General features: G+C 38.4%; 2 protein-coding genes across 2 annotated transcripts in view; both read left to right on the top strand.

Moving 5' to 3' along the window:
• The window catches only part of PECR (peroxisomal trans-2-enoyl-CoA reductase), a gene marked incomplete at its 5' end in the record, with an annotated part of 19,819 nt that extends 16,728 nt beyond the window's left edge, over positions 1-3,091 (top strand). Inside the window, 3 exons of the mRNA XM_082483446.1 lie at positions 304-414; positions 1,007-1,118; positions 1,244-3,091. Of these exons, the coding sequence (XP_082339572.1) occupies positions 304-414; positions 1,007-1,118; positions 1,244-1,332 (312 nt within the window). The 3' untranslated portion in view covers positions 1,333-3,091. The remainder of the gene's footprint in view (positions 1-303; positions 415-1,006; positions 1,119-1,243) is intronic.
• A 5,301-nt stretch (positions 3,092-8,392) lies between these two features.
• MAP3K2 (mitogen-activated protein kinase kinase kinase 2) lies at positions 8,393-62,766 on the top strand. The gene is made up of 17 exons (XM_082484632.1): positions 8,393-8,488; positions 28,080-28,149; positions 30,549-30,667; positions 31,712-31,752; positions 34,628-34,727; positions 36,584-36,697; positions 37,321-37,420; positions 38,370-38,500; positions 43,675-43,754; positions 45,701-45,768; positions 50,361-50,453; positions 54,952-55,158; positions 55,902-56,050; positions 57,821-57,952; positions 59,301-59,430; positions 60,519-60,696; positions 62,444-62,766. The coding sequence occupies exons 2-17, from the start codon at positions 28,146-28,148 to the stop codon at positions 62,667-62,669; spliced, it is 1,872 nt and encodes a 623-aa protein (XP_082340758.1). The 5' UTR covers positions 8,393-8,488; positions 28,080-28,145; the 3' UTR covers positions 62,670-62,766.
• Positions 62,767-68,229: the final 5,463 nt, after the last annotated feature.

Genomic DNA, 68,229 nt, shown 5'->3' with positions numbered 1-68,229 from the left:
TTGTAATTTCAAAACAGTCTTTGAGTTTCTTCTTTATACTCTCCACTTTATAGTTATTGAAGTGACAGTGGAGAATTGGAATAATCTGAATTCTTGCATGTGAATAGAGATGTGGCTAGCAGCCAAATTACCTTGTTGTATAAATTATGCTATTCCATTAAATTTAAAAACTTGCATTCAAGTGCTGTTTAGATAGTTTAATGCCACAGAAAATCCCAGTAATGACAGCTTCACAATTTTACAATGATAACAGTTTAAACATATGCAAGAGAACTTAATTTTCACTATGCTGTTTTAAAACAGGGACTAGTATTTTCAGAAACTGCTGTTGCAAACTATGGAGAACAAGGTATAATGATGTGGTTAAAGAGCATACCAAAGGTTCCTGCCAAGAGGTCAGCAGTTCCTGAGGAGGTAATGTATTTCAGAACATTTGTGATATTTCTACTTCTGTGTCTCTATTCTGAAGCCACTTTATTATTTGGAGAACAGTAAAGACTTAATTTTGCACTGTGATGGAATATGAAAAAAGAAAAAAGCTTGTAGCAATGTGTAGTAGTGCCAAGTGGGAGACTTAACTAGTAATCGCCGTTAGACTGAAAATTTAGTTTAGATGCCTCTTACAGCTGAAATGTTTTGTAGTAGATATTAGTTCTGAAAAGGTTGACTTCTAGCAGGGAGGACTGAAAGAACGAATGTGAATGTGAAAAAAGTGTATCTTAAAAGTACTTAGTTCTCTTCCACTAAGAATGTGCATCTTTGATAAACTCATCAACTTTTCTGTTTAATTTTCAGCATCGATGCTGTTCCCTGAGATCTTACTTTTTTTCATCTGTTATGTAGTTGATGTTTGTGGCTGAAAGGATGGCTTTAAGACCGTTACAGTTTTCATTACTGAGTGTGGAAAATGTTGCAATGTCTTCCCCGTAAAAGTTTTTATTAGCTTCTTTGATATGAACAATTCCCAGCAGTTTAAGAAAGATTAAAATTGTCATTCTGTTGTTAGATCTCTCCTGCGGTGTGTTTCCTACTGTCTCCAGCTGCTTCTTTCATAACTGGGATAACCATGGTCGTGGATGGTGGCCAAAGTTTATATAGCCATACCCTAGAAATACCTGGTAAGAAATGGGCTACAGAATAATGCCCTTCCATGCTTGAAGTTGGGCAATGGGAGGACATAAAAGTAAAATGCCTAGTTTCTCAGTCAGCTAAGTACGTTGTTTGTTTTATTTGTTTTCCTTAGATCACGACAGATGGCCCTCACCACCAGAAGGAAAAAATTCTGAAATGCTTAAAGCCCTTCTTTCTGGCAAGTTCAAGCCAAAGCTGTAAAAGAATGAGATTTCACCTTATTCCCAGTTGCACGCTCACTGATAATTTCACTTTGTGATTTGGGCTTACTATTTTAAGTAATGTAAATTTTTTTGCTCATATGTAAGTACCTTCAGTGCCTTGATTTTTCGTTGGTTTATACTTAAAACTTGAAAGGCTGTACATAGTAAATTTCTTCTCTGAAAACACTCATTGCCCTGAAAACATTAAGTCTTTTGGGAAGGGAATGTATAAAAGACAAATTCTCCATTTGCACAGGCATTAAGTAATGAAGAATTTCAGAAGTGAATAAAAAAATACTTACTTTGAAGTGAAAGGGCCAGAAGTTAATAAAAAAATACTTACTTTGAAGTGAAAGGGCCAGAGAGGGAATGTTGCAGAATCCTTCTATTTTTGATGAATTTAGAGAGAAGGTAATTTAAATCTCTGTTGTTAGTTGCATCAGTAACCCTTGAGGTAGCTGTTAGCTCTACACTGTTTCTGTTCAGCCACACACTGTGTATTCAGCAATGATTTTAAAGACTTGAGTAGCTATTTCTCTGAAAAGAATTAAAAATAAGGCAGAATATTGTTATTAGTGTTTCAAACTAATATGGCGTATCATGTTGGGAATGTTTTGAATTTTTTGCAGATGGCTGCAGCTTGTATTTGCTAATAGAATAATCAGACAATAAATTTAAGCTTTAACATACAGCGATGGAAAACAATATAGATTCAACAAATTAATACGCAAAATCTCGAAGCAGAAGCTGTGGTGTATATTGCAGTGCTTTCTGCAGTATGCTGTACTGTTAAAGGAGAAACTTGGAATCCTTCATTTAGCAGTTAAAACACTTTCTGTCCATACTGTGTCTTACAATGTGAACAAAATTTTGTTCATCAATAGGTGTGATTTTGTGATCAATGCAGAGATTCCATTTAAAAACCAGAAATCTTGCACTATATCGCTTAGAGAGGCTGTATTTGTCGTTACTCACTTTATTCACTTTAAGGCAAATGTTTCCATGTCTGATAACTTTAATCAAAATGTAAAAAATAAGCGATGACTGTGTTTGCTTTAATAACTGAAATTTGTGGAATCAAGTTGCTGCTATAGAAAGCAACCTCATTAATACTTCATTTTGGATTGAAAGTAAGAGTCTCTTCCACTTGTTTGTTCCCTGCAAAGATGTTTGAACTTTGTGTCTTTCATTAAAAAATGGGAACTTACATAGGAACTTGTAGACTGCTTTTTCATGAAAATCCGAATGCCACTTTTGCGAGGGAGGAGGGGTTTGAGTCAAAATGCTTTCTTCTGATATATCCTCTTTCTTTAGTAACTGGGTGGTCATTTATGTGGTTGTGAGAAACTTGTACAGAGATAAAAGCAGCTTTTTCAGAACTCTTGTGCAAGGTGTATTTTGATTATTGCAACTATTAGTTCAGGGTACACAGCAAGAAAATTCCTGGAAGAAAATGCACCTGTTAGTTATCTAACTATAGAAGCCTAGCCCATTGCATTTAAGTGAAATCATTTAGTTTGTTAAAAGATTGTTTCTACATACTTAACATCTTTCTGTAAAAGAAGGTTAAACATGAACGGACTTGAGACTTGTGGCATTTACTTTCTTTCTCTTCATGTTTGACCGTGAGCTTCTATATGTGTGGACTGTAGATTTGATGTGAAATGGAAGTGATTTGATAAACCTAAATTACTTTTATTATATTCCAGAATTGTTCTCTGCAGGATTTGAGCATAAACTTGGAAATAACTATTTTATACTGTTCCAAATTGCCTCTTTAACTTTGCTGGAGTCTGAATATTCATAATGAGGGGAAGTTTATACATAATGATGGTGAAATGCATCACTCATCTCAGTGAAATGGAACATTAGAAAGGTGAGCGTTCTCCCGTGTGGGAGACCTGTTCGGTCTGCAATTAATAAACTCCTCCACAAGTAAGAACTGTAACAAACCTTTCCATCTGCACTGAATACAAGCAACTTTTATTTGACCTTGCCTTCTTCAAATTCCAGCAAAGCAATGGATGTATTAAGAAGATCTAAGCTAGCTCTTTAGAAATAAGTTGAAACAGCCATCATTTCTGGTGCCACAATGCGCTGCAGCTTAGTGCAATAGGAGAATATACTCAAAATACTCTAGGGGTAAGTACAGTGTAAGAATACAGAAAATACATCCTTGAAAAGACAAAGGGAAACATCAGTGTTCTCTGCTTTCTTTTTGCCTTTTTTCTTTTCAGTAGTAGTATTAATGTCCCCCATGTGTTGAGGCTTACTGTGCACAATATTAAAATGCTTATCACATCATATTGGATACTAGGATACTACCTCCTCTGCTGTAATGGTTTTGCTATGATTACAGTCTCTTTCCCTACTCCCCATTTTTTCTTCCTGCACCAGGGAGAACATGAAGTGTTTAATTCTCAGAACAGAGGTTTTGTTTTGGTCCTTGCCTCTTCAGTCCCTTTTTATGCAGATTAAAATTATTTTAAAAGTTTTGCAGTGCCTTGCAGAAACTCAGTGTTGTGTCAGCTGGCAGCATAAATGTTTCAGGTTTCTGTTGTTAGTGCTGCAGATAATATCAGCTGTAGCAAAGCTCTTCCTATGCCTGTAACAACAGCCCTTGATCAAAGGGCATTGAGAGGTTAAAAAAAATGGGTGTGGTAACAAAAACATCCTTGACCTGTATAAGATTTGGGTATCTGAAGTTCAGAGAATAGTGCTTGATTTTATTGTATTTATTTATTTATTTATTTAACCAGGGAGGTGAATGCAGCTGTGGGAAAAGGGCTAAGGAACCTTAGGAGGATTCAAGATTTATTGACCAAACACTGAAACTTAAGCATTTGCTGCACTGTAGAGTTGTAATAAGCAAAGAGAAGAATGTTAGAATGATGGTTACATTTACCATTCTGTTAGAAATCTCTTTTCAGTTGCTTTAATATTTACCTCTGGCTAAACCTGTACCTGTTCTCCCTACCCCTTTATCAGATACTCATTTGACTGATAAATGGGTGCTTATCCACTGCTATTTTGCTCCACTATCTGGTGTTATATCTGAATATGTGTCTCAGAACGTCACATTCATGAAAGCAGTGTGGTTCCACAAAGGGGAATTTTTATCAACTGTGCTTGCCTTATGTTTTACAGATACTCTTTGTGTTAAGCAGAATATTGGTTATTCAGGATATTTATTTGGCATAAAATTAAGTTTGATTATTCAGGGATTTTACTTAGTGTGAAATGAAGTCTGTGTTGTAAAAATCTTTATTCTTTAAAGACTAATAGTTGTCATGTTTGCTAAAGGGAATATAGTCCATGCAGTGTCATTCTGCAGTAAGGTCCATTGTCTGCCTTAAGATGTAAATGAACAAACACGAGGCAACAGTTGCTTGTTACAAGCCTTTATGGGTATGTTTAGTCTTCTGAATAGTTGTATAGAATATCCTGTATAATCTTTAAGAGAGCGTGCTATTTGCCAGATAGTGTAATTTCCTCTACTTCTGATCAGCATCTCCTAGTTTACTCTTGCCATCTTGAATAGCAGACTAGTGTTAAATGGCTGAGTAATGTAGACATTAGGGGAATAATCTTATTAGTAAAGTCAGCAGTGCCTGCGTTCTGGATTACCAAATATGGCTGAGTTCTAAAGGTAAATGAGTTGCTTCATAAACTTCAATGATGAGGTTGAAGCAGACAAACCTATCTCTAAATAAGACGGGACAGCAGTATAGTGTGCTTTTTCTAGAGAAGCGACTCCATACCTGAATGACTAGTGTATTTTTACTGTACTTTGTTCTGTTTTCAAGTATTATAAACAAGTCAATAGCTGGGTGCTCTTTATTTTGTTCTGGAGTGACATTTAAATGTCTTGGGCAGTGCGAATGCATCCTGAAATGCAAAATACCAAGTATGATGGGAGATTCCAGTCTGAGTAAGAAATACAGTTCCTATGGGGAAGGGTGAAGCCTTTTATCAGAGAGATGAGACTGCTTGAAATAGAATTACAAACACAATTGTTGATTATTTTTTTTTCCTGTATCATTCTTTTTTATTTTAACCTGTCTAATTTTAATGTGTTTGTAGATAAAAGCTTACTTAGGTTTCATCTCTTAAAATGAAGTCTGTTTAGCTTCTTTGATTATATTCCTGTAGAAGTTTAATTTTTTCCTGCTTTCGGGCGATAAGGGAATTGATTGCTGTAATTGCTAACTATAGCTTTATGTACTCTGAAGAATCCATGTTTTGCTTCAGATCTGTAAGTCTAAGGCTCTAGCTGGAAAGGTGTAATGAATCCTCCAGCAGTGGTTTAGGACTGTCCTCCCCAAGCTATTTGCTACTGTTCTCTTTTGGCATGAGCCTCACAGCAATGGTGCATTTGTATTAGGAGGAACTGGAGCTACTGAGATACAGCCACGTGTTTCCTTCTGTCATGGAAAGGCAGAGGAGCATAGCAGACAGGTAGGACTAGCAAAGGCTTGAAATAATACTGTTGTTTGCTCAATGCATGCGAGCTGGATTTAAACTTATAAACAGAATGTTGGCCCTCCTGCTGCTGAGGAATGACTCTTGATCATGTTATAACATCCTGGCATCACAAACTTTACGCTACTGCTGTTCCCAAAGGAAGCCGTTTTGACTTCCCTTGTCTGGTGGGGAAGCAAAGAAACCTGGGGAGGAAAAGGAGGATGATGGCATGGCTATGAAAAGGGGCTGGTTTGTCCCATGTAAAGTGTTTAGAAGCTATGGCTTTAGTGTTAACTAAATACAGGTACTTGTTAGCCCCAAGCAATATGTCTGGAAGGTGAGAACCTATTATTGCAATGAGGTATTGATTCTGGAATCCAGGGAGAGCCATACTGCCAGATTTCAGTCAATTGCTTGAGTAGACTGTCCTAAGATGTGCTTACCCTCTGATTTCCACTCCAGCTCCTCCCAACTTCCATTGCCTGCATAGGGCTTGTCCTGAATGCATAATTAACTCATACACTTTATTGCAACTTCTGTCATCTATTTTTATACTCTTCTTTTCCATATCAGCAATTAACACTGTTCTTATAAGCTTTATTTTGCTCCAATAGCGTGACACACGATCTCAGAACTGTGCCCCTGGATTTGGGCCGAGTCAGTGTTGTAAGTGCTGGTCCCTGGTGTTGACAGATATTTTTTTATCACAAAGTCAGTATTTATCTGTTTGTCCTGCTCCCGATAGTGAAGATGCTGTTTTAGGGATTATGGCACAGTAGTGCTGATGCCTGTCAGGATGTACATGACCTCCACAAAGCACTCTTGGGATGGTGCTCCTAGCGCAGGGAAAGTGCTCCACACCACATGGGCTTTGTGCGGGAATACAAAGGACTGCATGGGCAGATGTTCTGCAACCCTTGCTAGCTGCTGCTGTAGCAAAGGAACTCTGACTTCAAAACCTACTGTTCACTAACGCTTCCTCCATCAGTGAGAGCCATTTGCCAAACTGACAAATGGCCATGAACTGGAACTCTAAGGCTTGGGAAACACTGGCTGTGTTTTCAAAGCTGTGTAAGCAGCTGTGGCTCATTGATCTTGCTTGATGGAGCAGGAGCATCACATGACATCAGCATTTTTCTTGGCTCTTTCCCTATCATTTAGCAGAAAAGGTCACTTTTTTAACTTTCTAGTTAAAGACTCTTGGTAATGACAAGTGTCTCACGACATGGCTGACAATTTTGCCAACCGGGGAACAAAGTGTCTTAACTTTGAGGGACGACTAAGTCTCCTTCGTGTTGGCTCTGGAGTTCTTATTAATCAGTGTGACTCAGAGCCTCGTGCCTTTCTTGGATCTGCTTCATCGGTTGGTCTTTCTTTAGCAGAGTCCTTTTCAATCCTTTTTTTTTTTTTTAATTAAAAAAAAGGCAGTATTTGTTTTCATCATTTTCTGCAGCCTATTTCAGTGGAAGATCTCAAAATACTCAGGTGGGGCAATGTTTTTTTTTAGCTTCATATGTGGTTCCCACTGGAATTTCGCTCTCCTGGGGATGCAGCTCAGGGTCGTGTCCCCCTGATGACTTGTCTATTTGAAAGATCACCAGTGTAATTGTATGTCTATAATAACTATGTAAGTCTTAAACTTCCGTTCAAGTAGGTTTTCCCAGCTTTGTTTAGGGTGGCCAAAATACATCCCCAGCCCTTGCTTTGGTAGATTTTGAGGGCTTGTCCAGGCTTTACCAAACTCTCATTGTCTTAAAGGTTACCCACCTCCGGCCACGCGGCCCGGGAGCCGCCGGCGAGCGGGATCACGGCGCCGATCGCCGCCGCCTCTGCTCACGTCACAGGAGGGAGGCGTGCCGAACACGCACGGGCCGTTCCTGCACCCCGTACGCCACGGTTCCGTTTAAATCCGTCCAAAGCTAAATTAACGTTACCCGCCTGCCTCCTCCGGTACCTCCGCAGGGGCACCGGCGGCAGGCGAGGCCTAGTTTCCCCCCTGCCCCCGGGCCTCCTCGCGCCGGTCGGGCCGCCGCAGGGCGAGACCGGCTCCACGGACCGGTCGGGAGGAGCTGCCCCGCCTTGACCGGGTTGGGGGAAGCTGCCGCGCATGCGCCCCCGCAGCCCTTCGGTGCGGGCTTCCTTCTCGTCTTCCGCTTTTTTTTGTGCATGCGCAGAGGCGGGTCGCTGTCCTCGTGCCGCCCGTGCGCCGTGACGTCGGTCCGCGGTGACGTCTTGCCCTCCCTCCCCTGCCTCCTGCCGCCGGCGGCGCGGCCGACGTCACGAGTTTCGGCGGAGCGGGAGGCGGAGCTTTCGGTTGGCAGCAGAAGCGGCGGCGGCCGCCGGCGCCTTACGCCTGACGGGACACCCCCCCCCCCCCCCCCTTTCTTCCCCCATACCTCTTCCCGGCCCGGCCCCGCCGCCGCGCCAGCTCTCTGGGGGACCTTCCCCGCTCCCCTCCTCACGGGCCCGCCTCCGCGCCGGCCTTGGTGCCTCCTGTCACCGTCCCCGCCGTGCTCCGGCGCGGGCAGGCCCCGGGCCCCTTCCCCCCCCGCTCCTTCGGGGGGGGGGTGGGCTCCTCTCCGGAAACCTGGCCGCTCCCTCCGCGCCGCCTGCCCAGCCGGGCCTGCGCCCGCCGCCGCCGGGCAGCGCGGGGGGTCCCTGGCGGTCGCCCGGCCTCCGCTGTGACACAGGTCGGTGCCGGCGGGAGGGAAGGGGGAGCGGGGACGGGGACGGGGGCACGGCTCTCGGTCGCCTGGATGCATGCGTGTTTCGGGAGGAGGGTTTGTCGGTGTCCCTTGGAGGGGGACGCTTGGGGCAGCTTCGGCATCCAGGGGGTGCCCGGCCTCGGGGGGCGGGAGGGGGGGAAGCACGAACCGCACCGCTGGGAGCCCCGTCCCTCTGGGGCTGGAGGGACGCGGCTGTGTCGTTATTTGAGGTGCTGCGGGGGACACGGACACACACACACCCCCCCCCGCCCCCCCCTTGTTAGTTATTTACGTTGCAACTGCAGAATCATAAGGATTTTCCGGGCTCTACAAATATTTCCCTGTCACCGTAAACCTTCCTGCGATTGCCTGCTGGTGCTGTGGTCTCTCGTCGTTAAAATGCTCTGCAGTGATAGCAGTGCTGTGAATTGGGTATGTAGGTCAGATTCAGCGAGATATTTTTGTCGGGGGAAAAAGTGAATGTTAGATGATTATTTTTTTTTCCCCCGATTGCTTTTGAGGTGCATTGCAGCACCCACGAGGCTGTTGGTTGTTTTGTTGTTGGTTTTTTTTTGTTGTTTTTTTTTTTTTTTTCCTGGCTTCCTTTCTTGCTTCATAAATCTCTGGTTTTAGTTTTTGGCTGTGGAATTAGTGAAGATCAAAGCATTAAATAAGCTGAGCACTTCTAAGCTGTATTGTAGCGTGAAGTGTCCTCTAAAAGGGTGGTAAAAGATAATAGAAGCATGTCTTGAAATAAAGGGGATTTCTAGTCCATGCAGAAAATGTTGCTCAGCTATAACATTTCTTTGAACAATGCAGCACGTTGCAGAGCGTAAGAGGCCTTCAGAAATGTGTTGCTATGTATATGACAGACGTATTTGCAGAATGAATGTCTACATGCTTGTCTTGCACAACATCTTGGATTCTCTTGTGGCATAGCACTTATTAGCAGAATACCCTAGAAAGCGTTCTTTCCTATGGAATTCACTTATGGATAGTTTTAAGGGAATGGGGAACGATGAGTTAGTACTTATGCTACACTGAAAAACCTTAGAAGAATTTTCTTGGTGGTTTTGGTGTGTTGTTTTTTTTTTTTTCCCCTACCTTATGGTTAAACCCTTCGCTGTCATTTGAAAATAACAGAAATAGCATATGAGGAAATTTTACTTTCATGTAGGCCTTTGCTTACAGTGGCTTTTTAAGTAACTACTTTCCTCAGAAATACATTAAAAAATGAGAACTTGGTCTAATTCCTTTTTTCTTTATGCTTTGTGTTCTGTCATGATTGCCATTGAAATGTGTTGAACCTGAATATTGATTCAGATAATGAGACTGTATATAATTAATTTGATTTTTTCAAGGTTTTATTGTATTTTGATAAAGCAGAATAGCAAGGTAATGTTTGTCAAATTGACTTACTGCTGGAGAAAAATCTGTGTACAGTTTGTCTTGATGAACGCTGTCAGTGGTTTACCTGACACTAATGGAAGACTATGGTGAAGAAAACAGATGTTTCTCAATTGCTTGTCTTGGCTTGCTGAGATTTCTAAACTGACAGAGGAAACTTTTTGTAAGATAACTGTGGCATTTAGTAATCTAGAGAGCTTTTATAGTATATGTGAGTAGGTAGATATCTGCGACAGGTAGACTTTATGAATGCAGTGTAACAAGAGCATTATCTTATTGTTTGATGTCATGGTAGGGAAGCTCTTTTTTTTTTTTTTTTTTTTTTTTTTTGCTTTATGTTGATAAAACTCTAGATAGTTTGTGGTAAAAATAAATAATTTTTCAAATTTAGTCATAGACCCATCAGTGGTTTTCTTTGATTTGGTTCTTAGGAAAGCTAGTCAATGTGCAGGCTTGTGGAATTTAAAGCTGGTTGAGGCTAAATGCAGAAGACTTACTGTTTTATTTTAAAACTTTCTTCTTGCGAAAGCAGGAAAGTTGGTCATGCTGTAAATTTAATTCACATTTATAGTTTCTACTTTACATTCTTTTCTTACAATTTTCTAAAATAGTGTTAATATTTAGATACAAATTGGAATTACTGTTTTTTTTAAAACCTTGTTGTTGTTGATACATATTTATGGAGAACTTATTGAAAAAAGCTTTGCATACTAGCAGTCTTAATTTTCATTTTTTGCTTTTCATCTGTATTTTCTTTACTGCAGGCAGACTTTTTACATCAGCAAACTAAGTCAAAAGTAATGAACAACATGTAATTTATTTTTGTGACAGATTGTTCAGTGGCTCTCTAACTGAGCATTCTCTGAACTGAAAATAACATTTGCTTATGAAAGGCAACCTGAGAATAATAAGAGTGATTTTCCTTCATTGATTTCCCCTCTCCTACTAAACACACAGCCAAAGGTGTTCTGATCTATCGAGAGGTACACATTTGGTTTGGAGTAATAAACACATTTTCTAATAATTTCTTTTTAGATCTTTGCTGTTAACATTATCCTCTCTTTAGATTACTATTTGGAGAAAAATAAAAGGATTATGAAAGTGTCACTGATCAGTGTAATTCAGTATATCTTGTTACTTTTGCAGAGCTCACTTTCATACATATAACATACTAATGTAAATACATATATTGACTAGTAACTCTACCTAGGTTTGTCTAATTAGCAAACAATTAAGTTTGCTGTCCTGAAAGTTTAATTTCTAAATTTAAGCTTTTAAAATTCTGAAGTAGAACTGAAACAGTATTAAATTTAAAAAAAAAAAAAAAATCAGTGAATTCTAATAAACACACTAATTTTAATGTGGGAGAGAAGGAAAAAAAATTACAGAACAAATACTGCATTTGCTATTTTAATATTCTGGTATTTTGTAGTACTAAGGAATAGGTCAAAATAGATCATGCATGCTATAATTGCACATATCTTGCAAACTAACATTGTAAGCATAATTGGGCAGTGGGAACGTGTTCCAAATGCAGTGCATTAGTTGTGATTCTCACTTCTGGATCTTAGCATGAGATCTTGATTTAGTAATACAGTAATAGCGACAGATGCAGTTTATGGCTCTGTTAACCTAATTTCTTAGACTAAACATGCTCACTTGCAGTTTTTTTCTGAGATGTTTTTAATATATTCACCTTAAGTGTATTTTTTGAGGAGCTGCAGAAGGTTTGGTGACAATGAGTGAAGGAAAAATGGAGTTCTGTGTTAAGATATTGCACTGATTTCCATCTGTGGGAACCACTGCTCTAGGGACACTTGACCCACAAATACACATATGACAGTTTAGGGCCCATCTTAATGAGGTCATTTGAAGTTGGACTTACCCCTGCTTTGGCCTTGCTCAAGTATCTGCAGCGTGCTTTAAAAACTGAGAGTTGGGAATTGCTAATGTAGGGAGGCCTGTAAAGACGTGACTTCTTCCTGTCCGTTTGCAGTCTTGTACTTATGTTTACTTCTATATCTCAAATTGTGGCACGTTTTTGAAATTATACCAGAAAGCTGTAACCTAGTTTATCACATGAGAGGAAAGTAATTTTCTTTAGGCCAAAGGTTTTTCTCTTTGCCATAGCTTTGTTTTCAGCTATTTTTTCATTGAGTCCTTCACTATTTTTTCCTCACTTGCTTCTTTTCCTGTATTTCTGTTCAGTCATTTATCCACTTCTGTGGATTATCTGCAGCAGTAAAAGATGCAGCTTTTGTGTTCCTGAGATGTTTTGTGCTAAGTACACTAACAGTGCGACAATAGCAATGTAATGAAATTCAAATGATTCAGATCTTGATGATGCAAAGACTGTACTTTTGAAGCTCAGGTATGATGACACTGATAAACAGTTCTCATTTGGATGAATTAAGAAATTATAGAAGTGTAAGAAGGGAAGGGATTTCACGAGATCAATCCTTACTCTGAGGTAGAAGCAAATACACTGAAATTAAGTCTAACAGGCATTTGTCTGATCTGTTGTTAAAAACCTCAAAAGCAGGGAATACCACACCTCTTCACTGGTCTATTTATAGCTAGTACATAACTATCATTATAGTTGGGAGGCTTTTCTTAATATTTAACTTAAATCTCTGTCTTGGTGCTAGTTAAGCCAGTTAGTTCTTGTCCAACTATTATTACTCATGCAGATAATGATTTCTGTACTCTTTGCACCAACCGTTTGCATACGTGAAGACTGTTCCACTGTCTCCTTTCATTTCAGACTTCTCTTTGCTGAACTGGGCAAACAGGCCTTTTCTTCACAGGTCGTGTTTTCTCAGGATTTTTGTTGTTGTTGTTAACCCTCACTGGACTATGTGATTTGTTTGTACCTTTTTCAGAGTTCCCCAGACAAATTCTTCCAGCAACAGAATAATTAACTTTAAGTTGCAGCAGAGGTAACATGACGGCCTTATTAAAATGTCATTCTAGGGTGTGTGTGTGCAGGTATGGTTGGTTGTTGTTTTGGTTTGGGTTTGGGTTTCTTTTCCAACAACATCAGATTCTTGGCTCCTGTGTTTGTTAACACAGGAGCTTGCATTTGTGTTTGTTAAATCAGTTACCTCTTTCTTAATATCTATGAATCTGAGTTATCTTTCTGAAGAATAGAACCTTATACTGTATTGAATTCAGTCTTTACTTCAGGTTAGTTTTCTTATATTAAGCATTTCTACATTCAACAGGATCACTGTTCAATAAGTTGTTCTACGGGGAAATTATGCAGTTTCTGCTCTTCCACATCGAAGTCCCAGCATACACAATCCCTGTGTCTTTTGAACATGAGCCCGCCCTACAACAGGCAACTTGATTGAGAACAAGTTCTCCTAGGGTTAGATGCAGCTTCTATTGGTAAAAGTGTGTCTTTACCAGTCTATTTTATACGTGTGCTGTCTTTGAAGTAAATCGTATTGCTAAGATATAACTTCTGTCAACGTAACTGTACCTGAAGAAGGCTTTTGCCGCTTTGAGATGTTATACGGTCCAATGACATAGGAGAAATTTTTATCCTATAAGCTTGCTTTATTGGAAGAATTGCAGAACCAGCTATGAAACAGATGTGTTCAACATGTTCCCTGGCTTTACTCCATTTTATCTGACTTATGTAAATTATTTTATCCATAATTTTTGAGACTAAATCACAGATGGGACAAATTGCACGATTCTTTCAGCATTGCTGCCTTCACAAAAAACAAAACAGACACTGATAATGATTATTAAAGAAGGCCTTTAGGTTCTTGCAGCAAGAAGTATTCAAGTAGTCAGCGTTGATTACCTCTTACCTATCCTCAAAATTATTTTAAAATAATTTAGACAAGAGTTCTGTAAATGCCAACAGTTTGAATGCCATGTTACCAAAACAATAACAATGGGAACTATAGTCTCACCTTTGAACAAAGATTTGAAAACTATGAAAACTAGAAAACATCTGGATCAAGCTGCTGTTTGAATTAAGAAAAAAAAAAAAGGAAAAGAGAACTGAAATATCGACACAAGCAGTAATTAAACTTCTAAAGAAAATAAGACGTGCTATTGAAGAACATGAGAATTGTCACCCTAAATATTTTTTTGAATCTTAACTGCTGAAAACTGATTGGTAAAGCTCAACCTGTATTTAATTGTTGTTTTGTCACACTGTGTGTATTTTTAGCAGTGCCACAATTATTGTAACTCCATCATGAGTCTGTTTTTTTTTGTTGTTGTTGTTTTTTTCAATAAAAATCAATTGCAATGGCAAACCCCCAAACCTTCAAACACTCTTTTGTTTTTTCCATAATGGCTTGATGAAAACTACATGGGTATAAAGTAGTAGTTAGAAAAACATTTCTTGCACTGCTGGTAACAGTAAGTGCAGTATCTTCAGGCAGGGATGAGGTGGATAGCATAATGAATTACTTTTTAAGCTGCTGCAGCAAGTTTCTTTAGAGAGTATCTGTTAAGGCTCTGTGTCTGTGATATTGGCACTGTCATGAATACCAAACGAGACTCTCAAATTAAAATTTAAATGTTATTGGTGAAGTGGCTGACAAGTTTTAGGCAAAATCTTGATCCATAATGAAATCAGACAAAAGATAATCCAGTATTCTTCTTCCAATGGTAAGCATGAATGAATGCTTAGGGAAGAGTGAGAACAGGGGAAGCTTATAATACTTAGCTTGAATATTCGTCTGATCCCTAACTATTTTTGGTAAAGGTTTGTTCCAAATCTGATGTGGGTTTTGTGTAGCAAGCAGCCTTTGGATTTTTATCCTCGAACTTGGCCAGTTGTGTTTTGGGTTTTTTTGCATGCAGCTAAATGTCTGGCATCAAAATATCCTTTGGTAAGAAATTCTACAGGTAGACTATTTGTTATGTTAAAATCTACCTTCTTTCTTTGAACTTAGTTTGTATTGGTTTCCTTTGGTGCCACATTTCTTTTGGAAGAGAGTAAACAATCCATCTCTGTCCAGTATAATAATCCATCTCTCTGTTCCTCATATGATTTTGTAGCCCTTTATCACTTTCTTGCTCCACTCAAATATTTCTGAAACCAGAGAGTCCTAACTTGCCTATTTGTTTTCTGCTGTAGGACCCATTCTGTACTTTCGATAATACTTTTTGCTCTTCTCAAATGACTGTATTCTGCTACGTCCTCTTTTGGAGCTGAGGGCCCTAGGACTGCAAGTGGAATTCAGGATGGGCAGAGAGTGATCTGTTTTGGACTGATAATTTTCGTAATAATTCCTAACATTGGCTTTAATTTCTGAGTGCTGACAGTACTCGGTGCAAAGCCCATTGGTTTGTTATATGCAAACTTAGAACTGCTTCTCTCCCTTCTCTCTTCCACCCCCCAGCTTGCATCACTTTAATTCTGTCTGTCGTCTGCTTTATTGCTCAGTCAACATAATATAGTATTGATAGGCACAACAGGGTCGGAAAACTTTTCACCTTGTTCCTGTTTCTTGGATAATTTAGAATATGTTGAACAACACATTCTTGCGGAAGCCCACTGGTATCCTCCTTCCTTATGAGAACGCCAACTGTTCTCTGTCCTATGTTTTCTGTATTTTACCTAATTTATCATGCAAGGGTCTTTCTGTTTTCTGATGCTGCAACTGCAAGAAAGCCTTTGGTAAGACTTTTCCCGTGCTGGAAATCCAAGTAGACCATGATAGTGACTGAGGTCAGCTCTTTATATGCTTGTTCAGAGTGCAGTGAAGATCTCTTTTTGGAACAGCTGTATCTACTCTTCCCTGCTTTATCATTATTATCCATACGTCTGTTATTTCTAGTCTATTTCTAATAGGTCACACTTAACTGTTTGCAGTTCCCTGGAATCTCTGCAATACACGTGCCATCTTTTAAAAAAACCTTTTGAAAAGTTCCAAATCTGTGCAGTGGCCAAGAGGAGTGGTTCCAGCATAAGTTCTTGCTCCTTTGTTTGTGTTGGTGTTGATGCTGTAGAAGTATGAGATCGGTTAGATGGGCTGATGGTTAATTAAAACGTAAAATAAATATTTTCAGCTGGATCATCTTTTTGCTCTAGAACTCCTGCTTGTCATTGAGGTTCAGCTGGAAAGCAGCAGTATCTGTAGACAATCAGGACTGTTCCTTTGGCAGAAATGCAACCTTAGCAGTGCAACTGTAGTCTTATAGATGATGACGACATGTGGGCACGTACCTAGTAATCCTTCCGCTGGTATATACTCCCAACTTTTGAGTCTGTAGTTAATTTACTTTATGAACAGTATTTATTAGGCTCTTACATTTTTATCAGTTGAGGGACAAGTATAATTATGTAGCGTCATAGGTGTAATTGGAATGATTTGGTACCCTCTGCTACAGCGTGACCTGTGGGGGATGCAAGAAGGAAATCTTATGATGATACTTTTTCTTGGTGTCTTTGCATTTGATTCTTGAGTGTTTTGACAAAACTAGGTTTTTATTGTTACTTTTTGGTTTAAATGTTATGATGAGGGATTGAGTTGAATTACATTTGTTTTTCTGGTTTGCAGGAAGCTAAATATTATTACCAAAGCACAAAGTGAAAAAGAGCTTGCGTACTTGGTAGCTTAGCAATATCTTAATGTGTTGGCTTATGTGGGTCATCCAATTTAAAAACATTGCCTACTGAATATGGATAAAAACTTAGTTTGTCTGTTTAGACCTGCTCTGTGAGACCTGCTGTCTACAAAAATGATGCACAATCATATTATACCTGTGTTAAAAAAAATCTGTGGATTTTGCATAGTATGTGTTACCACTGTATGCAAGGTTCTCTCAGTTTCCATTGATGTATGTTACATACATACTCGTCTATCCTGTCAGTGGTGTTATTGGTCCCTCTGTTTGTACAGTTCCAAGCATGAGAGGTTTGAGTCTATCCATACCTGTGGCTCCCTGGTCAAATTTATTGCTCGTTGTTGTTGTTATTGAATGTTTTAATCTTGGAGATTGATTCAAGAGTGTGTTTTCTGTGCTGTGTTGGAAATTTGTATGGTTCATTAATGTTTTATCTTACTTAAATATTCCATGTTAGTGTATTATGACATCATTTTGCATTTTATGTTCTTATGATTAATTATAGGAATAATGGAAGAAATGTCTGACTGAATGTACAGAGCTAATTCGAGTTATGATGGGGAGAGAGCGCACGGGGTGTTGAACTAGGAAGACTGGAGTGTGAACCAGGAAAAGCTTTTTAGGCAGAAGATCCAGGTGATGGTGTGTTAATGTGGTGGGAAAATTTGGGGGCAAGGTGGCGGGAGAAGATGAGAAAAATCATAGTTTTATTATCGTACTCGGGATTTCCTCATTATATCTCTGCCTTATATAGTATACACGAAGAACAGTGCTTTGAGGAATGACTAAGTATACAACAAAGACTGTTCACTGAGGATTCCTCCTTGATTTGTTGCAAAATTTGGAAGATGTATAGCAAATGAGACTGAGATGTTTTCACAGTGAAGACATGAAAATGTCCTTAGAGAATTAGATTCTGTCCTTGCTGATGTCACAGCAAGATGCCAGGCAGATCACGTTAATCAGAAAGGTTCATATGTATTATTGTGTTCAGTTTTTTTGGTACTTGATTTGAAATTATAGTAGTGTGAGTTTTAATCATGACTAAAACAGCTGCAACTGTAAAATCAGTGAGTTCTGCTCTGAATGGAAGATGCCGTTAAATGTGATGGTTACAATGAAGAAAAACAGTTTCTCAGTTTTAGCACCTGAAGATAGGTATTAAAACTAGGTGTAGAAATGGAGAACAGGTTTATTTTTTGGTTTATATCCTGAAATAATTGTCTTTCAACCCGTCATGGTCACAGAACTGGAAAATGAACTGAAAAGGACAGAACTAGTTACTGAAGTTTAAGGATGTGCTTTCTTCTGTATGCTCTCAAAAGCAAAATCTGACTGACGATGTCTATGTAATTTTTCTCATACATGAATTGAAATGTTCCATTTGTTTACAATACCCAGCTTCTCCTGGAAGCCTGCTTTTTATCTCATATTTTTGCTTAAAGAGTAACGTTCATAGGATTATAGCGGTTTAGGTTTACTTTTCTAGTGAATGGTTACTCTTAAACTTAATTTATTTGTCTCTGGTTGTATCATGGTCTTCCATTCTTGCAGTTGTGAAGATTGCAGGAATCGCCAACACCAGTAGCTCTTGTAAGAGTAAGTTTGCTTGCTGTCTTTTGGCTCAACTGGTGATCTTGAATTCTGTCACAGGGAAGAGAGATATACTGTATTCTTTGAAGGTATGTGCTGTGAGCTGTCTGTGATACACAGAAAGTTTTCCTCCTGTAGGATCTTGGATAGGGGTCATGCAGTTACATTTGTAGTAGGAAATGGTTTTCATTGCAACACCTTTAGCCCTTCTTTACAAGAATTTTGATTAGCCAGTAATAAGTTTGGAGTAAAACGAACATTGATGCCACTCATGACAGCTTCAGCAGAAGGCCTCCAAATGGCAGCAGCGGGTGCTGAGCCGAGAGCACTGCTGAGATTTTTAGAAGGAGAAACAGAAGCACCTAAATCAGATTATAACACTCAGGGTAGTGCATGTTTCGTGGGATTGTAACGGTTAGCGTTTCATGTAGCTGTTTTGTTTGAGAAGCCTTTTATGGGGTTACTCAGGTCGTGTAAGATAGTAAATCAGGCAAAAGTTACAAACATCCCAGGATTATTTTACTCTTTGTGGGTACTACAATGTTATCTCAATGTACTGAGTAAGCCTTGAACATTTTTTGTGATGTGAATAACATTAATTTGTTTGTGTAACATATAGCTTAGTTAATGGTGAGGAATTTGTTCTTCTTAATGTTGTGATGCTCTGAGATTTCCACCATGGGGGTGGTGATAGATTTCCAAGACACCAGAGCGATTTGGAGGCAGTGATGCAGTTGTTTGTAGCTTGGTGAACTGTATCTATTACTTTTTAACATACTTTTGTGAAAAAATCTTATCTTGGATAAGAGGAGAGAAGTATGAGCAGTGGATTTCTAGTCAGTGTGTTCTGTTGCAAAATTGACAACACTAAAATATTTTGCAAGGTGCCACTGTGGCGTCTGTCTTCAAGTTTCAGCTGTTGTGGCCCTTCCTCAATTTAAAATGTGTATGTTTGTTTCATAATTGTTTCTCTTCCTTGAGATCATGAATAGGTCTTAAGAAAGCACTGTGACTTTCAAGGCAAAATTGCTTGATGTATCAGCAAAGTCGTTCTTCATTTAGGTCAAGAAATGAGCTGTCAGAGGGAGCGCTTTGGCTGCTGCAGCAATAACAGATAGAGGAAATGGAGAAGTTCTGTAAAACTTGAATTATGTGAAGAAAGAGATCTTGTTGAAGAAAGTAGATGCTTTTCTGTGTGAGGCCAATTACAGTCTTATCTCTTTTGTGTACTTGAAGTGGAGTGGGTTTATGAAGGGTTAGCCAATAGTGGCTCTTGATGGCATTTGGAAAGAAGAGGTTCATTCAAAGCAGGAAACTTGCATTTAAGTGCCTTGAAATTCTCTAAAATATGCTTATCTCTGCCTATCAAGTGTAAAGGAAGTGTAGGGAGATTAGCTTTCCTAGACTACAGTTACTCTTTGTGAATATTGCTGTAAGTGTTAAGATATTTATCTCAAAAGCATAATTTTGCTATAAACTCATCTTGAACTAAATTATCTGCTACTTTGCATTTTTATGAGAAAAATCATTAAAAACCATGTCCTTGCATTCTCAAACCTTCCAGCACATTTTAACTTTTTCAAGTCAAGATCATTGTTCATCAAGCTGTTAAATGTTATATGACTGTGTCAAATTACGGTTTATAGAACAGCAGAAACTAAAGACTTGATTTGAGTAGGACGAAGTTTTACTTTTGTCACTGGGCATGTTGGATCCTTCAGTTCATTCTGAAGTCTGTTTCTCAAAGCACTTTGAGAGATGAGCTGCGTTTTATGGTGCCAGAAGTGACAGCACTGCTTTTTGAGGTTTTATCCTCCCTCTAACTGGGAGGGTACCATCCATAATTAGAAGCTGCACTTTATGCAAGTCTTTTTGTTTGTTTGTTTTTCTTTTCTTTCTTTTTTTTTATTTTTTATTTAAGATGAACTCTGGAAGGAATACAGCTACTAATCATTCTTTTCAGAAAATAAACAAATACTAAATCGTGTCCCTAGGTGTGCAGATGAGGTAAGTCTGCATGGTCTCGTGTGCTAAATTAGACATAAATTCACTTTTTACCTTGCCAGGAAGATTTTAAAAGTCTTCAGTTTAAGAAATTTCAAGTCTGCACATTGTAGAGATACCTGATACATCTGTAACAGCAATAAAGGTACGGATGCTTCAACGATCCCACACTTGCTGTCTGTAGTCTTTCTGATATTCTGCACTGAACAGCGTATCTGTAGGTTGTGTACAGTCGCAAAATGGCTTCTGCATACGCTGCATTTTTATACACAGAAGGATTGCTTTATCCCTTTAATTTTGTGTTGCACTTACGTTAGATAATTATACACTGATTTAATAATTCTTCTGAATCGTCTTTTGCTGAGACTGTCCAATCTTGCAGCTGCAACTTTCTTCCCAGTTCCCTAAATGATTGTCTTTATGTCAAAATGCATTAAATGCAACAACATTATTAATAAAACACAATACTTAGACTTACATAAAATACAACTTCTAATTATGAGTGGTGCCCTCCTTGTTGCACGGAGGATAAAAGTTCAAAAAGCAGTTCTGTCAGTTTTAGCACCATAAATGCAGCTCATCTCTTAAAAAAAACAATTACTAAACAGCAAAATTTAATATTAAATGGGAGAAAAATCACAATACATAATTATATGTATTTAAAATATTTAACTGGTTTTAAATATATTTTGTTGGACTGTGACTGTTTTTAAACATGATTCAGGTCACTTGCTTAAGCCATTACTTGTATATCTTATTGTGCCTACCTGATCATTGCCAGTCTGTAGGGGGTTGCACTAGGAGTCATGTTCATTGATGTTTTCTGCTAAATAGGAATATGGATCTCAACATATTTTACTTTAATACACCAGCTGGGTTCCCTGTTAGTTAATTGAGACTTTAAAGCGAATAATTAAAATGTCATGTGATATTTAGCCAAATACGTTGGAAAAAAAATGAAGTAGGGTAATTGCTGTAGTTAGTTCTGTTAACTAATCTGTAATCATTTCAAGAAGCCATATTTTGCTTAGCAGTAATAATAATCCTGGAAATCGAGGCATTTACTGTGCTTTTGCTTTTAATTCTGTGGTAGAAACCAAGCTAATTATTACATTATTTTACTTTCCTTTATCCATCTCAGTTATTTATACAATATTTACAATGCACTAGGATCTACTTAATCTCCAGGTATTTCCAAATATTGCAAGAATGATCCGGAAAATTGAACCACTAATTTTGTGAAGAGTCTTAGACTCTTATAAGTTCCTGGATCTTTAATTTAAAATGTTTGATCTGAAGTATATTACAAACAGAGCATTATATCTCTGTTGTTGTGGATGGTGAAATTTCTATTCCAGTAACACTATGCTGTGGTTTGGATACATCCTCTCGATTATTGTTTTGTTGTTTGGTTGTTTTTGTTTGTTTGTTTTTTTTCAAAACCAGAACAAAAAATGGATGCTGGCTCTTTCTTCCTGTTTTTTATCACCACTTGCTATTTCACCATCTAAATTCAGTAAAACACATGTATCTGAGGGGTTTTTTTTCCTCTTAATATTTTTTTTTTTTTTAATTAAAAAAAAGTGTTAACTTTGAATTGGGTGCTATTGTTTCATGAAGCCCATTATGCTGATAGAGGTAGTTAGTTGGCTCATGGTACTCTGTGTTTCAGGTTGCTTGGTCTCTGTACAATAGGTTAAAATAGCTTGGGGTTCTGAATAAACTGGTCTAATTACAAGAGAGTGAGAAATTCAAAGGAAAGTTTAGAAGTATACTGACTAAGCTACATACAATTAGAACATGACTTAAAATATTTTGAAACATAAACCCAAGTCCTTTTGCAGGAAATAAACCAGAAATGCCCTTTCTGCAAATGAGTATTTGATGTGTTGATGTTCCTTACTCTGTCAAACTGCTCTTCTAGTGGTAGAAGGGTTTAGTTCAGCTGTTCAGGATAGAACCCTTGAATGATGGCAACTATGGAAAAGCAAGCAGTAAGGGGGAAAATAGTGGGGAATATAGTTTGTCTGATGCTGTCTTAGTCCAGGGCAGGTAGTCAGTCTTTAATTACTGCCCTGGTTGTGAGAGATGCTGCTGTAGATTGTGTCTCTTTTCCTTCCTCTGGGACATCAGCTGGCAGAGCTTGATGGGTTCTGCTGTTTTGCCAGTCTTTCCTAGCACAGCAGAACTAGGGGGACCCTCTCGGTGTATCCTGTCCAGTGCAATTAATCTCACTATTGGGATAAATTGAAAGTGGGAGGAAAGTGCTTCAGAATAGAAGGGGGCATGTGACAGTGGAAGAACTAAGGAGGAGAATATTACTGCTGTGTGGGTCATGCCCTTACTGGCATGCTGTTGATAGGCAAGATCCTCCTTGCCAGCTTTCCGACCTTAAGATGCCATGAGGTGTGCAAAGAAGGCTGGAATCAAATGTTTTAACAGCTTTTTTTCTAAGAAACTTATATCCATTAATTCCTCTTCAATATCTGTTCATTTTAAAAGATTCCATAGTACTGTGACAGGAAGAATATACCTGTTATTTTCTTCACCACTTAAACATAATTTCTAATGTTCCAAATATGGCCCACTGAGTCCTATTTTGTTTTGTTTTCCAAATGTTACCTTAAATTATCAATGTGTCATTGGCTTTTGCTTTGGATTGATGTAGTTTTTCTCTCCCTTTTCTACTTTCCCTGTGAACACCTTACAATATGTTAAAGATCTGAATTTTTCTGAAACTGAACTCACATCTGATGTGTTATTGTTAGGCTCCAATTATTAGCAGACCTTTCTGTTACCTGCTTAAACATTTTTCTTGTTACTGCTCTTTGCTTCTCTTTTTTCTGTCCTTTGTGATTTTGTGTTATTGCTGCTGCTTTCATATTCTTTGAAAAGGATGGGGGTTTGTCCAGTGTTCATTTGTGTGTGTGTGTCCATATAAAATCCTCTCCTTTACGCCCATTTCTATGGAGTTACCTTCTTTTAGGTATCTGCTAATGTCTGTCTTGTAACAATACTGAATTTTCTTCTATGCTTGCCACACTATGTAAGTTCCTGTCATTTATACCAACAATTGCTCTGAGCTATGAAAAATTCTTCTATAGAAGTTCAAATTTAGGTATTACGGCTTGCTCTCCTGTTCACAGACACTGTTTTTATTTGATTCTTAAACAAAAAAGAACCATGATGAGCAGTGCTACACGTTACTTTGATTAAAGGTTAAGTAGGTGTATTTGACTAGCTGATCACTAGAGTTTTGTCAGCCTTGCTTACTGTGATTTATAAGATGTCAGTTGTGTGAGATGAAGCACTTGATTGTTTAAAAGTAACATTTTGGGGGTAAAGCAGTTTTGTCTGGTTCATTCTTCTTGCTATGAAATAAATGTTTATAGTCTGTCTTTATGTTCCGATTGTCCATTCTACAGTCTGAAAAATGACGTGTGAACACTCACTCTTTGTGTTTAGCTGGCTCTTCGTATCATCTATTTTTTTATAGACAAGTATGTCTCTGAATAGCAATGCTAAGCAAATTTTGATTTCTTGTCATTTTGGTTTAACTTGCTTATACCTAATATAGTATAATCTCCAATTTGATCTTTATCTGTGGTTGGAGTAATTATAGTACATCTTTCTTATTTTGAGTTCACACTGTGTCATTTTGCTTCAGTGCAAGATTTGGGAACTGTGTGTCCTCGGACTGATCTATTTCAGTGAAAATTTGTGGGGAATTGATATCCTTGAGATTCCTGTTCCATTGGAACAGGTTTGGAATCCAGAGGTGTAAGGCACCTTTCTATGTAGGTAAAGTGTTTACTATATAAGTCTGAATTCCTTACAAAATCAGGCTGAGATCGATTGCTTGCTTCACTGTATTTTTTTTTTCTTGATTTTTAACATATGAAGCAGCATGAAAGCTGGCTGATTTTCTTGAGTACTTATATACTACCTTTACTGTTCTCATATGATTAGTTTATGGCTCTCATTGTAGCCATAGCTAATTTTACTATTTAAAAATTGTACTTCTGTTCTGAAGTCAGATGTAGAAACCATTTTATTTCTGCACACTACGTATCTTCATATTCCACAGAACTAAATCACCATTTCTAGCCCGCTTAATGAATATTCACCTCCTATAGCATCTGCTTGCTTTCTTCCTCTACTGTGTGAGGGTAAAGCTTTTTTGCTTTTTTTTTTTTTTTCTAGCCTACAAGTTTTTGAATGTGACCAAGTCAGTCATGAGAGACGGTGTAATATGTATGATGGTGTTTGTGTACTTATATCTCTTGGTAACCGAGAGGCAGCTTAACCCTGTTGCATTTATTATAGAAGTGTATGCATATGGACAATTAGCACAGAGTATTTCAACAGCTGGATTATCGTCCACATGACTTATTTGCCCTCAGGCTCTTTCATTTGCCATAAGAAAGCTAAAAACAATTTCCAAGAATCACCTGGATATTTGATTCCTTCAGTGGCTTTGTCAGATTTTTCAAAGACTTCCAGGCTCTGTGGAAGGCGGCTGATGGGAAGTGAATCATGAATATGAATCAGCATCTCTCCGCCCTTATATCCAAAATGCTGTTGCTAGGATATTCTTCTTTGTTTGCTACTCTTATCACATCATCACCTTTTTGAAATTCAGTTTCTGTCATCCTTTCTTTAATTACATTCAAATTCAAGTTGCTTGTGTTTCTCTGCAAGACCTTGACATAATCTTATTCCACCTTTGCATCTGCTGGTGTGTTTTGCTGCCTTTGCTTCTTCTGAATTTTTCTGAGTTCCAGTTTTCTCTGTTTCACTTCCTTTTTGTCCTGGATTGTCACCTACTCTGTGTGTGTGTGTGTGTTTTGCTAATGCTACTTTGTAACCACAGATTAGGGTATGCTTTTTCCATTTCTACTGAATGTGGTTTTTTTTGTTGTTTAAAAAATGTTGATTTTTGTCTGCTTGTTTTTACTCTCTCCCACCACCACCCTGTTATTATAGTCTGTTGTGAAAATGACCAGTTAAAAACAGAATTATTTTCGCAGTACACAAAGGTGAAATCTCCATAAAGTTTGAATTGGTCACCTATTTATTTGAAATTTTAATGTTGTTAGCTTATTTTTGAAGTGATGCGAAATGCTAACAAAAAGATTGTTAAGTTGTTTATTTGGTGATTAATTATATTTTAAGAGAAAGAATTTTGGTTAAAAGGGATGATAAAGTGAGAATTCCTTAAGGTATTCAGAGAAGATTAATTTTTCTATTTTTTTTTTTCTTTGAAGAAATAAGAAGGAAGTGGAATGGAAAAGAAATGGAATCTCACTCATTAGCTTATGTTCTTCTAATGAGAGGTGCCACAGATTAATACTAAAGAATGAATTATTATAGCTGGAGGAACTTGCAGATGTTTCCTAAAGTGTTTCTTCTTTTAGCTTCCCTGACCTATAGGAGCCCTGTAGGTCAAATATCTCGAGCTTCCAAATTTGGTTATTTCAGCGAGGTTGAGGAAAAACATCCAGGATATTTTTGTTTGGAGATATAACTTGTTCTTGTTATCTTAAAGTATGGCAGAAGATTTAAAATGTCTCACAGAACTCTTGTATTTTTTTGAAATGCTCACAAAGTACAACAGTACTTCATCCAAAGTCATGAAACATATTTTTACGTTTAATGTATAAAGACAGCTAATTAGATCAAACATTTTATGAAAATGACACCAGCTCTCATTTTAAGACAGTAGGATCACATACAGAATTAAAAAAAAATCTTTTATAAGACTACTGCTGATACAAAAAATGTAGCATAGGAAATAATTGAATATATGTTTTGTTTTGCTTTTTTGACTCTTAGGGATGCAAAAGATGCAAAGAATCAGACATGGGGAAAAAAGTTAGCTGTGGTGTTTAAGGCTATAAAGGTAATCCCAGTTCACTAAGTAAACTAGATCTCCTGGCGTCTTGTGTGAGAGCAAGGACCAAAGATTTTGTCCTTATTTTGAATGATCTTGGCTACTACCATTCCACAGATAAATGAAAATTCAACCCCTCTTTTCCTCTCTGAAGATTAGTACAAATCCCTTTATTTTGTATCTTCATGGTTTTCCTTTTCTGTTATGGAGCAACAGAAGCTTTCTTTTTTAATTTTTTTTTTTTAAACAGATTTTTCTGTCTCCCACTGTGGTGATATCAAAAGGCTGGAGAACATGTTAGTAGTAAAAGTTGGAGTTGTCTCTTGAGACTGCGGGCAACTCAGGCCAGCTACTCTCACACTCTTGCAGGCTTTCATACTTTACAAAGCATTAGATGGGAGTTTCTTTCTCGCAACACTTGGAAGCTATTTCAGGTACTGTTTTGAGGCTGTCCGTAGACTTGGGGGTATGTAATTCTGAATACACTTGAATCATATATTCAGCTTTATTTTAGTTCTGATGTGCTCTCTCAACTGAACTGATTTCTGATTGCAGAGTGGGACCTCTGGTTCTTCTTTAAAAGCCTGATCTCTTCTTGGTTATGAAGCTTGAAATAGACAATAGTAGATAAGTAATCTGATATGTAGGTAAAAGGCAGTGTACAGCAGAGACCTTTATAAGTCTCTGCAGTCCAAATTTCTTTCTGAAAAATATGCCAGAAGTATTTGAAGCTTTCTAGTTCTGCTGGTGAAATGAATGCTACTTGAAAAGGCTGTTTTCATGAAATGAGTAAGAGACACAATGCCAGAAACTCTTAGATGCCTAACTAAAGATGTTCAGCAATCCTTTGGAAAACTGTAATTAATTTGTTGTTAGCTAGAAAATTGGCAGAATATTCAAGCAAAGAAGCCTGCCTGCCTGGTGCTGAAAGAGATGGTGCACATCCCCTCTGTTCTAAGCCGTGTGCAGACATCAGGAACCCTGATGCTGACAGATCCCTGTGCTGACATCAGGGGTCATTTGGCAATGATAAACCACAAAAAAAAAAAAAAACAAATTCTGTTTAAATAAAGGGAAAAAAAAAAAAAAGTCCTATTCTGGTGTAGTTCCTTGAATGAACTTTCAGGGAAACTTTCTGTTTTATCAGAGTAGGGTATTTTGGTTTTGAGTCAGAAGGATGGATGGTCCCCTGCAGCCAGGAAGAGGGAGGAGGGAATAGTCTCTTACTACTTGGTCACAGTGACTGCTTAAGAAATTAGAGAGTTTTCTTCTGTCATCTTGCATTAAAAATTTTGAATTCTTCTTGTGGTAGCCTGTGTTAGAACAAATCTCATCGTCTGTTTACAGATATGTCTTTATTCTTTGGTGTTTTTTTCAATTGGCCGATATTCAAGATACTGTGATGGCAGGGTTTGTTCATAAATGTGCCCCCTGTGTTTCTGCTTTTCAGGGTAACTTGTATTTGTATATTAAAACTTAATACCTGCTGTCTTCCAGAGGCATTAGCTTTCAGGGATGTTGGGATATCTTTGTAATACTCTTGAATTATGATGACAAAAACTTACCAATTGGAGTTTTCTAGTTTATATCATCAATAGGTATTGATGCCTCTTGATTTTTGCTGTGAGTTTCATATTTGTTTATGTATATGAACTGTATATATGTAGTTCTGAACACAGAACTTTGAACACCAGGTATGGGAACCTGTAGAAAAAGAGGCGGTTCTTAATAATCTGGAGTAGTGGGTGTCCCATGTAGCAGAGTGTTATGGCTAATTAAGATGCTAGCCATCATTTGAGGGTGTAGATAGAGACTAAAATCAGCTAGTCTGGAAGAATATTTAGTTCAGGCTTTGCGTCTTCTGAAAGTATATATATGTTGCTCAGACCCCAGTGAAGCTTTGGGGACAATATCTGATTTCTCCAAATGTCATATCTACATATGCAATCTTATTTGTAGTTTATATGCTTATTTGATATGTAGAATGTTACAAAAACTGCCTGTGAACTCTGAAGACTTGACTGTTTTACATGGCTTTGACAACTTGAATAATTGTGTATTTTTGGGTTTGCGTTTTAGGAAATAAAATAATGCTAACGAAGCAATCATTTCTCTGAAGTTCAAGTTTTCAGGCTCACTGCCATTATGGGTAAGTCTTGTGTGTAATGTATATAAAAATTTAATTTGGATATTTTTAATTTCTATTGAAGACCAAAAACCTGAATGTAATACCATTCCTAGGAAATGTGTGCTTTGGCTGCATAACTCAATGTAATGTCTACATGAAAGGCAGTGTTCAGCTGCTTTGCTGGTATTCAAAATACTTCTGGTTTTTTTTTTCCATTGGAATAGAGCACTTTTCCCTTACTATGTGGTAATTTAAAAATTGAAATGTAGGAAATTAAGATTCATGGTATTAGGGTACTGAGCAATACTTACTGTGCTCTAAATGTTAATGGCTACTGGGAAAAAAACCCTACAAAGTCTATAATAAAGAGTCTTACCATATTGTCTTGTGTCATTGCAGTGCAAAGCCAGAGCTGTGTAAATGATCTAACTGTGTTTTTCTAAGTATGTAGCACATTTGTATTACTTTAATGTCGATTTTTCAAGTTGTACGTGCTTTTTAATGAATTGTGTTGTGACTGTGATCACTTATTGGTGCTCACTCTCAAAAAAATCCCAACAAACCAATCAACCAAAACACACACGTTTTTTTATTGCTTTTGATTATTTTTTCTTGTTAACGTTATTTTTTTCCTAACCTCATGCTAAATAATAAAGTAGTTGAATCTAAGAATACAGCCCTCTAGATTTCTGATGTTCTCTAAAATTTTGTGTCAGAAAAATGACTGTTCAGTCATATTGGATATTCAGTAAGCTTTAGATGCTTTGCCTCAATGCTTTGGTTTCCTTTGTGTGAAATACGCTACCTAGTGACTGCTGGGAATTAAACCTCCTCCAACCAACTGCTAAAAGAACATTTTTATTTTTTTTTATTGCTGAGCACTAGAATAGGCTGTAACACAATAAAATAGTTGAACTTTTTTAATTGTGGCAAGTTTTGAAGTGTGTTTTAGTGTGAGAAAGGAATAACACAGCTGCAAGAATGCCTTCAGTTCTGCCATCAAATATTGCTAGTAAAACTTGCTTTTATAGATTTGCATATCTTAGTCAAATTATGAATAATGACAGCATGAGCAATGATCAAGGTTATTGACTTTCAGACCAGCTTTCTGATCTGTTAAGAGTCTGTTAAATTAGAACACTGAAATCCCACAATTTCCTGATATGACAAATATATTTGGTTATATTTGAATAGAGTGTGACGGAATTCTTATAATTGCTGAATACCTGGAATGCTTGCTTGCTGATTTTAATGCTGAGTTTTTCTCAGGTCCATGTTTGAGAAATACTGATCTTTGTAAATCACAGCACTTAGCAACAAATTCTTCAAAAAACATATCCATTGTGAAACAGCATGAAAGCATACAGTCAACAACTTTGTAGATAAATTTTGTTATCCAGTGTTCTAAATGCATGTTGAGTATAGTACTTTTGCTGTCACAAGGAATTAATACAAAATATTAGTGATAAATAAATTTCCCCTAGTGATGCAGGTACAGGCTTTTGGGATCCAAAGTGCTTTCCTGTCTAAAGGAGCATCCCAGTTTTAGGGAAACCTTGTCTAGCGTGGCCTCAGGCCATCACAGCTGCAGCAGATCATCAGGATTTAGAATTTTGTGTGAACTTTAAATCTAAGCTGTGTAGCACTCCTGCCCCTAAATTGTCCCCAGGTTCATGCTTGTTTCTTCTTGTGAATTACTCCTGTAAGCCCTAAAACTCCCTGCATTTGCCATCCTGGAAGTTCTGTGGTGGTTTGTGGTTGTGGATTTCTTTGGTAGTGGTGTTTTGGTTTTGGTTGTGTTTTTTGGGGGCTGGGTTTGTTTTTTTTGTTGTGTTTTTGTTTGTTTGTTTGTGGTTGTTTTTTTTTTTAATGACTCTGTGGGCCATCAGCAGATGCTCAAACAATGGAGGTGTTCCTCTGGGAGTTTGTGTATGCTTCCTATGTCTGTGGCTGTACCTGGTCAGGACAGAGGAAAAGTGATTCAATAGTACTTGCTACTTGCTTTTCTTTTTCTTTATTACAAAAAGCGGGGGCAGAAGTATGATTTCTAGTTAACATTTCATCCATGGACATTACTTGAAACAAAGCAGATAAACCCGTGTTTTTTTCCTGCCCTTCTCTTATTAATACAGCCTGCAGTTCTGTAGAGTTGTCAATCCCTGTTATGACTTGAGTTTTTCAGACTTACCATTTAAGTGTGTTTACCCATTAAGCTCTTTATTTTCTTAAGCACTGTTAATGATAAATAAAATAAAGTTTGCAACATGGTAGTAATGTTTTTTTAATTTGGCAATTATGTATTGAAGTGTAATATGGACTTCTAGGTTTTAGAGTAATGCCTGCCTATTTGTGAAATGAGACAGTAATGCACTTCAAATGTAACAGTCATTTACGCTTCTCTTGTCTTTTTCTCTGAGCAGATGAGCAGCAAGCTTTGAATTCAATCATGCAGGATTTGGCTGTGCTTCATAAGGCCAGTCGTCCTGTATTGCCCCAGCAAGAAACAGGAAAACCAAAGTCATCTTCACCTAAAAAACAGGTAATCTTTAATATCCTGACTAACCTATTGAACATGGAATGTCCTGCTGTGACTTCTATAATTATTTTACTTGCCAGACCAGTGAGCATACCAGAACGAGCTATTAGTCTCCCACATGTGCTGCCATTTTCTTTGTTCATGTTCTTAAATTATCAGCAAAATGAAATGGTGGCATTTCAGACCAGATCATAGTGTATGCTTAAATGACTCTGATCTTGATAAATTGAACCTTATGTGGTGTTTTGACACTGTATGTAGATTGATTTATTATTATTATTATTAATTATTTGATTGGTACTAGATTGTAAAATAGCAAGGTGTGTTAGTATCTCTTACTTAGAGATGATTAAATTTCTGAATTTTGAAAGCAATCACTTGTGAATCAAGTAATTTTTTTGAAGATAGAACATGATTTGGATATAATCTCTGTGTTTGAATGCATGGGTTTTTTTCCTGCAATAGTTGCTAATACAACTTGATTCCTAAAATTATGATTTTTGCAAAACAATTTTATTTCCATGTAACCGCAGGTATTTACAAGTATCTTTGTTATTGGCAAATTGATTGCATGAATGCTGGCTTAATTACACGTGTGGGTTTCTATGGTAATGCATATGAAACAAGATATGTTTCCTAAGCCTGGAACACTCAGCTCCCAAGTGTACATAAAAACCTGTTACGGTAGTTAAATCTACCTGCCTGTTCATCATAAAGAATTTGTTGGCAAGCAGTTCCACACTGAATTTGAAATCATGAATCTGTTATTATTATAAAATATAGTGATAGAAAATAATGTGTTTACTTACAGAAGCATTTCTTGTACTTCAGAATAATTTTTCATATTGTTTACACACTTTGAGCCTCTCGGATACCTCAGCAGAAGTGCTTTGTTAAAATGCTTGGTATATAAGAAAGGACAGAAAATTAATATGGACTGCTTAAGGATTTTACTTCTGGTGTAGGATTATTGAGTGGAATTTCATGGCCTTTGTTAAAGGAGGTAGTAACAAACTAATAGTGGTTCCTTCATCTCTTTTCTTACAGAACGATGTTAGAGTCAAATTTGAACATCGAGGTGAAAAAAGGTAAGGTTGGGAACACAGGAAAGAATCTTGTCTTTTAATTATTTATAGAATTTTGTTGGTCTTGTATCATAAAGTTTCAGGTAAACGGTCCAAAGCTTTTCAGATACCTGAATGTATTTGGTTTTAGCTTAAATTTAATTTTGATATGAACACAATTTAAGGAAATATAATCTGTTTAAAATGTGGGCCTTAAGTATACATAAATGCAGAAGTATCTTACTGTAGAATCATAGAATGGTTTAGGTTGGAGAGGACCTTGAAGATCATCGAGTTCCAACCCCCCTGCCATAGGCAGGGACACCTCCCACTAGACCAGGTTGCCCAAGGCCACATCCAGCCTGGCCTTGAACACCTCCAGGGATGGGGCCTCAACAACCTCTCCGGGCAACCTGTTCCAGTGCCTTACCACCCTCAAAGGGAAAAACTTCTTCCTAATGTTCAATCTGAACCTGCCCTCTTCTAGACTGACTGGCCGGTAGTTCCCTGGGTCTTCCTTATTTCCCTTTTTGAAAACAGGGGTTATGTTTCCCCTTTTCCAGTCTGCAGGAACCTTGCCAGACCTCCACGACTTCTCAAATATGATGGCTAGTAGCTATGTCCCATGTAATATCTCTCATTTGTTTGCACTTCATTTATTTGTAGCCTAGAACAATTACTTAGATCATTAGCGTAGATCTCAAATATGAGTAGACCAGCAAATATTTTTTTCTGCATCGTGTGCTTAATAAATGCATGATAATATATTGTTACTGTAATACCTAGAGGAAGAAGCCTAGTTCTTAAAGCTCAATATTAGATTGTAATTTGGAGAAACCAATCTGAGAACTGTAACAAGAAAATTTATTAGACTTTATAATTAGATTGTTTTCATTGATAATTTTGAATAATCAGTTAAAATTTATTTTCATTTTGTGTATGAGAGATGAATATACACACTTGAAGTATACAGACATCTATATATATCTCTGCTCTGGTGGCTGCTCAAAAGCCTTACAGAAGTTGGATCTACAGTTCCGTGCAGAACTGCTGTGTGGACAACTCTTTGTCTGTTTGTCTCCTGAAAACATAAACCTTCATTGTACCTACAGAGAAAAGGTTATAGAATAAGATCTTTGAAAATACTTAATGAAAAAGGAAATAATATTCCAGTCACGATATTTGTCAATAGAAATAGTAAATTCCTTAAGTAAAGATTGCTTCAGAATGAAACCTGTGCTACTTCTGGGCAGTCCTCAGTGTGATGTGCGATAGGTCAGTGTGTGCCCATGCCGAATGCAATATGTGCCCTCTCTTTACATGCGGTACTAAAATAGCAGTAAGTTCCCCAGGTGTTAACGTTCTTCAGCTTCTTTCCATCACTTTTCTGAACATCGCATGTAACAGTGCATCGGTAGTGGTTGAGTGCTATAAGTAATTTGGAAGAAATAAGTCTCTTCAAAAGCTTTGAAAATCAAGGACTCTTCTATCTAGCAATTTCTTGTGAAATAAGTGGAAGCGTGAATTTGAGAGAAAACATCATCTCACTGCAGTCTGCACGGACAGTTTAGCAAGCTGGAACTATGCCCATCACACTGCACACTCCTAAGTAAGAGTGCCACATTCACTACTGAAACGCTGAGTGGCCTTGCTCTGTTTTCTGCCTTAAAAACTAGTGAGAGAAGCATTGCATAATTTATTGTTCTTGCATAATTTCATTAGTTTTATCTTCAGATCTACATGCTCTGAGCAGTCCAGGCTCATTGCTCAGCATGACTTATAATACTTTTGTTGCCTGAGCATGTAGATCTGAAGATAAAATAATGAAATTATGCAAGAAAAATAAATTATGCAATGGCTTTCTCACTAGTTTTTAAAAAGGGAAGCAGAAAACAGAAGTGATTCCAGCGTTTCAGTAGTGAATGTGGCACTCTGTACTTAGGAGTGTGCAGTGTGATGGGCATAGTTCCAGGCTTGCTAAACTGTTAACTACAGTGAGAATTGATGTTTTTTCTTTTAAGATTTTATTTTTCAAAATAATTTTTAGTTGGAAGTGGCCTGGCTTCTAGCCTCATTTCAGTGAGAAATATTGTTCACTAACTAGTGTACCAACTGAAACGCTGATAAAAGGGGGTTACCCTGTGCTGATCTTTCTGCTTCACAACATTTGAGGGCTATTTCTTTTCTGAATGTGAATTGAATGTACCTCACTAGCTTAGTCATTTCTAAAAAATTTTTTTTTGTTTAATGGTGTTGTGTCTCAAATAGTACAATAGGGTTTTTTTACAGTAAAAGGTCAGTTATAGGCATTTTGGCCTATTTGGTTTGACAAGTTAAAATAGAATGAGTTGTTGACCTACAACTGCACCATCCTTACAGGAGCACACTTGAAGCACAGTTAGTGGTGGACTCAGCAGTTTGAGCGTATGTTCATTATGGTCAAGATGGTCATATTTAGTTATCCTACGCAGATAAGACATCTTTTGGATTTCCAAAAAAAAATGGGGATGGTAGGAGTAATTCTTTTCTGATACTTATGCTTGTCAGCCTATGGGTACTCCATTGTCTTAGTTTTCAGAAGCAGAAAATTTTAGAAGTTTCTAAGAATTTGCCTCTGGAATGGAGGCATGCAAAGCATTAAGTTAAGAAAGAAGTCATATGCAAGCCAGTAAAATAGTCATAATGAGATCTAATTTTATGTGTGATTATCCCTTATAACTTTTTCACTGCTTTCTTCTCTTTTTTTAGTGACTCACAATATGGGCGACAGTGAATAAAGCATAGCCTCTTACAGTCTTTTTAGTAATACATTTAATTCTAAGATCGTTCTTAAATAATGAGTTGCCATATTTTCATAAGTAATGGACAAAAATTCTTTATAACTTAAATTGTGTTTCAGGATCCTGCAATTACCGAGGCCTGTTAAACTTGAAGATCTTGCAGCTAAAGCTAAAGTTGCTTTTGGACAGACTATGGATTTACATTACAGCAATAATGAGGTAATATTTTGTGTCTCTGAAATTCTTGTTGACTTGTATGTTGATTATTTTAAGGCTGAAATTTGCTTTCATAAGCAGTGAGAACCACTCCTGTGACGAAACTTATTTCTGTGACAAACCCCCAGATGTCTAATGTGTGTGTTCTCAAATAAGCAAGGCTTGTCTAAATTAGGATAGGCAGGAGATGTATGAAATGTTTAACATGGAGAGTCATATCTTAATGAATTATGTCTCAGACTTGACTGGGAATGGGTAAATTGTCTTCCTGCTCTGCCACAGTCCTGTTGCATGACTTTGGGAAAGCCTTTACCTCTTTGAGCTTTGTCATGTTTATAAATATAAATTTATAAATATTTATCCTTTCTTGTACACTTTTTCTTCTTTAAGGATTACTCTTGTTAGGTAATCATTGGAATGCTTCATTTAGTCATGTTTAGTTTGGAGAACTAGGCTTAACTGTTGCTCCTCTTAAAATGACTGGTTCACAAAGATTGCTTGGGAACAGCGCTAGGGCTGTCAAGCCACTTGTGCCTGATCAATATTTCTTCCAGCTTTCCTTTAGAAGTAGAGGTGGAATTATTAATAGGAAGTATATTTACAGATGCAGGTTCCATTCTTAGGAGTTACTTATGTTTTTTGCCTTGAGTCAGCAAAGCGCATGGAGGATTATTTGTGTGCTTGGTTATGCACAACATAATTGCTGTATCTAATCTGCATCTTTGCAGAAGCAAATGCCTGTAATTGCTGTTTGTTGGTTACTCGCTACCTTACCAGGCACTTCTGTGAAACTGATCCTCAAAACGAAGAATTCCAACAGAAGGCTTTTGGAGATTAGAAAGGTCAGGAGAGATGGGCATTCACGATGCTTTAGCCTCAGCTCCTTCCTCTGATAGATTTTTAGGCATTTGAGCAGGTTTTCTGGTTGTCAACTTCTGCACTAGTTGGCATCCCATCACCATTCTGAAATGTGATGATTATAACCTGTCATTAGCATTAAAACTGCAACTTAAAATGAAGAGTATGCTCATTTGTTACCAAGACCTTCCTCCCTCTTTCCCATTTCTTTTTGTATAAAAGTACTTTTCTCAACTGATGTTGTATTTGAGCATCACTGACTGAGACTGTTTACAAGTAGAATATGATCTTTTAAAAATCTATATTGCATTGTCCCTTTGTTACAAGCAGAAATTGGAATTTACTCTCTGGAAACATAAGCCCAATTTTAATTGTTATAGAACTGAGATCTTAAGTGCATTTTAATGGCATAACGTTTTCCTTTCTAAAGATACATTTATGCCAAGTTAATTCTAATTAATTAGATCCAAGTAAGATTCTAGTAGGGACTACAGTTGTTCCATATGGATCACATCATGCCTGATACGCTTCCTTAAGAAATTCTCTTTTTCAATTGAGAAGTTCTGTTAGTGGTGCAACTTCAAACAAATATAGTGGTAATATTGTGAGAAACAAAAATGTGCTTTATGCTCTATAAAATAGGGCTTATTTTTATTTATCTGATAGACTTGCGTTGTTTTAGGCGACGGCAAATACATTGACATGGTTGCACATGTTTCTCTGAAACTTGTAGGGTATTAAGTTGTACATATGTACAAGATGGTTGCTCCTTCATTGTGAAGACTTGTTTCGCCATGCTTTATCTATTGAAGGCATCTGAAGGAAGAGTTAAAGTCGAACTTCAGACATTTTGGTGCTAACTGGAGGCATCGTTTAATAAATTTTATTTTCAAGTTGTTTGGAATGAAAGGAAAGATAGCATCAGTTATTTGTTTCTCTGCACTTCCTCATTTCTTTCTTGTATCCTGTTTAAGGCATCTTTATTTTTCCCCTTTTTGTAGCTTGTAATTCCATTAACCACACAGGATGACTTGGACAAAGCAGTTGAACTGCTTGATCGTAGTGTTCATATGAAGAGTCTCAAGATATTGCTTGTAATACATGGGAATACACAGGTATGAGTTGACATGCTTAAATGTCTTTTTCGTCAGTTTTCATACTGTAGTATAATTTGTATCTTTTCTTAAAGATGACGTTTTTCCAATTAAAAATATTACTGATTGCTTCTTCAGTTCACTTTAAGCATCTATTAGCATTTTGTATTGACTTAGGCTCTAGATCCTGTTCCTCTATCTTTGTTTGCCTTCCCTACAGTGGTAGAAAGGTGTTCCTTAATAGGATGATGACGTGATGCAAATTTGAGAAGCGTGTAGAATTTAACTGCAGTTATTTTAAACTGTTAAGTCACTTGTTGGTGACACTCCTCTGTGACAAGTTAAATGTTGTACCAAACAGTAGCAGTGGACTGTAGGCTAACTACTGAGTTATTTTGGTATTATCTAACACATCATGGCTGTGACATTGATAGGATTTGTATAGTAGTACATATTGAAAATTATTGTTAAATATTAAGAATGAGCTACTAAAATAGATGAATTTTGATTATAAATTGGCAAGCTTCTTTTTGACTGCTTGGAAAAAGGAATGTGCTGCACAAAGCCTATGAAGTTTGTGAAGTATTTTCATTGTCAGGAGTTTAAGATAATAACTGCAGTTTGTAATATGTGTGCCTTTTCAGTCACCCAGTGTAAATAATGTGGAACCCTTGGCGTCACTGGAAGATTTAGATAATACAGTGTTTGGTGTGACAGACAGAAAAAGGCGACTGTCTGTAATAGGTAAGTTACATATTTCCATAGCTTTAATTGTAAAAACTTTTGTAGTATTCTCTTCATGAAGATCTTGATCTCAACTGTTTGAATTTCTCTTACTCATCAATGACTCTACTATGAGTTTGCACTCAGTGGAGTGGATCTTGAATTCTAAGTCGAAGGAGGTTGAAATACATATAAATAATACAGAAAAATAACCAAAAAAAAAAATCACAGGTAAATAAATCTATGTAGAATTATTTGGGATAACTGATGGGTATCCTAAAAAGTTGATGTTAGTACTCCCCTTTATTTTCAGATACAGGAATTGAGTTACTGAAAAATCTGTTTGTTTATATGGGAATGCATTTCCTTGTTCAATTTAGGATTGCCGTATTTTTTTTATCTTAGTGTGCAAACATTTGTGCAAGATACTTATTTTGGCATTGATAAAACCTTTTTGCTTATTTTAAAGTTGGTGTGATATTAATTTCCAAATTTAATTATGAAACTAGTGAGTTTAATGAATAATTTTTCAGACCATTTAATTATTTTATTATGCATTTATTATAAACAGAGGTATTCATGTCCTTGCAGACATAATATTCTACAAAGATAAAATAAAATTCTCAAGAGCTGCAAAAGGATTAGTTGACATGGGTAGAAGGATATGGAATTTTATTTTGTTTTAAAAGAATAAATTTATCCAGCAAGATGTGTGGGCAAATTATATTTCTGTTCCCATACAATGAAAATTCTTCTTAATGCCATTGAGGCAACCCTGCTCCAAAGTCTTTGTAATTCCCATATTACAGATTTTTAATGCTTATATGTAAGTCTTGTATTGCGTAGGCATTTGAGAATTTTCTAAAGCAAGGAGTGATCCAGGCAAGCTCAGTGCCTCTGAAGCATTTGAATAAAGCCCCTGGATTCTGGGTTAGCGAAGAGATTCTAACTAGCCCTTTTCTTTCAAAAGGTTCTAATACTCGTGATAGGAGTTCACCTCCCCCAGGATACATTCCAGATGAGCTGCATCAGGTGGCCCGAAATGGGTCCTTTACCAGTATCAACAGTGAGGGTGAATTCATTCCAGAAAGTATGGATCAGGTACGTGTGTGATTTATTAAAATTACAGTTTTTGTTAGGTTGATTTATGAAATACTGCTGTTCAAGAAGGATATGGAATTGTTAGAAAGAACAGCTAAAAAGATGATGACAACCCAAGAACACATGATCTGTGAGAGAAGGTTAAAATAATTGTGGTTGTTTAGTCTTGTAGAACCTGTTTTTTCTCTGTAAGTCTCTTCAATTATTTAAATATGTTGCTACAAGGAGAAAGATAATATTCTTAATTTCCATGATAGTTGGGTGAGGTAGTGATAGATACAAATTAGAGCAAGAGATGTCTACATTAGAAAGCACAAACCCCTTTATTTTAATTAGAAGGTCATGTAAGCAAGACCAGTTTTATAAATTTCTCCCAGGTAATTAAAGGAGTTTTTAAAGCAGAGTTTGGATCTGTCAGAATTATTTGAACGTGGTTGATACGGTATTGGGGTAGAGGCCAGGGGATAGCAATGGGCTTGGTATAAATAAGTTCTGAAATACTTTCTGCGGTCACATTCTTGTGTGAGGAACACAAATATATGCTATGTTGTTCTCCTTATTCACCTGCGTTATTGTGTGGGATATCAGCATGCTTAGCATGCTTAAAAATCCTGCTCTTGGAATTATCAAAATTGCCCTTAAAAACAGCAGGAAAGATGGAGGAATTTAATGGCTCACAGAATTGGCAATGCAGAAAGAGATATTTTAAGGAGGAAAAAAAATAATGCTGCATACCCAAATCCCTTCAAGTTCTTGTTGACATTGGCACTGTATTAACAAATGGCAAGAAGCAACGGTTTTATGAGCTGACTAAATGAGAGACAGATGATAGAATAAAAATAGAGGCAAAGAGATTGTGCAATTTGTTGCACAATTTTAATGACGGAGTTGGGAATAGAGACCAAATCTCCTAATTTCCAGACCGAGGTGCTATTCATTATCATAGCCATGTGGTCAGATCCAGCCCAGGCCAGGATTCATTCAGCGAAATGATTACTCTTGGCCTGGGCAAAGTCATTTTTGGTCACTGACTGGTCAGATAGACAGATGATCTCTGAGGCCCAGAATGTCCTTTCACTCCAGAGTATTCAAGAATCACAGAGTCATAGAATGGTTTAGGTTGGAGAGGACCTTGAAGATCGAGTTCCAACCCCCCTGCCGTAGGCAGGGACACCTCCCACTAGACCAGGTTGCCCAAGGCCACGTCCAGCCTGGCCTTGAACACCTCCAGGGATGGGGCCTCAACAGCCTCTCTGGGCAACCTGTTCCAGTGCCTTACCACCCTCAAAGGGAAAAACTTCTTCCTAATGTTCAATCTGAACCTGCCCTCTTCTAGTTTAAAGCCGTTCCCCCTTGGCCTATCGCTACATGCCCGAGTAAAAAGTCCTTCCCCAGTCCTTCCTCCTGTAGGCCCTCTTTAGGTACTGGAATGCTGCAATAAGATCTCCCCGGAGCCTCCTCTTCTCCAGGCTGAACAGCCCCCACTCTTTCAGCCTCTCCTCATAGGGGAGGTGCTCCAGCCCTTGGATCATCCTCGTGGCTCTCCTCTGGACACACTCCAGCAGTTCCATGTCCTTCTTATGTTGGGGACTCCAGAGCTGGATGCAGTAGTTCAGGTGGGGTCTCACGAGAGTGGAGTAGAGGGGCAGAATCACCTCCTTTGACCTGCTGGCCATGCTTCTTTTGATGCAGCCCAGGATACGGTTGGCCTTCTGGGCTGCGATCGCACATTGCTGGCTCATGTTGAGCTTCTTGTCAATCAGCAGCCCCGGGTCCTTCTTCTCAAGGCTGCTCTCCAGCCATTCCCCGCCGAGCCTGTATTTGTGCTTTTGTTGAACTGCATGAGGTTGGCTTGTGCCCACCTCTGCAGACTGTCCAGGTCCCTCTGGATGGCATCCCTCCCCTCCAGCGTGTCTACCTTGTCAAAGAGCTTGGTATCATCGGCAAACTTGCTGAGAGTGCACTCAACCCCACTGTCCATGTTGCCGACAAAGATGTTGAACAGTACAGGCCCCAGTACCGACCCCTGAGGAATGCCACTCATCACTGCTCTCCACTTGGACATCGAGCTGTTGACCGCAACTCTTTGAGTGCGACCGTCCAGCCAGTTCTGTATCCACCGAGTGGTCCATTTATCGAATCCATGTCTCTTCAATTTAGAGACCAGGATATCGTGTGGGACAGTGTCAAATGCTTTGCACAAGTCCAGGCAGATGACGCCAGCTGGTCTTCCCTTGTCCACTGGCACTGTAACCCCTTCGTAGAAGGCCGCCAAATTTGTCAGGCATGCCTTGCCCTTGGTGAAGCCATGCTGGCTGCCACCAATCACCTCCTTGTTTTCTATGTGCCTCAGCAGAGTTTCCAGGATTTGCTCCATGATCTTGCCAGGCACAGAGGTGAGACTGACTGGCCTGTAGTTCCCTGGGTCTTCCTTATTTCCCTTTTTGAAAACAGGGGTTATGTTTCCCCTTTTCCAGTCTGCAGGAACCTCGCCAGACTGCCACGACTTCTCAAATATGATGGCTAGTGGCTTAGTGACTTCATCTGCCAGTTCCCTCAGGACCAGTGGACGTATCTCATCAGGTCCCATGGACTTGTGCACCTTAAGGTTCCTCAGGTGGTCTCGCACTTGATCTTCACCTACAGTGGGCGGTTCTCCATTTTCCCAATCCTCGCCTTTTCATTCTGCATCATGGGTAGTGTGGCTGCAGTCCTTGCCAGTGAAGGCTGAGGCAAAAAAGTCATTGAGTACCTCAGCTCTGTCTCTGTCCCAGGTAACCAGTTCTTGCGTTTCCTTCTGGAGAGGTTCCACATTTTCCCTAATCTTTCTTTTCTCACTGACATACTTAAAGAAGGATTTTTTATTTGTCTTAATGTCCCTGGCCAGATTTAGTTCTGTCTGGGCTTTAGCTTGTCTAACCCGATCCCTGGCTGCTCGAACGATTCCTCTGTATACCTCCCAGGCTACCCGCCCCTGTTTCCACTCCCTAAAGGCCTCCTTTTTCCTTTTGATCATGTCCAGGAGCTCCTGATACATCCATGCAGGCCTCCTGGCTTTTCTGCCTGCTTTCCTCTTTGTAGGGATGCATTGCTCCTGAGCTTGGAGGAGGCGGTCCTTGAATATTACCCAACTTTCTTGGACCCCTCTTCCCTCCAGCGCTTCATCCCATGGCACCATACCAAGCAGATTCTTCAAGAGGCCAAAGTCAGCTCTCCCAAAGTTCAGGGTGCAAGTTCAGGGTTCTGCTGTGCAAGAAACCTGTAACCTGTCATGTACTCAGTGCTGTGTAAGATGTCAACGGGGTTTAAATACAGGAATTTTACTTTCACAGGAAGCCAAGTTGGTTCAACCTTAGAAGCCTCAAGGGCCAGATTGGGGTGTTGGGAACTCACAGCCTCTGTTTATTTCCCTTCCCCCTAAGTTGCCACCTCACCCTGGCAATTCTTGACCGTGCTGCCTACATCTGTCACAGCCTGCCCCACAAAGACAAGAAGGGGATTTGGGAGTGGAGGGCTTTGCTCTGCTCTCCTGTTGGTCTGCTTGAGCATAGCTATTCAGACTCTGACAGCAGACACCACACTTCCTATACAGAAGAGCTCATGGGTTGGGTAAAAGTGGGCCATGGGCTGCTTGGCTTTAAGTTGTAGAGGTAATTAGTATGGCAGTAGATGGACTTTTTTCCCTTTCAGGACCAACTGTTCAGCATAGGAAGAGAGGAATATAATTGTTGAACTTATAGTAAATGTTGTCCTCCCCGATGCAGAGTTCATTGAAGTGTCTGTGTTTGTAGAGTGCAAACTCGCTTTCTGGACACTATTTCTTTAAGTCCTTAATTGATGCTCGGCAAAGTATGTGCCCAGGACCTTTAAGATGCAGCACAGACCATAAATACTGGAGGGGTAACTGCTTAATTTACAGCAAAAGACTGGTGTCCAATTCATAGAAAATAGTAGATGTTGTATTATATAGCAAAACGAACTTTATTTTAGGAAGGAGCTCATTTTAAGATAACAGATGAGCTTTCCACTCTGTTTTTGAAAGGTAGGCTGGTAAAATTGTCACATTCAATAATTCAACATTTAGATTCTGTTTCCGCTTCTGAAAAATAAATCTGTAAAATGTTTCAGATTGGTTTACTGCAAAAGAGAAGGAAGTGATGTTTGCCTGTCATTAAACTTAGGACTTTAAGGGTGGTAGTGTGAGATAAACAAAACTAATGTCAGCCAATAAAAATAGCTGGTAATCAAGATGATGCTCTTGATTATCAATCCATTTCTTTTTCTCTGGATTAGAATTTGAGAAGCAGAGAAAGTGTTGATGATTGTTTACATTATGTAATGGATCTGGCCTAGATTGTCAGCTTTATGACTTCTTCAGACTGATACAGGGCAGATTTTACACAGCTCATGAGCATCGATTACTAGGTCATCAGAAGTGTTTTAGGGAAAAAAAAATATGGTCTTTGGTGTTTTTGTAACCTCCAGTTTCACATGAAAGTTATTTTATTTGAAACAGGATTGCAGTTTAGGTGAAGAGTGCTTATAATTTTTATGCGTTCTCCTTCTTTCTTCCTCCATTTTCTCTTTGGTTCTATTTAAAAATCGGCGTGACTCACTTGGAGCCCTAAGTAGAGATAAATGTTTAAAAGCTTTTTACAGGATTTGATTTCAGCTGTTTTCTGTGACTGCTAAACTTAAGCCACTACAGAGATTATATAAATTGTATTCATCACAATCTGTCATATTTGAGATTTTTTTTCTTTGGTGATGACAACAAAATCAACATTTTTTTTTTAAACTGGCTCAGCTTTTTATCCTTTAGAGGTGTTATTTGTTATTCTGTTAAGCTACTCTCATGCAGATACTGCTATAATATTATGGGACAATGGCATGTGCAGGAAGAATGCAGCAGTACAACTTGTGTACAAAGTGCGATAGAGGATTAAATACCCTAACTATATTCTAGTTAGATGCAAGAAAAATTATGGAGTCCTTTCAGGATTGCAGGATGCAATGCAGGTTCAACTATGGCAGCTAACTATTTCTCTAGTAATTAATATTTCTGGTTTGGTTTTTATTAGGCGTTTCAATGCAGGAACTGTCAAGTATTTAAAAACAAAACAAAAAAAACCCACCTTGAACTTGTTGGTCTTTCTCTGTTTGTTATTTATTAGATGCTGGATCCATTGTCTTTGAGCAGTCCTGAAAACTCTGGCTCTGGAAGCTGTCCCTCACTTGACAGCCCTTTAGATGGGTAAAAATTACTTACATTCATTATTTGTCTTTATTAGTTTGCATAATGTATCAGTTGTAACATATAATAACTCTCCAGCGACAGCTATTGCTGAACTCCTTCCAGAAATTCCTCTGTAAGTTACAGAACATTTATAAGAGCTTATTGAAACTTAATTGCTTACTAATGCATGGAAAATAGAAGTAGCTTTCTTTTTTAATAATTTGCATTTGAAACACAAAAATTTAGACTTCAGATCCTACAAAAATGCACTGAAGTTTTTTACTAAATTTTGCCAGTGTTACATACTTGTGAAGTAAACTCCTTGGCAGTGAGCTGCCCCATCAAATTTACATTTCTTCGGTACTGCTATACGAAGTAAGCTTCCCTTTTCCAAGATAGAGGGCACCCAATTCAAGACAGGGTAGAATCATTTAAAGAGTTCAACAGACTTGTTCCCATTGCAGACTTTCCACTTATTTTTCTTTGTTTAAAGCTGTTACCAAGAGGCAGTGTGTACTGTCGTGGGTCTGGAGATCTCTTTTGATTGACCTCTTAGGAGATTCATGTGTTTTGAGACAGTCACTGTTCAGAATTTCTCAGCTGCCAGCTAAGCCGAACAGAGCATACTCCTGTTTGACTTACAGTTGGTTGGGCACATAACCTTGGGCCTTACGTTGCACAGATTGGCTACTCACTTATTTGGAACTGGTCTACAAAGAATACTGCTATTATTTAATATTTATTTTTTATATATTTTATTTTATGCAAAAAAGAAGGGAGTGATGTTTGCCTGTCATTAAATATTTTATTTAATTGGTTGAAAGGTAAAGTTGGATATCATCGCCTGTGGCAATTAATCAGAGCTATTGTATTCCATAGTGCCATTTCATTTGAGAATATGTGATTTGAGGACACAAATACATTTCATCTAACCAACTTTTGCGTTAAATAATGAGTCTCCATTTCACAAGCAAGAAAACAATAGACATGAAAATTATGTTGTGGTTGGAGTGTGATAGGTTATACACACAAAGTGGTTAATATAACTACATAGTATAAAAATCCTACCAAACTGCCAAATTTTAGTTTTTTGTGGGGTAGGGATGAGTGGAAGAAAGGGAAAAAAAGCAATCTTAATTTGACTCAATGTTTCTTCTTCTTCAACATTTCTTTTGCTTGTTTTTTATGTACTTCATATGTTACCTCTACTTAGTTTGTTTTCCTTTTTTTTTTGTTTTTATTCAAATATTTCCTACAAAGTTGTAGGTTTTGTGTCTCCATTTAGCTTCTGTTACCCATTAGAGAAATTCTTACCAGAAAAAGGAGGACATTGTTTTGGTATGTTTATGGAAATATACTGTAATCGGTTGCTCTGACTGGCAATCCCATCCATTCCTTTTGGTGGCTGGGAGTTACATACCAACTGTAGGTAAGAAACAATGTGATCGTATAAGAACCAAAAAATTCTTCATCATTCTATAACTCAATAAAATTACTCTCTTAATCCTATGACTTTCATGGAGAGAAGAGGAAATATTTTGAGACATTAAAAGGTTCTGCATTTCTTTGGTGAAATTTCCTCAAGAGAATTTTTAGGCCATATAAGATATTTTGCCAGTCTATAAACTTTTGTGTTTAGCCATAAAGGTGTTAAACATAACAGTGCTCCTTTGTGGCTTTACTTGTGATAATTCGTGTTTTCACTAATATCATTGCTCATTAACACAGTCTGCTTTCTTACTACATTAAGCTCAGAAAGCAAGCTTTTCCATTGTTACCGATCTTGAATTATTATTCATAACTACTAGATTTGATTTTCAAAATTAGGTTCCATATAACAGGTGCAGCAACTTGCATAGCAGTAAATTTTCATCAGTCATAAAGAATTGTGAGACAGTAAGATTAAATGTTTAAGTACTAGATTAAAAACAGCTTTTAGACACTGTATGTTTTTACACTTCCAGAGACAACTATCCCAGATCTCGAATGCCAAGAGCACAGAGCTATCCAGATAATCATCAGGAATTCTCAGGTAGGCAAAATCTCTGGACATAGTAGCTTTCCAGAACTCTTCCTCTTGCAAATAATAGGGCTGAGAAGGGAAGTTCAAATTAAGAGGTATTGTGTAACACAAACTTAGTGTGGTAGGAGAAGACAAACCAACAGAATCCAATCCAAATGCACACAATAAAAGATACAACAAAATATAAGGTCTTCCAAATGTTTTCTGCTAGATTATTGTGTGTAACACCGCTGTTAGTGTGCGTAGTATAACGTATCTGCTTCTCTGAAAAAAAACAAATGATGCAGTGGATAGGGGGACACAACAGTTTGTTAAACTGGACTGTAATGTCCACCTCTCTAAGTTGGTGCACAACCTTGGGTAATTTATTTAATGTTGGAGTGTTGTGGTTTAACCCCTGTAGGCAGCTAATCACCACACAGCTGCTTGTTCACTCCACAGTGGGATGGGGGAGAGAATCAGAATGGTGAAAATGAGAAAACTTTACTTGAGCTAAAGACAGCTTAAAAGGTAAAGCAAAAGCTGCACATGCAAGCAAAGTGAAATAAGGAATTTGTTCATTACTTGCTGTCAGCAGGCAGAGGTTCAGACATTTCTAGGAAAGCAGGACTTTATCACACCTACTGGTTACCTGGGAAGACAAATGCCATAACTCCAAATGTCCCCCCTTCCTCCTCCTTTTCTCCTGGCTTTTATCACTGAGCACAACCTCTTACGGTATGGGGAATTCCTTTGGTCAGCTGGGGTCAGTTGTCCCAGCTGTGTCCCTTCCCAGCTTCTTGCGCGCTCCCAGCCTACTAGCTGGTAGGGCAGTGTGAGAAACAAAAAAGCCTTGATGCTGTGTAAACACTGTTCAGCAATAACTAAAACATCCCTGTGTTATCAGCACTGTTTTGGTCACAAATCCAACACATAGCACCACAGGAGCTATTATGAAGAAAACTAACTCTAACCCAGCCAAAACCAGTACATGGAGCCTTCATTTTCTCCTGTGTGAAATGAGGATCACTTTGAAGTGCTCATGACTTTCATAATTGCAAAGTGAAAGGATGAAGGAGAACTATGTGCTGTGCCTATAAATTAGTCGTCACCACTAATGTTTTCATATGGTATTCTGGCTTGAATCCAAATCGCTGTGCTTGGTTCAGGATATGAAGTGCCATGAGTAACACTGAAAGTGCTTTGAGGTCTCTCTAATGGACATGCCTCGCTACAGAATTTTACTGTTGAACAATAATTAAGCTTCCAGTGAATTTGGGGTATTTTGTGGGTTTTGGTCTATTATATACTTTAAGACTTCTTTTTATTTTGTTTATGAAGGTTTGTCCAAATAACCGTGTGATGGTGTGGTATTCCTTTTAAGGATCCTAGAATGCTTACAGATTGCACCACTTCTAAATAAAACTAAAACTGTGTATAAGAAGCATTTAGGTGGCAGTGATAAATACCAAAAACATTGGAAATGTCAGAAATTAGTTTGCCTTTCGTAATCTTAATCTAGTTTACTTGTGTTTGTTTATTATGGTTACTTTTCTAATATAATAAGATGATCAGTCGGGAGACCCAGACTTTGCGGGTAACAGAGAAAGTCTGGAGGAAGCAAGACTTTCCCTTGGTTGATGAGGAACAAGTTAGAGATCAGTTAGATAAACTGGATATCCACAAGTCCATGGGGCCTGATGGGATGCACCTGCGAGTGCTGAGGGAGTTGGGGGAAGTCATTGCTGGGCCACTCTCCATCACCTTTGAAAGGTCCTGAGGACTGGAGGAAAGCCAATGTCACTCCAGTCTTCAAAAAGGGCAAGAAGGGTGACCCGGGAAACTACAGGCCAGTCAGCTTCACCTCCATCCCTGGAAAGATGATGGAACAGCTTGTTATGGGTGTCATCTCAAAGCACCTGGAAGAAAAGAAGTAATCAACATGGATTCACCAAAGGGAAGTCATGTCTGACAAATCTGATAGCCTTCTATGGTGGTGTGACTAGCTGGGTGGATGAGGGGAGGGCAGTGGATGTTGTCTACCTTGACTTTGGCAAGGCGTTCGACACAGTCTCCCACATCATCGTCACATGCAAGCTTAGGAAGTGTGGGTTAGATGAATGGACAGTGGGGTGGATTGAGAACTGGCTGAATGGTAGAGCTCAGAGGGTTGTGGTTAGTGGTGTGGAGTCTAGCTGGAGGTCAGTAACGAGTGGTGTCCCTCAGGGGTCAGTACTGGGTCCAGTCCTGGTCAATGTATTCATCAATGACCTGGATGAAGGGATAGAGTGTACCATCAGCAAGTTTGCTGATGATACAAAACTGGGAGGGGTCGCTGACACACCTCAGGCTGTAAGTCTGTGCCGCCTTACAGCGAGACCTGGACAGGCTGGAGAGTTGGTCAGAGAGAAACCTCATGAAGTTCAACAAGGGCAAGTGTAGGGTACTGCACCTGGGGAGGAATAACCCCATGCATCAGTACAGGTTCGGGGCTGACCTCCTGGAGAGCAGCTGTGTGGAAAGGGACCTGAGAGTCCTGGTGGATAACAGGATGCCCATGAGCCAGCAATGTGCCCTGGTGGCCAAGAAGGCCAATGGCATCCAGGGGTGCATCAAGAGTGTGGCCAGCAGGTCGAGGGAGGTCATCCTCCCCCTCTACTCTGCCTTGGTGAGGCCGCACCTGGAGTACTGTGTCCAGTTCTGGGCTCTCCAGTTCAAGAAAGATAGGGATCTGCTGGAGAGGGTCCAGCAAAGGGCTACTAAGATGATTAGGGGATTAGAACATCCCTCTTATGAGGAAAGACTGAGGAACTTGGGTCTTTTTAGTCTAGAGAAAAGAAGACTGAGGGGGGATCTTATTAATGCTTACAAATACTTAAAGGGAGGGTGCCAGGGAGGTGCGAACAGGCTTTTTTCAGTGGTGCCCAGTAACGGGCACAAACTTGAACATAGGAAGTTCCATCTTAACATGAGGAGGGACTTCTTTACTTTGAGGGTGGCAGAGCACTGGCACAGGCTGCCCAGAGAGGCTGTGGACCCTCCCACACTGGAGACATTCAAAACCCTCCTGGACGCCGTCCTGTGCAACTTGCTGTAGGTGACCCTGCTCTGGCAGGGGGGTTGGACTAGATGATCTCCAGAGGTCCCTTCCAACCCTGACCATTCTGTGATCTTGCAATATTTTTTTTTTTCTTTTCCTGGTGCATGTTCTGGTATTTTAACAATGGGATAGACAGCAATCATTAATTCCATATTCAATATTTATTTTCATAGTTTGACATGTGACAAAACCAGAATGGTGTAGAGTCAGAAAAAATGTCCATCTGGCCTAGTCTTTTCTCCTATCACAAGTAGTACCAGGCTTCTGTAGAGCTGTGTGTAGTATTCCTTCCTCAGAATATATTCCTAGTCATGTATGGCTAAAGGGTTCGGCAAATGCAAGATGCTTTTCTGTGATTTGATTATTTTTTTTTTCCTTCCACAAATTTCATATTTCAACTTGTATAAACTTTTTCGGTATCAACAGTATGTTGTGGCAAGAAATTGTGTAACTTACTGTGTTTTATGAAGAAGTATGCCCTTTGTAATTTTTTTTTTTTTTTAATATTTTTTTATAGACCTCCTTGTCTCCCTTTGAGCTGTTGCTTTTTCAGTCTGTAGAGGTCTGCGTTCTTTACGGAGAAGCAATTTTGTATCTTTGGTCATCTCTGTACTTCTAAATCTTTTCCAGTTTTACTAAATCCTTGGAAATGGAGCAGACCAAAACTTTGTTCTTTGCATCTTAATGATTTATAGCATTTAATTTGCTGCTTAGCCAATACAGAGAGTTCAGCTGCTGCCTTATTGGAGCTCTCTATCACAGTCCTTTACAGTAGCCTGCATTGAATTTCATCTGCCATTTTAACATCCAGTCACGTAGACTCTTAATGGCTTTCTGTAATTCTTCTGTTGGCTTTATTTCTCCAAATGATTTTGTCACCCTGCTATTCATTGTTTTGTCCAGAGAATTCATGCATAATTAAACTGCATGAATTGTAGCTCAGATTCCCGTGGAACTGTTGACCATTTACTCACATCTTATGTACTTATCTTCTAACCAGTTATTTATGCATGTGGGACTTTTCCCTTTATCGTATGAATACTTTTATCCTTTAATAATTTTTACAAGAAGACCTAATGAATGTGTTTTAGTAATTCAAGCTGTGTTGACTCATTCGCCAATTTTTCATATTTATGCATCTTTGGATTTTATTCTTTGTAATAGTTTCTGCCAATTTTCCTGGTGAACTGTAGTTTCCCAGAATTCCTCTAGAAACTGTTTTTAAAACTGGAGTAATTAGGCATGCTGTAGTCCTCTGATGTTCTTTTAAGCAAGAGGTTACAAACCACTTGAGCTGTTGAATTCTTGATGCTTTGGAACTTTTGTCTGAATGTCCTTTTAGTTCTTGTAGTTTGTTAGATTTGTGACTCTTGTTCAGTAATCTTTTTGCTCTGATCCTTCAACTTGAAGCGTATTCACTGATCTGTTCCTCCATGTTTAAGCTTATAGTACCAAACTGACAAATTTAATATGCTTTTGTCACACTTTAAATCTTGAAATGTATCTTTTTATTTTCTAGTAGAGTATGATATCCCCATATTTGAGAAATTTGGAAAGGGGGGTACTTATCCTCGAAGATACCATATTTCATGTCATCAACAAGACTACAATGATGGTAAGTGTGCATACTGCAAGAATTCTTTAGTAATCTATTTTTCTCGTATTAAAAAGTGAAGAAGAAAATTTAGATTGTAAAATCTTTATGAATGAAAATATTGAAGAAATTGAAAGTGTAACTTCTTTCCCCAAACTCAATTGCTAAACTTCTAATGATTGATAGAGCTGCTGAGCAGTCATACCTCTGGTAAAGTTATGGATTGCAGAACTCATGACTCGTGCACAGCTGTGAAAATGTGCATGGCCAAAGATAGAAAACGAGTCATCCAGTGTAAGCTTTTGACCTTTGTGACCCTTTTCTATCTAAAGTAGGTATGTCATTTAGTTCGTCATTTCTTGTTTTGCTTAAAAAACAAATACAGTGGAGTTCCTAATAACAATTTCTCAGATTAAAAGAATAAGTAAAATTGAAGAGCAGTGATTTAAACTGAGAATTAACAGTTAGCTGGTGAAGTAAATTGTTGGAATGCAAGACAACACCTGCTGATGTGGCCACAAAACTGATTTGGACAGTAATAACATTGATGTAAATTTAACACATGTTAAATTTCCAAAGGAAAGAAAGATGCAGCTGAAAGATTGTCTCACTTGAGGGTGTGCCAAGCACTAGTTGAGAAATGTTAAGAAGAAACTTCTCTAAAGACCAGGTGGTTTCATTTGCAGTATTGAATAAGCACAGCAATGTATGGAATTCTGTTACAGAAATACCAAATTGAAGGACTGCAAGGCAGCTTCAGTCCAGTCCCTTGCTTTAAGGCAAGATTAAAGAGACAAAGATCTGTCATACTGACTTTTTAAGTGATCTCTAAATTGACTTTAAGAGAAGAGATGCTCATTTTCTTTATGTAGCTAACTTCAATGATAGGTATAAGATAAACTTACCTTTCTCTGTCTTCTAAATCATTTTTTCTGCAAATGAAACTAGTAACTTGTCTTGAAACAAGACAATAAGAAAAGGTTCTTTGAATATATCAATAGAAAAAGGAAGACTAGGGAAAATGTAGGCCCGCTGGTGAACGAGACAGGTGCCCTAGTGGTGGAGGATGCAGAGAAGGCAGAGTTACTGAATGCCTTCTTTTCTTCGGTCTTCACTGCTAAAGCTGTCCCTCATGAATCCCACCCTCTGAAGGCAAAGGGGGAGGTCTGGAGGGTGGAAGATTTTCCCTCAGTTGAGGAGGACCGGGTCAGAGACCACTTGGCCAAGCTGGACATTCACAAGTCCATGGGCCCTGATGGCATGCATCCGCGAGTGCTGAGAGAGCTGGCGGATGTTATTGCTAGACCACTCTCCATCGTCTTTGAACGGTCATGGAGAACAGGAGAGGTGCCTGAGGACTGGAGGAAGGCCGACATCACTCCAATCTTCAAAAAAGGCAAGAAGGAGGACCCAGGGAACTACAGACCGGTTAGTCTCACCTCTGTCCCTGGGAAGGTATTGGAGCGACTCATTCTGGATGTCATCTCCAATCACGTTGAGGAACAGGAAGTTATTGGAAGTGGTCAACATGGATTTACCAAGGGTAAATCGTGCTTGACCAATCTGATAGCTTTCTATGATGTTATAACTGGTTGGCTGGATGAGGGGAAAGTCGTGGATGTCATCTACCTTGACTTTAGCAAGGCTTTTGACACTGTCTCCCATGACATCCTCATTAGGAAGCTGAGGAAGTATGGGCTAGATGAGGTGACAGTGAGGTGGATTGAGAGTTGGCTGCGGGACAGGACTCAGAGGGTTGTGATCAGCGGCACAGAGTCTAGTTGGAGGCCTGTAACCAGTGGTGTCCCCCAGGGGTCAATACTTGGTCCTGTTTTGTTTAATATATTCATTAATGACCTGGATGAGGGGACAGAGTGTATCCTCAGCAAGTTTGCTGATGATACCAAACTGGGTGGGGTGGCTGACACCCCAGAGGGCCGTGCTGCCATCCAGCGTGACCTGGACAGGCTGGAGAGCTGGGCAGAGAAGAACCTAATGAGGTTCAACAAAACCAAGTGCAAGGTCCTGCACCTGGGGAGGAAGAATGCTAGGCACCAGTACAGGTTAGGGGCTGACCTGCTGGGAGATAGCTTGGAGGAGAAGGATCTGGGGGTTGTGGTAGACAGTAAATTATCCATGGCCCAGCAATGTGCCCTTGTCGCCAAAAAGGCCAATGGAATCCTGGGCTGCATAGGGAAGAGTGTGGCCAGTAGGTCGAGGGAGGTCATTCTCCCCCTCTACTCGGCACTGGTGAGGCCACAACTGGAATACTGTGTCCAGTTTTGGGCTCCCCAGTTCAAGAGGGACAGGGAACTGCTGGAGCGAGTCCAGCGAAGGGCAACTAAGATGATTAAGGGCTTGGAGCATCTGCCTTATGAGGAAAGGCTGAGAGAGCTGGGACTCTTTAGCCTGGAGAAGAGAAGGCTGAGGGGAGACCTTATTATGGCGTACAAGTATCTAAAGGGTGGGCTGAAGAAGGATGGAGCCAGGCTCTTTTCATTGGTTCCAAGTGACAGGACGAGGGGCAATGGGCACAAGTTAGAACACAGGAAGTTCCGTTCAAATACACGGAAACAGTTCTTTACGGTTCAGGTGACAGAGCACTGGCACAGGCTGCCCAGGGAGGTTGTGGAGTCCCCTTCTCTGGAGATTTTCAAGACCCGCCTGGATGCAGTCCTGAGTAATGTGCTCTAGGCAATCCTGCTTTAGCAGGAGAGTTGGACTAGATGATCTCTAGAGGTCCCTTCCAACTCTGATAATTCTGTGATTCTGTGAACTAGTTACTCCATTTTAACACAGTGAAAAATTGGTCACTGCCCACATATAACACTACGTCACACACAGTTTTATCTCCTTTCTTCTTTCAAGCCTTAAGCCTTGCCTCAGACGTTTTTGCAAGCCTTTTTTTTTTTTTTTTTTTTTTTTTTTTTTTTTTTTTTTCCCCTCTGGTCTGTTCTCCGTTCTTGCAGTGGCCGAAACTAGAGTACTTTAGCTAAGGCTTTTCTCATGGCCACTTTATGTGTAACATAGGATATAACTGTAATTCGTTATGTAAGTCATGTTAATACATTCCAGAATCACACTTTATTTCATAGTCACCATACTGACTGCTGTTCAGATTGTGGTCTGTTATAGTTCCTGTATCCTTTTCTACGTTGCTTTCAGCCAACATTACACTTTGTGGTTTCTGTATTTGATTTCTGTTTAAGTATGTATGTTGTACTTCCTTGCTGAATTTTATCTTGTTGATTTCTGAATCATTTCCAACTTACCGATATCATTGTGAGTTTTGATTTTGATCTTTAAACGGACTTCCAGCCACACTTGATGTAATCTGCAATATTTCAGTGTATTATGTTCCATCATATATACATCATCAGTATAGCCTATGGAAGTGGACTGAAGGTAGACTGCTGTGGGTGTCCACTTAAATTATCCTCTCCTTTGATGAGAAATCACTGATAACAGCTCTGAATCTGTCTTGGGCATACTCTGCATAGTAAGGTGATCTATGCAACGCTTCACTAGTTAGCTTATGAGAATGTCCCAGTGAAATGAGGAATTTCGATTAGCTACATGTGACAAACCAATTATGGCTGGTTTATCACCTTATTATCTACCCAGTGGTTTATAAAACTGCTTAATAATTTGTTTGCGTATCTTTCTTGGAATTGAAATTGACCAGACTAATATATAAATCTGAGTCCAATTTTTCAAAGATACTTTATCTGCCTTCTTCAGGACCCTGGGAACTCCTTCTCCAGTGATTCCTTCTCTCTCTTATTCCTAATGAATCAGACTCCTTCAGCTATTTTTGAGTTCTGTAGGATGAAACTTCATCAAGCTATTCTGACCTAAAACCATTCATGTTATCTAAATATATTAACATGATTTGTGTTAGTCATCTAGTTGTAATTAACATTTTTGAAGATCAGTGCCCTTTTTTTTTTTTATTATTCTAACGCTGTAGCCATCTCTGAATTATGTATCCTTTGTGATGATTTTTTTTTTTTTTTTTAAGATTTTTTGTGGTCTTCCTGTTGATTCCACGTGTAGGTCTTTCTCTGCATTCAGGTCTTATTAGTTTGCAGGATGAAGATGCCAGCCTGAGCACCACTGGAATGTAAAAGTATCTGTCTCTCTTCTATTTATCAGAAGTTTGGTATTTACACCTTAATAGAGCAATAAAAGTAGCAGTAGGGCATTTTCCTTTCTCCTGTCATAGCCCTCCAGGTTTCTGAAGCATGGTGATTACATTTCAGAACAGTTCCACAATTTGGTCCCAATTTCAGTCACTTAAACTAGTTTTTGATTCAGTCTAATGTTTACATACATCTGTGATGAATGTTTGTTTTCTTCTAGGTGGAAACTTAAGTAAATTTCATGATCATTACATCATACCATATGCTGTGGAAAATTTGAACTAGGTTATGTGGAATCCATAAAGTATTTGCATACACACATTGCGTAGCAGTGTTTTTTGTGGTGTAACATTAGTGTTCTTTGTATATCATTGAAGGTCGTAAAACTTTTCCAAGAGCCAGAAGGACTCAGGGGAACAGCTTCCGATCACCAGTTAGTTTCAGTCCCACCGATCACTCACTGAGCACCAGTAGCGGAAGCAGTGTCTTTACGCCGGAATATGAAGATAACCGAATGAGGAGGAGGGGCAGTGACATAGACAATCCTACCTTGTCAGTCATGGACATCAGTCCACCCAGTCGCTGTAAGTTAAGGCATTTGGTGAACTCCACTGTAAAGCTCTCTTACCTTTCAAGTATATTGTGTCAAAACTAAGCGTGTCATCAAAGTACATGCAATTGAATAATATGTTTTTGTCTCTATTAGGAAAAAGTCAAGACTGTATGCTCATCAGTTTTTTCATTGCTTACTGTGCCAACCTTCATTTAGATTTTCACATGGAATTTGCATCAGTGATAACAAAACACTGTAAAAATATTTTTGATGATTTGTTAGGCTCTTGAGGACCCAGGACGGGTTATGTAGGTTGCAGTTACCATTTATTTTTGCAGAAGTTGGTCAGGTTTTCTGATAAATTGTAGTCCTCAAGTGGTACTGTTTTATATCTGGTGGTATTTCAGGAGCAGATATACTTTGTGATGACTTGAGTAGCTGGAATATTTTAATTATGCCTCGACTTTTGTAAAAAAATGTTACTAAGTTTGTTTAACATGCTATTTCTGTTTTTCAGATTAGCTGTTGCTAATTGTTTTAATTATGTCTATCTCTACCAGAAATTATTTTGTGAATAAATTTAAGTAGCTCATGTTTTCCATCTTACAGGAAGTTTTATTGATCTTTGTAACTTATATGGGGAGGTTTAGGACACACAGTCTCTGTTGTTGCAAAACGTAGTCTTTTAAAAAAATATTTTCTGTGTATTCCAGTTTTTCTCGATCAGCTGAATAACAAGCTCATTTGAAAACCAAAACATACTTATATTTTCAGCACCACGAGCTCCAACTAACTGGAGACTTGGTAAACTGCTGGGTCAAGGTGCATTTGGCAGAGTGTATCTGTGTTATGATGCTGATACCGGAAGAGAACTGGCTGTTAAACAAGTTCAGTTTGATCCTGATAGTCCAGAAACCAGCAAGGTAAGTGATACCAAAGAGAGAGTTTGTAAAGGGCTTCTGCTGAAGTGGTGTCTTCTAGACTAGACTGATGCTCTTTTACTTGAAGAGGATGATGTTTTAAAACATGTTGTGTTTTTATGTCCTTGCTAGGAATCCTGTTTTGTTCATGCCTCAGAGAATTGGTTAGGTTACCTGGTTTTAATGTTACATCCCATTTTCTAATTTTCAGAATGTTCCTTATGCAGTGAACATACATAACTTAATTTGGTGCGGTTTCAGACTCTAAACTTAAACAGTCTGTTTTGAAGTCTGCTCTGAAATAGATAATTATTTATACTTATAGGAATTAGAACAAGTTCCATTTATAAACAGAAAAATCTGTACTAATTTAAGTGTTCCTGAAAATAAATTCTCAAGGATATTTTGTTTGTCTATGAAGACAGTTTGAGATTCTTATCTTTGTTTCTCTTTTGGGGGGATTTTTTATTTATTTTTTTTTTTTTTAAAAAAACCTTGGAGCGTCAGGGCTAGCTGGCTGCTGTTATTCACTGTATTTCTCTCTGAAGAGCAAAAGTTTCATTGTCAGTTTCTTTTCTCTAAAATTGGACTTGTCCTTCTTTAAATACTGGACACTTGAGGAGAGAAACTATTTAAAAGTAGCACCAATCTTCTGTTTCTTTTTTGTCAAACCATACTTGCTGCTTTTTACAGGATGGAAAAAGAATTATTACTTTTCCTGCATTAGGACTGTGTTCTGCATTGTGGGGAGCAAGGCTGGGGAAACAATGGGTGTAAGCACGACTGTAGAATTGAGTGGCTACCAGTTATAGTTGCTGCTACTAGTGATGTAGGACCAAGGGAAAAAGCCAATAATCATTTATGCTGTAGATTTCTAGTGTAGTTGTTGTTGCTATTTCTTTAAAACACAACAAAACAACTGATTATGCTTTAGAAATGTTAAATATAAAATACTGTAGTCCCTTCTGTAGCAACAGTTTTGTGACCTCACTTGCCATAGCATTTTCTACTGTATTCCTCTCAGTGTCAAAAAAATCTGTTTTCCTTCTAACCTTGGAAGTGTGAGGGTATCAGTAATAGTGTGTGATTGACGAAAAGTAAGTTTTCAGGAAAGGTGAAATTTGGATTCCAGTCAAGTTTGAATACATGGGTTAGTATTTTCCCAGCATCTTACTGTACATTCTGTTTCAAAATATCTTACTACTTGTTTGAAAAATTTTTAGTATTTCAGAAAGCTCTAGAGAAAGCACCATATGTGTCAATATTTTTCTTCGCTGAATATCATTATTACAATATTAATTGGTCCTCAGAGGCATTTTTAAAGTATAGTCTGTCATCCTGGAAAAGTTAAGAATTATTGCTAATTATTCCACTACAAAGATTTAAAGATCTCTTTTTTTTTTTTTTTTTTTTTAACCCAATTGGAGGCTTCTGACATGTTGCGTAATGATCACTGACTTCATACGCACATTCCTACCTACTGTGCTCTGTAACAAACATAACTTCAAAATAAGAGAAACAATGAAATAACAGCAAAATCATCCCAAAGTCAATTCATAGAAAAGCCATAGTTTGTTTTTTTTGCTTCCCTCAATCTAATGGTGATATTGTCTTGTTATAAAAATGTATGAACTTTACATAAGCCACAAGAGTATTTTGTTACTCATTTTGCATAATCCTTCAGTATGTACATACTATCCTGCATTAAAAAAATCCAAAACATTATTATTACTACATCAAGCATGGTAAATTGTATCTGTTTTATCCTTTTAGGAAGTAAATGCACTTGAATGTGAGATTCAGTTGCTGAAAAATCTGCTGCATGAAAGAATTGTCCAGTATTATGGCTTCTTGAGAGATCCTCCAGAAAGAACACTCTCTATATTCATGGAATATATGCCTGGGGTAAGCAAGAGACCCAGTCCACTTCAACCGTTGTTTCTACATAATATGACAGGCACCCAAGTAGTCAGCTTTTGCAGAAGTGCACACAGATATTAAAGAAACGTCCAGGTTAAAAACAGTAGCCAAAGATGGCTACTGACAAGTGCTTACAGGAGCCTATCTTCTGCATTGCTTGTTTGGGTTTTCAGAATTACGGTGGCATGTACAAAAGTTGTTTGCATTTGATTTTGGCATAAGAAGTGCCTGGCAATGTCTTTGAAAAGGCAATCTTATCATTAGGAAACCCTTGAATCTTCCTGAATTTTAATGTTTTTTTTTGTTGCGCTTCAGCTTGTGCTGTTGTGTAGTCACCATCTCAACCGCTCAATTATTTCAGGAAAACAAAAAGTAGCTAAGATGGATGTGGGAATAAGGGCATACAGAAAATAATCTTGGTGTTTGTTTTTTCTGTGGCACTTATGTACATGCTGAACTGCTCTACTCCTACTGTTTTGTTAAGAAATATTATAAGGTCAGAAAACTGTAGATTTTCATTTTCTCACCAAGTGGGGTCAGCAGAGCTAAATAAAATGTGCTTGCATAAAAACATAGGCTCTGTATTTCTGAATAGTTACAGAAATACTTTACTGTGAGACTCCGGAGAAGCAAAGCCATGTGGGGTTTTCTTTGTTTGTGGTGATGTTTTGGTTTGTTTGGTTTTGTTTTTTTAAATATGAGTTCTGGGCTTTTGGGGGGCTTGTTGAATGTTTCTGAGATTTGGAAAACAGTGTCACAGAAGTAATCTTGGCAGTTTATAACTGTGACAAAGCCAGGTCATACAGAAATAGTTACAAAACCATGAATTTCTGATTTAATGTCATTTTAAGCCAAGATTGCTTACCTTGTAATTTTTACAGAAAGCACCATCCTCCAGCACGTGATGTCTTTTCTTGACAATCTTTTTTATTTTTTCCTGAGTATAAACTAACCAGGGTAAACAGCATATGTTTAGTCCAACTTGAATATCACCATTTAACCATCAAAAAAGTTGAAAGTGGTGTTCGAGTGAAAATACTGCTGTTCTCTTTTTCTGTCCATCACACTGGAACCATTCAGCTGCTTGACAGTTTTAAAGTTAATAGTTTAACATTTCAGTATATAACTTCTCTGTCTAGCCTTGTTTTTGTCAAAGTTCTTATTTTTCTCAGTGGAGGTAAAATGATATCTGTGCTTTTAAGTTGATGTAGAGAAATACTGCAACTTTAAATGTCTGTGTTTCAGGCATAAATTTCATTGAAGTTCAACTGTATTACTAGCCCACTTGGGTTCTAGAAATATTGCAGTGTTTCATGCTTCTTGTTTGCCATAGGGTTCCATCAAAGACCAACTGAAATCATACGGAGCACTCACAGAGAACGTGACTCGTAAATACACGCGGCAGATTTTGGAAGGAGTTCACTATTTGCACAGTAATATGATTGTCCATCGAGATATTAAAGGTAATGATAGTTCTGTGCGCGGTTCAGTGGTCTTTATTACAAATTCTTTTCTAGTCTTGGGTGGAGCACTAAAATGTAATTAAGTTTGAAATGCCAAAATACTGACTTAAAATCAATGAGATTGCTTTCTATCATTTATTCTCGTCACTGTTGTAACCTGAGGAGGGGAAAATAAGCATCAGACTTGTGAAAATGTTCCCATAGACTCTGTCAGCAAAACAATCATGATAAATTTCTTTCTGATTTTATTTTAGTATTAATAGTTTTTAATATTTTAAAGGATGATGTCATTACAAATGAAAATTACAAATAGAATGTGCAGAGGAAAGCATTGTGACTCGAAAGTTTATTTTTACAGAGTTTTATTTTATCAATTACATAGAAATTACCCAGCACTTCACTGGTACAAGAAATGACTGGCAGAGGTGACTTGCCTGATGAAATGACTCAGACTTCTTTCATTTTACTACCAGGAAAACTGAGGAAACAGATATATTTACTTTTTGCAGATAGATATAGGTGATTTGCAGGTGCTGTGTAAGGAAGTTACGAGTATGTAGGAAGATGGTGATGAGCAGAATAGGTATGTTGAACACAATGCTGTTGTATTCCCTAAAACTTTTACAGTTTTCCTGTTGCTTTGTGTCAATAGTGTTTTGTCCCAAAAAAGGTTGAGATACCATGGTCAGTTTGTACATGCTTATGCAGATAAGTGTTGTGAACAAATCTAACACAGTTTGAGATTTTGCTTTAATATACTATGAAGACATTTTCAGTTATGTGGAAACTTCTTTCCCATTTGTTTTTATTTCCCTTGTATGGCACATTCCTTATTTTGTCAGGAATTCTTTACGAAGTGACTGGGACTTCCCGGAAAAGGTCTAGGATGCAAACCAATGTGTACGATTCATTATTTTCTGAATCTCGGAATAAACTAATAGAAATGAGCAGAGAACGTAAATTCTCTGGCTTGAAATACTAGGCTGATCTTGCATTGCATCACTGAATCCAAACTCTTGTTACCATTTTCCATACCAAAAGCTTAACGGGCCGTTCATGAATGTAACCTTGTGTTCCCTTCCTTCCAGGAGCAAATATTCTGCGAGATTCAGCAGGCAATGTGAAGCTCGGTGACTTTGGTGCCAGCAAACGACTGCAGACGATATGTCTCTCTGGTACAGGGATGAAGTCTGTCACAGGAACTCCATACTGGATGAGTCCAGAAGTTATTAGTGGAGAAGGGTACGGCAGAAAAGCAGATATCTGGTATGTTAAAAAAAAACTTCTCTACTGAAAAGTGTCATGTCAGAATGGGCTCTTTTTCAGCAGAGTTTGTGTTATCTGAAGTTGGAGTGTTTCATTCTGGGGTTTAAGCCAAAGAAGGTGGCAAGTGTGAGCACTGACAGTCATGTTTGGAGGACGTAACACTGAAATTTGGGAATCTTTCCTTTGGCAATTCCTCAGCCTATTGATTTAGGAATCATAAGAGAATCCTCTGGGTTGACCTTGCATGAAGTTAGGATTACCAGACTGTTTGTAAATCCTGGGGAGGTACTGGCTGAAAGCAACATGTGAAGCTTTGAAGCATCAGTTAAGTCATGTCCTGTAATGAAACTTTATCACTGAAATACCTTTGATGCGAGGCAGAAAATTAAATGCTGGTCCTTTAAAAGATGAGCACATAAGAATTGATTAGCCAGACTTAAATGGGAGCTATGAAAAAAAAAAATTTGGTGTAAGTTGTTACTATTTAAGAATTAGGAGTGAAAGGTAAATTTCAAAAATGAATGTTTGTGATACATTGTGTATCATGACATAATCTAACGTAGCTACAGCCCAATGGACAGGTGACTTCAGTGATTAGACTCCTCACACTGTGGGTGATCTGTGAATGCGCAGAATAATAGATAGCAACAGTAGATATGTAGAAGTAACACTTTGTGTTTCAAAAGGAACCACATTATGTTCAACCAATGGCAATACTTTTAATGTCAGGGAAATTAATTTAGCCTACTTCAGATCCCTTAGTAGTTATTCTGCTATACTTGAATAATAGAAGTTCAGGCAGTGGACTTGTTCAACTTTGAAGTATTTGTACCAAGGCTAATATATGTTTTGTGATGGAGAAAATCCTGGTTAAAACAAAGAGAAAATACTGAAGTTTGACTTCTGTCAGTCACTAAACCCTTATTGTGTAAAGAAATGTACCTCTGTCTAACCATAAAACTTCCTAAAAACTGGGAAACTGTTCCAGCCTGTCCATTTTGCAGTATCCTTCACTTGTTATTGGAAGAGGCTGATCTCGCAGGACTCACAGAACAAAGTGTTTCTGGCCATGCGCATGCCCTTCTGCCTTCCGAAATCCTTTAAACATCAGCTTTGTATACAAAGATTGTTTAGGATCTTAACATTTCGTTTGGCAATCTAAGTATATTTTCAGCATCCTTAACTAAAAGAGGAAGATACTACTGAAGTATGGTTTTGAACTTTTCAGCTGCCATATTACATTTGCACGTGATTCAGCGGTGATAACTTGAGCATTTCTAATGAGCTAGCGACATACGCAGCATACTCGAAGCATTCCTGCCGCTTTGCGTTGCCGTTTGGCCTTAATGAGCATGAAAGCTTTCAAGCGCATCCAAATCCTGCGGGTGGCCGAAGAGCTGGGGTACAAGGGTTGCACAGGGCTCGTGGCCTGTGTCAGCCTGCTGAGCGCTGCCATAACGTAGTTGGTATTGCCAGATAAATACCTAATTACCTCTTCACTGAGGTAGTAGCTTTTGGCCCAGTGGAGTAATAAAGTGAAGACGCAGGTAGTGATTCGAGTAACTTGGAGAAAAAGCGTAGAGCTGTACGATTTTTTTTCAACACCTGTGTTCCGCTGAAGTTGCTGTGTAGGTTTCAGCGGACACCACTTGTTTGTGGTATTTTAGTCGCTCTGTGCTATTTCTTGTTTTCCTAGAAGGGCATGACTCTGTTTTAACCTGTTGTTTCACTTCTGCCTCTGTTTCAGGAGCGTAGGTTGTACAGTGGTAGAAATGCTCACTGAGAAGCCCCCCTGGGCAGAGTTCGAAGCAATGGCTGCCATCTTTAAAATTGCCACTCAGCCAACCAACCCCCAGCTACCACCTCATGTCTCCGACCATGCTCGGGATTTCTTGAAACGGATTTTTATCGAGGCCAAGCTGCGACCATTTGCAGATGAACTGCTAAGACACACGTTTGCACACTATCACTAACAGCCTGCCTCAACTCAGCTTGCGTCTACTGCGTTTATTTTCTATTTGACTGCACTTTTATTTTTATTTTTTACAAAAAAAACAAAAAGGAGGAAAAAGACAAGAGAGAGAATATTCTCTTGAATCTTTGTTTCACTTAGATTGTAAACAATCTAAATTTTGTATCTAAAATGAGAATCTTCTCTCCCCCGCTCCCACCAGGACTAGAACTTTTTGTTTCTATAATGTACTGATGTGATTCATGTAGATAAAGCACTTTAGTACATATTTGTTCCTTATTTAAAGGGGAAAAAAAAAAAAAAAAGACAAAGCTTGGACAGTCAGGAACTGTGTGACTTTTTCTGACACCGCTGACTGACTCAGGGTGCAGGGAAAAATAGACATGCAGCTAAAGGACAAGAAGGTTACTTCTCTGTGATTCTTCATCATATCGTAGGTACTTGCAGCAGAGAGTTCTAAGTTCTTATTATGTTTTAGCATTTTAATCAGTTTCTGGATTTTACAATTTAAGCTGGAACACACGGTTCAGAGAGTTAATGAGAAAGCTGGAAGAACTTGGAACTCTTTGTACAGCAGCATGTCTGACCGGTACTTCTATGTGACCAAAAGAAAATAACAAAAAAGAACTCAACACTGATATACTAGTTAGAGGTTTTGGTGTAGAACTATTGTATTATCTTAATAGGAAAATAATTACAGGTAACCAGATTATGGACCCAGACTCCTAGGAACTGCTATACTGCAAGGGGAAAATTTCCGTAATAGAGAAGGGCCAGCTGTTGGATGTAAATAGTTAGGAGAATGCCTCCTGCTGTATCTGCCAAAGAGAACCTCTGTTGCATAAGCTTGGAGGAAGATGGTTACCTTGGATAAGAAGAAATAGCGATGTTGAGAGTCAGTTCTCCTCCACAATCCTGAATGGCTGGAGGGAAAGGGGCGTGACTAATCCTTGTGCAGTATGAGTTACTTGATTCAGAGTGAACTGTTAGAAATGTTTTCAAAGCTATCGAGAGGCGCTAGGATGGAATGTATGTCAACATCAAGTGCCTGAATAATATAAAATTCTTCCCGTTATGCACTAAAAAAATTGTTTTAGTAACACAGTTCAGTCATCTAGGATGTATTGAAAATTCCTGAAATAAAGTTAAACATCTTTTAACACCAGGAGTAAGTCACCAAGGAAGATAAGACTCCAGTTATGTTTTTAATGAGGTAGTGATGATGAATCCACATGAACAAGGAGGCACAGCACGAAAGATTGTATGAAGAATAGGCCAAAAGCGCAAAGACAGCCAACAACTAAATAACATGAGCATGATTACTCCAGCATGATAATCCAGGTGATTGGTGTTTGTCAGATTTCCAACTGTCATAAAACGTACATTAATCACTTTTTCCATTTCTGAAAGGGTATAATAAAAGAAAAAAAGTAAAAACTCTGAAATACTGCTTCTCAACCGAGAATTCCAGGTACTGATCAGGTATAGTGAATAACTGACTTTTCACAACAGAAAAGTCAAATGCTCATATTTTTGTAGAAGAACACAACACAAATAATTTAAAAGGGCATTTGGGAATAAACTATTGGACTACAGAAGTGAAATAATATATGCTGTTTTGGATGATTCATTGCTTGCTTTTGTTGTTTTGTAGAGGCAGAGCAGGCTGGTACTGTGAACCTTGTCCACTCTGACAAGGCTCTACCTGTTTTGCATCTTTAGAGGACTATCAGAATTATGAAGTGCATGGAGATAGAACAATAAGCTTACCCATTCCCATGGTAGTTCACTCTGAGATTTCTGAATTTATTCTGCTACTTCTAAATTTTGTACGCGAACATAAGCGGGAGTATGGATCTATCCTAATCCCTTTGCTGTAGTGGAGTAAGAATGATTTTTTTTGAGGCCACCTCTCCTGAGACAGAGAGTGGTGGCTTCCTCAGTTTATGTGAGTATTTCACCCAGCTTATAATTTTTTTGATCAGGATACACAATTGTGCAAGGTTTTTTTGAGCATGGGAAGAACTAGTCAGACCAGGGAAAGTCTAGAAGGCTGAAAGGAAAGTTAGCTTGTAATGACACTGTTTTTCTGGCTTCTCTGTCACTCCATAAAAGCTATAAAAGCAGCCTTTAAGAAGAACTGGTAGGTACTCTGCTATAAAGGACTTTATAAGCAAAACTTAGTGACAGCGGGGATGGGAAGTTTAATATAGAGCCTAATAGTTTATGTAGGTAATTTAAAGATCATATAATTGAAATTATTGATTTCAAACAGGTTAAGAAGGTACCAAAAACAAGGTGAAAATGTACATAAAAATCAGTAGTGGACAGTGATATCTGAAAAGGTAAGGAAATTTTATATTACCAAAAAAAGGATATTAAAGGGAAAATGTAACCAGGTTTATCTGTAGCATTCCTAACGTTTAAATATACTATTCTGAAAAGAAACTGCACTCTCTGAAGCTTGAAAATTTTCAGAATTTAGTTTTCTTATAATGTGTCCTTTTTGGGAGTCAGTGCTGGCTCATGTATATTGCAATATCACTTCCTCATCGTGATTTTTAATTACTGAATAACCAAGTTTGCTGCTTTTGTGCCTTTTCTAAAAAATGGCATTCAGTCATGACAACGGTAAGCGTTTTGGAGCCAGGGAAAAAAAAAAGAATTTGCACAGTGCTTAATTTCATTGACATATCGGAAAGCTGCCAACGTGAAGACAGTGCTTCTTAAACGAAGATGACATGTGCCAGTTCAAGATTTAACCGAGATTATGCTTAAGCTATTTTTTTTTCACCCTATGGAGAATTTCTCTACTGATTTCAGTAACTTAATAAACATCTAATTTACTTTAACATAAATGTTTTGAGCTAGAAATAATTATGAAGCTAAATCAGACTTCTACCAAGACATTAGTTAATATTTATCCCCTAACGGGGTAACGTAATAAAATAAGCTGTATTAAATAACATAGTACCTCTGTATATAATGTCTGTAAAACACTTATTGACTCCTGGCGTGATAATGAACAAACCCGAGTTCTCGAATTTGAGAAGGCGCACGGAATTGCATGTGCAAAACTCCATTGGAGGAGGGCTGCAGAGCCAAGATCCCCACTCACAACTTCTCATGTCTCATTAACAAAGATACCAGCATTTTAGAATCATGAATTAGTCTTAATTGTTGAATCCAATTACTAGAAAAGGCCATGGAATACAATACTGTTGCAGGGTTGTTTTGCTTTTCTGTAAATGCCACGATGAAGCTGTGCTCTCAAAAAATAAGGATTGAGGTTCACAGTGCGTATGCGTATTTTCAGAGGACCTACTTATCTGCTAATGAATTTTATTCTCTGTCGCATGCATTAAGTAACAAAAGTTAAGCTACTTCTGTAGTATGGCTTTAATGGTGTAACTAGCAGTCCCGAAAGTTTCAGCTGTGTTAGAGCAAGTTGTTTATTTTTCATTTGGGTGATAAAATTATGCCTGCAAGGACTTAAAAAGGTGTGGATCTCGTAACTGCAAATTTAAATCTACATGGACTCTTTTTTTTGACAGTTTAAATATGGTCTTAACATTTTAACTTGCTTTGCATTTCGATTTGTAGCTAAACAGTCCTTTCAGTATAACAAAATGAAACGTTGTTTTTTTTAGCTAGTGCCTTTTTCTCTGTATGCCTTAATTTTGTTCATATTTGAACACTATTTTGAAATCCGTCATACAACTCCACGTCACCAAAGCAGTCTTAGAGTATGGGTTTTTTCAGAGTACCCAAAGTAGAATTTGCTGAACTGCATTGAAAAGTGTACTTTAGTTATCATCTGCAGCAGACATTTAAATTCAGAATTTTAAAAAGTGATTTTTGGCACGCTCCCTGAGAGCTCCCTGTGCTAATGCACGTTTTGTATTTGCATTTTGGAGACTGTACACAGATGCACGTACCAGGAAAAGGACTTTTCTGCCCTCACAGAAGTATTGTCAGAGTCGTGATTTAGCTTCCTAGCTGTGGGTACGGGACTCTGGGTTTCCTTCAGAGACCGCAGCAGAGTTCTTAATGGGTGTGAAATTAGAGTCGGTACATTTGTAAACACGGCACTGTATGAAAAGCTGTTTAATTCCAGTACCCGGGAATATGATGTGTCTAAGCAACTCAACAGATTTCTCAGTGCAGCTAGCATCGTGCCCCTTCAATTCTTTCCTGTGCCTTTCGGGTCAGCCCAATCCTGCCGTTGTCTTGACTGAAAGCCTCGTAGCACCTGTAGGTAGAGCGCAGTACAGCAAGCCCTTCTTTCCGACAACGTAGAGCAATGTCAAACTACAGCTTCAGAGACTTGAGCAAATTGGTCACATCTACGGTTATTTATAACAATTTCTTACTTTTTTTTTTTTTTTTTTTTTAATCTTGAAAGTCTTTGTCGCGCATATAGAAAAGCATCATCTGTGTGCTTGAATGTAGGTCCCTATGGTGTTCCTGGAAAAGCAGAAGTGTTACCGCCAGTATCATTTCTTCTTGCTGGTAACTTGCTGTCTTGTGTTAATGGCAAGTCTGCAGTGGAAATTCACATACAATTACCAAAGCTTTTCTATCCCCATATGCGTATAGCCAAAAGTGATGTTTCATGGATTAGTACTGTTAATTATAGATACATATATATCCATCAGTAAGCTATTGCTAACTGAGTCAAGCAGGTACTAGTAAAAAGTGGTAGGCACTGCCCATATTTAAGAGATTTGGGTGTTTATAGTTGCTGTTTCGATGTGCAAAGTTCATGCCAGCATTAAAACGAAGAGTTTGCTTTTTAAAACTCTATTTAACTTAACATTATTGTTGTCATTCTAAAATCAATGCATAAGCTCGGTGACTAAACCCGGTAGCTGTCACAGCCGGGTTGGAGCTTTGGGACACTTAAGGAATGCCACGAAGATAAGTAGATTTGTGATCTGAACTGCTCTGTGCGCCATAGTAAGAACATTTCCAAGCTGCTGGGAAGCAGTCCGCTCCACCTGACAGCCAAACGTCACCCGCAGTTGCAGGGGTGTCGATGCTGCCTTCCGGAGGAGCCGCAAACGCCCACGGAAAGGGGCAGGCAGAATTGCTCCCAACCCGCGCGTTCGGCATCAAAATCATTGCTCAGAAACAAAGGAGCTCCTTTCTCTCTTTATTTCCCCCACTTGGCCTGCAGGGTTTATTTTTCTTTCTAGTTGGCATAAATTAAAATACTGCGTAGGTGGTGGTCACCGATAGCTCCGGCATAAGGTGCGGGTTCACGTACAGGTTTATATCGGGGTGCCGGCGCTGGAACCCCAGCGGCTGCGGCTCCCCGCTTGCTGGACAGCCCTCGGGTTCTCTCTAGCAACAGGTGTGCCTACGTGTTTGAGGGGTAGATGGGATGGAGGGAACAAAATGTTTCGTGTTTCAAAGCACCGATGCTAGCAGTCACGCTTTGGCTCGGTCTTCGCTTTCATAAACTTACTTTAAAGGGAGAGGAACTGGATTAAAATCAACACATAAAAACTGTATCTCAGCCCTTACACTGAGTCCGCCGATGAGGATTGGAGGTCAGG

This window comes from Vanellus vanellus, assembly GCF_965231255.1.
Source record: "Vanellus vanellus genome assembly, chromosome: 5".
Classification (NCBI taxonomy): domain Eukaryota; kingdom Metazoa; phylum Chordata; class Aves; order Charadriiformes; family Charadriidae; genus Vanellus; species Vanellus vanellus.
This window is presented reverse-complemented; position numbering and strand designations above follow the sequence as displayed.

Excerpts from the sequence above, each read along its gene's own strand:
- MAP3K2 (XM_082484632.1), top strand. Across the intron at positions 38,501-43,674 it reads TTCCAGAAAGTATGGATCAG|ATGCTGGATCCATTGTCTTT; the intron begins GTACGTGTGTGA and ends GTTATTTATTAG. Across the intron at positions 60,697-62,443 it reads GGCAGAAAAGCAGATATCTG|GAGCGTAGGTTGTACAGTGG; the intron begins GTATGTTAAAAA and ends CCTCTGTTTCAG.